The sequence below is a fragment of the Protomyctophum bolini genome, assembly GCF_963924005.1.
Source record: "Protomyctophum bolini genome assembly, chromosome: 5".
Classification (NCBI taxonomy): domain Eukaryota; kingdom Metazoa; phylum Chordata; class Actinopteri; order Myctophiformes; family Myctophidae; genus Protomyctophum; species Protomyctophum bolini.
Genome location: NC_137866.1, coordinates 30460087 through 30532175, shown reverse-complemented (window position 1 = coordinate 30532175; position 72089 = coordinate 30460087). Strand labels below are relative to the sequence as shown.

General features: G+C 41.8%; 3 protein-coding genes across 3 annotated transcripts in view; 2 read left to right on the top strand and 1 right to left on the bottom strand.

Moving 5' to 3' along the window:
- The window catches only part of lactbl1a (lactamase, beta-like 1a), a gene marked incomplete at both ends in the record, with an annotated part of 12751 nt that extends 6922 nt beyond the window's left edge, over positions 1–5829 (top strand). The window contains 2 exons of the mRNA XM_080762876.1: positions 2104–2209; positions 4851–5829. Coding sequence (XP_080619002.1) covers positions 2104–2209; positions 4851–5829 — 1085 coding nt within the window. The remainder of the gene's footprint in view (positions 1–2103; positions 2210–4850) is intronic.
- Positions 5830–12250: 6421 nt separating this feature from the next.
- LOC308316183 (polyhomeotic-like protein 2) lies at positions 12251–45562 on the bottom strand. Its single transcript, XM_080764619.1, has 15 exons — positions 45443–45562; positions 33162–33432; positions 31021–31164; positions 29701–29778; positions 28638–28802; positions 27543–27629; positions 26982–27318; positions 20630–21012; positions 20342–20423; positions 18278–18498; positions 16926–17025; positions 16651–16765; positions 14708–14834; positions 14095–14371; positions 12251–13675 (listed from the first exon to the last, which is right to left on the bottom strand). Exons 2-15 carry the CDS (start codon positions 33363–33365, stop codon positions 13521–13523), a joined length of 2475 nt encoding a protein of 824 aa, XP_080620745.1. The 5' UTR covers positions 33366–33432; positions 45443–45562; the 3' UTR covers positions 12251–13520.
- A 17065-nt stretch (positions 45563–62627) lies between these two features.
- Positions 62628–71240, top strand: LOC308315052 (solute carrier family 2, facilitated glucose transporter member 1-like; the record flags this gene model as incomplete). Its single annotated transcript, XM_080762875.1, has 9 exons — positions 62628–62705; positions 64315–64475; positions 66119–66359; positions 67433–67595; positions 67987–68174; positions 69039–69143; positions 69288–69389; positions 69631–69834; positions 71034–71240. The coding sequence occupies 9 exons, from the start codon at positions 62628–62630 to the stop codon at positions 71238–71240; spliced, it is 1449 nt and encodes a 482-aa protein (XP_080619001.1).
- Between the last annotated feature and the right edge of the window lie 849 nt (positions 71241–72089).

Sequence of the window (72089 nt, the reverse complement as noted above, 5' to 3'; positions counted from 1 at the left end):
TGGGCTCGGCGACCCCCGGGTGTTGTATGGTCAATTGGTCATCATCATTCATCATAGATCCCTCCCTCAGAATCTAATATCTAACATTAAATTGCAGCAGCATTCAGCAGTTCAGTTGGCACGGCGGCCATAGTAATTAGTAAATACTATATTATTTCTCACTGTAATAGTGACTATTAGAGAAATAATATAGTTAAATAGAAAATGCTTTACCTTAAACCCCAAATGTGCTCTTGCGCTCCGGGGTGGTTAATCCCCTCATCATGGCATGAACACCGCTGCTGGTGCTGCTGTTGTTGTTTTTGTCCACCTCCTCCTCCGACGACAACAACTCCACGACAACGTCCACTTCAACGGTAGTAGCAGTGGCATTCGTCCGAGTTGTCCCCTGCTGAACACTGCTGCTGCTGCTGCTGTTGTTACTGTTGTTATTATTATTGTCCTCCTCCTCCTCCTCCTCCTCCTCCACGACATGTCCTCTTCAACTTTAGCACTCGTCCCCTGCTGAACACTGCTGCTGGTGCCGGAGAAATTTAAATTTGTGCGTAAAGGTAACCGGAAATAGCGTCAGCAGCAGAGCAGAGACGTGAGACGATGATATATAAAAAAAATAATCACACCTGTAGTGTAGTTTTACTAGTTTAATAATACAATTTATGTTATCCTCCAACCAGTCCACTTTTTTTATATATAAATAACGTGACATTGTTATTATTCATATATATATTTTCTTTTAATTTCCTTCCCCCCCCCCCCCCCCCCCCCCCCCCCCTCCTGTTCGAGGGGGGGCTGTGCATGGGGGTGGGGGTGCTTCAGCCCCTTCAGCACCCCTACTTCCCTCAGCCATGAACCTGACACTGCAACAAGTAGGAATAAGTGGCTTGCTTCACATTATTTTGTTTCACAAAATTGTGAACTTGTTGTGAACTCAATACCGCCCCATCTGGCGGAGTCAGGTGATGCAAGGTTACCTAGTCTAGGCAGGGGCAGGGCTTTTACCCTCTTTGAAATCTGAACTCAAAGACAGTGGAGGTATTCTTTTTAAAGGTATATTCAGTGATTTAACTTAATTCAAATATCACTTATTTTTTTGTTTTGTTGTTATAATCATCCCTACTATAGAGTGTGCTGACCATATAAGGAGTTCCTCCCTGTCCCCAGTTAACCCCTGGGCCCTGGGGGTCAAAAAACCGTAGGTTTTCGCTTTTGCATCCAGAATGGCTCTGATGATTTCATGTTGAGGGAATCAGCAGCTGTGTGCCCTAGGCCAAATGTATCCACACTCTTCCTGGGCTGTGTGTGCTCCAGTTCCTGTTGATTTCATTGGATATCATTGGTCAGGGGCGTCATGTTTCAATAATGATCGTGAGTGCTCAAAGTGAGGGCAACAGAACAAAAGCCACCTTATTAGCATTTGAATGCCCACGTTGGGCGGCCCAACACCTCTTGCCCAAGCGCCCCCGTAAAAGTGTGTGACTACGTGACATTTTGAGCAGGGGGAGGCGAAATTCAGTCTTCATAATACGTGGGACGGTGGGTGCATATTGGCTTATTATTTTAACCGTGGGTGTTTCAGCTACCAGGCACCCCCGGAGTCTCCGCCACTGTCATTGGTCATCTGACCAGTTTCATTGGCTTTCATTGGATCAAATCGACAGGAAGTGGAGCACACACAGCCCAGGAAAAGTGTGGATACAAAGCAGCTAGCCCTTGACTTGTTTCTTCTTTTATGATTATGTATGATAAAGTGTACATTAAGTAGGCCTATATTTGGCCAGCCACCTCTTATTTTTTTGCTGCTTTCGCCTTTATTTTATATCTTTTATAGAGGGACAGACAGTAGGCTGACAGGAAATGGGGGAAGGAGATGGGGGAGTGACATGCAGTAAGTCGAACACTGCCAGACTCGGACTACCGGCTGAGCCACGGCCCAGGCTCAGTCACCTCTAACATGTCCATTGACTACATATAAGAACTTATTTTTTCTCTCTTTTTTTCCCCTCAAGAATATGAATATTAATTTTTAATTAAGACATTTCTTCCCCACAGGATGAGGTCAGTTTGCTATAGTTGTACTACTAAAGTGGAATGTTTTTTTTTCAGGGTTACCCAGAAGACTAAGGGCCACCAGTCTCCTTTGGGATGGAGATACGCAGGCAGCCCTGGACTTGTTGCAGGATGATGTCCTTGTTGCAGATCCAGGCACCAAGTAAGACTCGTCATTTAAAAAATACTTTAAACCACTTAATGCCTAAGCCTAGTAGCCAAAAAGTGATCCCGGACATGTTGAGTACACCAACATTTTATATTAGAAATGTTTAGTATGGGTCCCCAGCATGTAGAAACTGCCGGATGCTAACTTGCATATGTATGCAATTTTCATAATTGGCATAATATCTGACCATACATTAACAACCTATAGAAGGCAAAATATTCAAAATTTCATTATGCTTTATCTAGCATGTGATGTGTTTTCATGATGCTGAATCCATTCCAAGCATTAGTTTTGCAAAAAAAAAACACTCATTGGGCTTAAAACGGCCATGCCCACTTGTGCTGATCAATTTGTGATGACGGTATTGGCCGTTTTTAGCCCAATGAGTGTTTATTTGCAAAACTAAGGCTTGGAATGGATTCAGCATCATGAAAACCCCATAGTTTGACATGTCACATGCTACATGAAGCATGATGAAATTTTGAATATTTTGCCAACATTATTGACTGATAATGTTGAGAGCAGATCTACAAGCTAGCAATGTGACACATTGCAACAAGTTAATTGTGAGCTTGTAGATTTTCTCTGGGTCTTTTGTAATCTTTGGAATGTTTTACCAAAAAAGGGACATTGAGGTTGAAAGTTGAAAAACTGTATGTTAAATTAAGTATTTGTCAGGCAAACACAAAGGAGGGAGCGCACACCTGTGTTGATGAGGTGCTGACCACAGCAGAGATTATGTTGGGAAGGATGAGGACACACAGTTCTTATATCACCACGATGAATTTTTTTTAACAGAAACTTAATGCACACATGTGTGCTTTGTTTATTGTACTTTTCTGGGGTGGATAATTACCCAATACTGACACGTGGCCAGAGAACATACTATATCAATTCAATATAATATAAGTTAATTGTGCACATTCTTTTTTATTATTTCATTATTCATATTAAATATTTATATACAACTACAATATAAAAAATTAAAAAAACATTTCTGGGACGTGTACGCTGAGAAATATATACATACATGATGGCCGCAAACAGGATCTATACGAGCTTGTAGATCTGCTATTTATTTTACATCATGAAAATGTGGGCGCAAAACTTTGAATATGTATTCTTTCAGAACTAACATTTTTAGCTCAAATATTTGCTTCTTGGGGGGGGTCCCTGGAACAACATATTTTCAGATTGGGGTCGTGCCAAATTACATTTAAGTTTTGGTGTTCCTTCACATTAAATAGTTTGAGCACCACTGATACATATAGGTTTTTATGAAAACTGTCATGAATCAGAAGACATTTTTTTAAATGTTGACCTTAATGGATTAATACATGTTTGCATCGAGGCTAAGAGTTGTGCAGCCTCAATGCCTCATCCTCCTCAACAAAATAACTATTAATCGTGACATACACATGTCATCATACACCTAACTATTAATGGTCCATAATAACATGGGAAAATGTAACGTTTGGGTTCAAATGTATTTGGGAAAATGTAACATTTTGGTTAAAAGTTATAGCTAAAGATGGATACATTTGTATGTATGTGTCACTCCTCAAACCACAGATCATGCAGAGTGAAGTGCATTAGGATAGTATGGATTATAAGTTGATGTTGTGAAACACAGCCTAAAAGCTCCTCCCTCGCTATACCTTCCAAACCGCCCCGGAAAGCCCACCTGTGCAGGACAGCCTTCCCGAGTTGACTTTGTTTTAACTCACTTTGAATGTTTTATTGCTTTTTTAATTTCTTCACACATGTAAAGCATCTTTGATTAGGCTATACTTCGAAAAGCGCTAATATAAATCCCAGATATTATAAAGATTACTATAAAATACTACGCAAGGTCACATTGTTAACAATCATACAGTTTGTTATCAAAACAGATACACTGTAGTTCACACACAGCGAGCAATAACATGGATTTATGATTCAGTCATACTACTGTTTCAAAGGGTACAGAAACATATCAGCTGAGGCGATAGTGTACCTGATTATTAGCACAGTTTATTAGCCCCTGGTTTATTTATTAACTGAATTAATTTCAGTTCATCTGTCTCTGACAACGTTAACATGCTATAAATCATTTCTTGAACAGACTAATGCGGGCAATGTATGTAAATAGAGAAGAGAATGTGTCATAAAATACAGCCATATATTTACTCGAATGTCATCTGGGAACCAATCTCAATCTGTAATACAGCCATTATTACAAACACTTCACATTTTCATACAAACATCCGTATTGTGGAGAAAACTTTTGCTGAAAATAGCAGATTGTAGCAGATGGAGGTTTTAGTGGTTAAGGCAGTTCAGTATATTGTTATATATGTAGGCCCACCTATCACATTGTTTTCCCAGAGTATGTTCTGGTCTATGTGATCGAACATTTATACTTGTGGCTAAGGTGGCAATATGAATTATGAACCAGACAATGTGTTACCTGTAACAGCCATGTTTGGCGGCAGAGTTTGTCCATGATTGACACCTTGCAACCTCCTTCAGAAGCAGGCCACTTCAGTGTGCTTGTGGTGTTTGGTATGACTAATAATCAGCACAGGTTTCTCAGTCCTTTTATCAAACCCACCGTCACTCAGCTGTGATAACGATTCTTATTCTCCTCCCTCAGATGTCACTACAGCAATGTGGCCTTTTCCCTGTTGGCCAACGTTTTGGCCCCGGCGGTGACGGGCTCGGACTACGAGAGCTGGGTGGCAGAGAACGTTCTGCGCCGTCTGGGAATGGAGGAGACGGGTTTTGACATCACGCCGGCCGTTCAGCGCAAGATGGCCACGGGGGTGTACAGCAGCGGACAACCGGCTCCCCTCTACAACCTGGGCTGGTACCGGCCCGCGGGGCAGATGTACTCCACGGCTGTCGACATGGCCAAACTGACCATGGCTCTCCTGGGGGCCTACAGCAAACCCCTGCTCCAGCAGGAGTCCCTCAAGACTATGTTGACCCCCATGTTCCGCTGCCACAGTGGCTACTTCGCCAATGCCACCGGCACGCCCTGGGAGATCAACGAGCAGCTGGGCTACGACGTGCTGAGGAAGGACGGGGATATGGACGGCTATGCCGCCACCCTCTCTCTGGTCCCGCGCCTCAAGCTGGGCCTTGTGGTCCTGATGGCCGGGGTGCGGCCGAAGGACCAGGACGTGGTGCGCGAGGCCTACAGCCGCATCATCCCCGCCGTGGAGGCGGCCTTCAGGGAAGCTCGCCGCACGCTCAGGCCGCCGCCCAACCCGACTCCATACTTGGGTTTTTTCACTTACAGGAACATGACGTTCTACCAAATCAAGGCGGATTCGGACGGGGTGCTGGTCATGCAGCAGTTTGGCCCGCAGGTGGACAGTGCCGTGCCGGCCAAATACCGGACCATCCGTCTGGACTTCCTCCAAGAGAGAGTGTTCAAGGTTGTGTTTGAGGGCCAGTACCCCTGCAAACTGAAGGTCAACAGCGCCTCGGTGTCGCTGGAGGCGCAGGACAGACAGCTCTTCAACTTCTACCCGTTCAACAAGAAAGGCTTGTCACCGGGGTTCGACTCTCCGGGACTCAACACTTACCGGGTGAACCGAATACCTCGTAGACCAGTTTTTACTCAATGAAGCTACTAATGTTTCCATTGAGCAAATGTAAGACTGACAGACTTTGAATAAATGAGTGACACTGGACTCGCCCTTACAAATGCCTATATTTGAATGTGGCTTATGAACGGAAAGTGATGGTGTGAATGTTGTTTTTATACAGTGTCATATCGGGATGTTCTTTGTGTGTTGAGGCTAATGAATTTATATGGACTCATTACTTCTATATATTTTACTTCCTGATGATTATTATAATGCTTTTTATCATTCAGTTTAGTCTCTTGTTAATCTTCAGCTAAACCCAAACACAACATTTGTGTGTTCTATGAATATGTTTACCAAGTAGAGGTTAGACATTGTGAACCGTCCTTTAAGTGCCTAAAATGCATCCTTGCAAGAGAAAAGAATCCAGGTGCGATTGTTTAAGCTCTGCAGGTGAAATGTCAAGTGCTAATCCATCTATTTAAGTCGCCAACACTGAAATAAACCAGTGACGTTGCACTGCTTAGCCTAAGCACTGCAGTAAGCATTGGTGACAGTGTTGTAAGTCTGTATGACACAAAATACTGGAATAATGAATATAAAGCTCATACTTGAAATCTATGTGTTTGTCATTTAATTCACATTATAGCTACATCTTAAAATGTGTGTTTCTAGGCCCGCATTTTCACATTATAGACAAATAACAGGACGTTTGCCCAGTATCCACTCAATTGAGATTTCTGTTGATCAATACGGCATAAATAATTTGGGCTGTTCACAGCTGTAATAATTAAAAGGGCGACCATCTCTAAGGCATCTAGAAGTCTACATATAATCCCTTTTGGGCGGTGGGCGATTCATTGCGAGACGCAGGCACAGAAAACATGCCAAGACAACAGTGATATGTTACCATGCATTCTGAAGTGTAATAAATATAGCCCCGAAGCAATATGTTTCTGGGTGAAGAAGACATAGAGCAGTAATTGTTTGGTTCCTCATGCGGTACACCCTCATTTAACTAATGTCTTAAAAACAGGTCACCTGAATTTTCCATTTTACTACGAAGGTAGAATGCAATGAAAATGTGATTCTGTTTCTGTAATTAGCCTCCTGATTCCTGACACATCATTTGGCCAAAATATAAATATTTGACAGGAGAAACAGAAAGGCATAAATTACGCAATAAATAAGAATAAAGAATATCAGTGTGGTTGAAAAATGGGTCAACACTCCTGACTTAACTTGAGTAATGACAAAAATAAACTGCAAACATTGCAAACAAAGCGTTCACTCTTCCGAGGTAGATTTACTTAGACTGTGCAAAGACACATCAATCGATCATCGATGAAAGAGCTCTGACATTGGGTCTACTTGAAGAGAGAAATGATGCCTTGTGCGTCTTGCACCATTTAATGACACACACATTTTCAAACATTTACACACATTTCACTTCTTTAACCACTCTGGCAGCGGCAATTCTCAAAAAGTTTCAAATGACTTATTTATTTATTAACAATGCAGATAATAGCAGATCTACAAACTCACAATGCAATGCATCACCGAGGCTATTTTAGCTATTTTATATAAGTATATACTTTCCTAAACGACCGCTATGTTATCATGGGATGAGTGCTCCAACAGAATTTCCAGTTGTTGTTGTGCTGATTTAAACATACCTTCATCAAAAAGTCTTTATAGACTTATGCTTGAAATAGGCATGTAATAAGTTTTTTGGTTTTTTTCAATCAATCAATCAATCAATCAATCAATCAAATATTGAAGTGGCTTCATGTTCCAGTATGACAACTTTGTGGGATTGGTGACAACAAACAAGCGACTCATATTTTCTGAAAGTACAGGATCATCAGGTGGCAAGTTTGCACACATGTAATGTAATCAAAGTCATGCCTCCAAGAGGGGTTAATTGTAGAAAAGAATAATGAATGGAGGGGGACTTTAAAGGATGTAATTTAACATGCGGTAGTACGTAGCACAATGACACTGCTAACATTCATTACTTTCAGGACTATTGCAACTATATACAGACACAGTACATTGTCCCCCAAGACTAGTGGTATGTTGATATCAGTAGACAAAGACTTGTAGTTAGCAGTCATATCTATTATCTTTTTGACAACTTGTGTTGTAGTCTAGTTAGTACATTGTGTCAGACTCATGTTAGTAAAAAAACAATCAATATTCCTCATTTCACTACCTGATTTTTCCACAACCCGATAGCAGTGCTTTTATGGCTTGAAAAATGACCCTTGTTCATTATTAACTGACCCTATAATGCCTGTCAAAAATCTGCCAACCCTTTATAAATACTCAGGAGTGCTTTGTACAAAGCACAACCAAGTGCAACACCTCAAAGTAGCTCCAAGAGAAAAGAAGAAGTCAGTCATCTGCCACAGAAAAACAACATGAAGGCTGCCATCACACTTTCACTGTTGCTTTTTGCTTTGTATCAAGTGTCAAGTGCTGTAACAGTCACGGTAAGAACTTTTTAACCACTTAATCCTTATTGTATATACTTTTCATATGATCTATAACTTAAGTTCACAACGCATCGCATCACTGCACTTTGTGAGCTTGCCTTGTAGATCTGCAATTTTTTGCATTTTTTAAAACATTTTAGATATTTTTTATTTTTTTACAATTTTGCTGCCTATAATGCCATGCCCAAAATAGGGGTGCCATGTTGAAAGTGGTTAAATAAAACTTGAATGCACTCAAAAATGTATTTTTACAGCATCCTTATACGAATATGCATGTTCCATATTTTCTCAAAAGCGTTTTCTATCATGTTTTATGCCTATTGCCTATGCATATCCTTTGTGTACATAACAATGCATGCCTCTTCACATAAAAGGTAGCATAACCTACAGTATTTGCCATTTCGGTATACAGTAGAGGTGGTTGGACACTGGGCGCGTTTTTCGGAAAACCGATGGAGAAACGCATGCAGCTAAAAATCAGAAAAACCGGTGTGTGGGGACCTTTAGAGTACTGTGGGGTTTTTCTGTATGCTTTAATTGTCATACAAACAAATTCCTGAAAAACAAATCATGGTAGAATATACTAACTTGAATACAACCTGAAAAATTAGACTCACTTAGGCCTGGACGATATGGACAGAGTCCAGTATCACAAAATGTTTGACCAAATATCTAATATCATATTAGATTATAAGATTTTTGAAAATAGCAAAGATAGTTGATAAGCTTGCAGATTGACTATTTTTGATATTTTTATATTACGATATCCAAAATCACAGAAGGTATCTAGTCTCATGTCATGAAAGCCCTACTGACATTGAGACTTCTTCGGGTCATGCATCATCTTCATTTACACATCATGTGTATAAAATGTGAATGTACCGGTAGTCAACACCACATAGCCTACTCTGTTTTCAGAGAACAGTCTTTTATAATGAAAATAAAAACCCCAAATATAATTGCATGTTATTTCTAAGCACCAATTGCTTTATTATGTTTACTATTTCTATAACAATGTTACAAACAGAGGCAGGGGCTGAGGACAAAAATAGCGATATAGCTCAAAACGCGTCGCACTGCAATGCGTTGTGACTGTGAGCTTTTAGATCAGCTATTTTCGGGACGCAAGCCACGCAACCCTGCACTCTTTAGCTAGTGGAGATGTGGCGTACAACATGGATTTAGAAACAAATCAGTTCAACGCAAAATACTGTGTTCAAGTTCAAGAGACTTCGGGAAAATAAATCAATTCTGCTGCCTTCCGGCATGGCATGGAAAGGAGTGGCATTTGCATTTCTTTCACCATGTAGTAAACGCTGCATTCGTGGTCTGGAAAGGGCAGTTGTTTTACAGATGAAGCCCCCTTTGATGTCTATGTGTGCACGTCCCTGCTAATGAGTGTCTAATTTCGTCATAGGATGGAGAGTACAAGTTTTCCCTGGAGTCGGTGAAGGAACTGGGTGCTCTGATGAAAGTGAAGGCAGTGAAGCTGAACCTCCGGTCCATAAAGGAAGGGGTTCTGGATGTGTGTGCTAACCCTGCTCTGCCAACAGACTTCCTACCTCTCTGCCAGACTGAAGACGCAGGGCTGACCCTGAACAGACTAGGTATGTATATGGATTTATTTTCAGTGGTAAAGTACTTTTACACTACATCTCAGAGCCAACATTTTTACTTTTACTTAACTACAATTGTTTGAAAACTTTAGTTACTAGTTACTCACAACGTGACGCATTGTGAGCTTGTAGATCGGCTATTTTCAATAGATTTTGTACACATTTTGAACTTGTGAAATGGGACATTCTGCAATATGAGTACTTTTACTTTAAGTACATTTTGATGCCAATACTTTTGTACTTTTACTCAAGTACATTTTCAATTCCTTACTTTTACTTACTAAAAAATTGCAGTATTGGTGCTTTTACTTAAGTAAAACAATTGAGTACTTTTTCCATCACTGTTTATTTTGTATGTATACAATTATTACAAATATTTTCACAATAATTTGAAAATACTAACTATCATATAAACTAAGCCAGTGGGGACAAAGCTATTTAAATTGGCTGTACGTGTTTAGACTTCATTCTAAACTAAATGTAGCCTACTGGCAGGCCACTATAGTGTTCCTATAATGGCACTGTGTCTTACAAGAAGTGGATTGATTACTGCTCACTAGAAAACCCCATTTTATTACTTGAACGAAGCAATTAAAGTCTACTAATTAAGTAATTTGTGTCTGAGATTGAGAGTTCCATAATAATGACAACCAAAACCATGTGACTAATATGCATTTTATGTGTGTGTGTGTGTGTGTGTGTGTGTGTGTGTGTGTGTGTGTGTGTGTGCGTGCGTGCGTGCTTGTGTTTTTCAGCATCAGTGGCTGTCAATGCAGACTCATGTGAGATCTGTGAATTTGTTGCATGCACTGGTTGTTGAAGAGATTGCACTGTGGGTCTGATTAAGAATTTATACTATAGCATAATATTGTAGTGTAGCCTATTCGTTTTTTTTTTACTTCACAAAATGTTATTTTGATAGTCTAGTTGGCTACTCAAAGTTGAAACATGTGACGTGAGCCTATTATGTTCAAAACTTTCATATATTTTGTATCTGTTCATTGCGACCATAATACTGTGTATAAATCACTACTGTGTAACAAAAGATTAAATGAAATAAACTCCTATAACGAAGTAAAGTGATTCTTGTACAGAAGATAATATTTCAAATAAGGATAAACTGGATATAGTATGGATTGGAATCACCCAAGGTTACTGTTAACAAAAAAATAGCTAAATAAGCTCCACTAATCTTTACCACTGATTGGCAGGTGGAGATAGACTTTAAGGTGTGGTTTCAGTTTATCAGTTCATTAGCCATTAAAAGACTAGTCATAAAGTTGCCAAGATATTTCTCTAGTATGTCTTTTTGACAAAATAAAAACTACTATGACAGAACATACAGTACAGTGTCTCCTTATCAATATGCCACTAACTGGTCACTGTGAGGCAGCGTTCCCAGGGTTTCTAGGGTCTGGGGCCCCCCTTGGGCTGCGTCAATGTACACATAGACATCAAAGGGGGCTTCAGCCCCTGCCCTTTTATCCGTCTGTAAAACGACTGCCCTTTCCAGACCACAAATATTGCGTTTACTTCATGGTGAAAGAAATGCAAATGCCATGCCGCAGCATTCAGGAGAATTGCTTTTCTTCCGAAGTCTCCTGAACTTGACCACATTATTTTGCGTTGAACAAATTTGTTTAGAAATCCAATGTCGTACACCGCATCTCCACTAGCTAAATAGTGCTGGGTTGCGCCCCGAAAATAGCTGATAGCTGCGAAGCGTTGAGAGCTTGTAGATCTGCTATTTTTGTCCAAAAGTGCCCTCTTACGGGGTGTCAGCCCTTGCCCCTCTTAACATGCTCTGCACGTCCCTGGGCTGCGCCAAAGATTGCAAGGGGGGCGTGAGGTGTTATCTGTTTAGACTAGGAGAGGAAGTCCCAACATTTTGAACATGTTGCACAAAATCCTAACTTTGTTCTTGACAAGATACCGATCCCCTAAGAGCTCCCAATGAGCAGGCCGGCCTTCCCATAATTTCCTCTGCTGTGATGCATGCATTGTAAAGCGCTTTGGATAAAGCTGCTACATAATAAATGCACCATTTAAGTGGTTAGTCGTTTCCTGTGGTGTTCATTATTTTAAAGTTTGCCCTGGTCTGATGTGTCTGACAAAGAGCCAAAATCTAACGTTAGACCTAGACAATGTGGCCCATTTCCTTCAAAAGGTTTAAAAATGGCTGCCATGTTGAACTCACTAATAGTAATCTGAAAGCACTTTGGAGACTGCTATTTCAACACTGCTACAGGAGTGTTACCAACAATCGTACAATACAATGTAGTGTTACACAGAGAACGTGTACAATCACAAAGGATTTATTTTAAAGTACAAAATGTATCCTGCAAAACAATTCCATAAACATTACCACTAACACAATGCAAATGTACCACTGACAATGAACAGACTATAGTTGGCACTCTACCATAGCATTTATCTTTATGAGAAGGCAAGGCACATGTGATACACCCACAAAGAAATCACAATTTCTTTACAATGGCCACCATGAGTCTTTGATTTGGGTTATATTCACAATCTGGAGGCATTTGGTAATTATTAGTATAATTTAAAATAACAAAATGGTCACTTGTATATAAAAAACAAAACAAAAAAAACAACGATGTTTAAAACAGTAGTATGCCGTATTGGTGCCATTACATTTGATGTCAAGTTGAGGTCTTTCAGGATAAAAATCAAGTGCTATTAAAATATTAACTTCTAAATGGTTTTTTTTCTTGAAACTTGACAGATGTATGTTTTGAGATACGATTATTCAAATTTTGTAAATTATTAACAACACTTCCATACAATGATCAGTGTTCTCAGCAGTGGATTTAGAACAGCTTGTTCTGCTCTACAACTGGACGAGGTATGAAATGATACCGGCTACGGTATCGCACCTGAGCAGAGCTTTGGAACCACAAACTTTATAAACATTCACAAATGTGACTTTGTCTGAACGCTGCCCCTTTTATAAGTCAAGTTGAATGTTTATTCCGGTTGTATTTGTGTTCTCTAATCCCAAACTGTTGAAACGTCCATAATAAAAAAATTTATATAAAATACACTAAAAAAAGCAATAACATTTTTGATTAACATTCCAACATCTGAGCATCACTATCATGGCACAGATGTAAAAGCACAATAGGAAAACACAGTGATGTGAAAACTACACAGACGTCCAGAAAAGCTGTATTGGTCTTCAGTGATAACGGCACTAGGGAATGAACTGATCTCGAGCATTTCAGTGCAGACAAGACCCAGTACTTTATAAAGAAAAATATATTATCTATTGGAACGTTTATACCAAAGCAGGCTAACTACCAATGGTTTTCCTGATGTCAAGTAAAAGTCATTAACGGAGTGGAAAAGTTAAGCACGTTGAAGTGCTTGTCAATAATATAGGCCACAGGAATAATGTCTGTCTGGAAGAAAAGTCAGACTCAATTATGGCCTCTCAACTGGCCCCTCTACAACATTCCAGATGAGAGAAGGCGTTACTAAAGGTGCTGAACATCTCCCGTCTGGTCAGACAGATTGGAGGAGCTGCCTTAAAGAGTGAGTGAGTGAGTGAGTGAGTGAGTGAGTGAGTGAGTGCGTACTGGAAAGGCCAGGGTGGCTATGAATCTTTCAGCATGCTGATCTGGGCGAAGATCTTGAGAGCAGGGCCAAGTTTGATGTTCATGGTCCCCATGAGGTGGTCTTCTTTCAGCAGCAGTAGAGCCTGTCCATCGATCTCCTGTGAGCGGAACTCCTCGGCTATCTCTAGGCAACCTGCATTCCACAATGAGTCGTGTCAGAAAAACAATTTTTGTGTTTCCACATTTTTACGTTTAACCAGACAGTGGCCCTGTGGTTAAGAGTGTCTGCCCTGAAACTGGGAGGTCGTGGTTCGAAATGGGACCCAATGCCTCCCTGCTTGGCACACAGCATCAATGGGTTGGATTGGGGGGTCAAATGAACTAATCAAATGATTCCCGGGCGCAGCGGCAGCTCACCGCTCCAAGAGATGGGTCAAATGCGGAGAACAATTTTCACCGTGGTAACGTGTGTGACAAAGTAATAATAATAATCTGGTAATAACTAAATAAAAATAAGATTTTACGTCAAAATTCACATCGCAAAAATCACAAAATGGAATGTCAAAGAGGTAAAAACAATGCTGAAACCGTTTAGCTTAAAGTGGCGCCCACCTGGCAAAGAGAAGATGAACTCATAAACATCCTCTACGTTCCACTGGCCGGGGTCACATGCCAGGAAGCTGTGCGACAGCAGGGGCAGCTCAGAGTGCTCAGCAGTCCCTCTGGCCGGGTGCACGCTGCGCTGGGCAGCAGCCGCCGTCGACAGAGGGGACAGCGGCCTCTCGTAGTTGGACATGTCCGAACACTGGCTCGACTCGCCCTGCGCAGGGTGGGCCAAGTGGCCAGCGGTCACGGCACCAACAATAGGTTTCTGGTGGCTGGGAGGAACCTGTAAGGCACAGGTTTTGGTTTGCAAAAATAATACCAGAGAAGATTATTAGCTTTATATAAGATACAATTTGGGAGTTATTTTGATTAATAAAAGATAAACCCTGGTTTTGGGTTGGACATTATTGCTCTGTTGGGAGAGTGAGACAACGTGCATACAACTTATGGATTGTAGCTTTAAATCAGACACTGTCACAAAACACAATGTCATGGCAAGACTCTGAGGTACAGTATGGCTTTTGTTAGGCCATTACCCCTGGGTGGAGGTCAGGAAACATACTGTACAATGAATCATGTTGGCATGAACAAACCCAACACCACTCAACTGCTGCCTCACCTTCTTTTTAGACTCAAAACTAGAGTTCCTGTGCGTGCCATTCAGTGTTCTCTGTTTCTTCAGGTTCTCCATTGCGGTTCTGCGGTTTGAGAAGAGACTAACTCGCTTCGAGCATCCCACATTGTAACTGCGGAAAAAAGGTCAGAGAATAGTTGTATTAACCCTGGTTCCATCAGTGGGTGCTTTGTTACTTTTAAGAGATTTTCCAAACTGCCTTTCAGGTTTCATAAAATGCAATTCAAGTGCAACGTGGTAGATATTGCGGTTTATAACATATACAGCCTTTATTTTCTCTTAATGAGGGTACAAAAGGACAGATGGTTGAAAATCAGTACCAGCCCTAGGGTTTAGACGGCAGTAGCATGCCAATTAGTGCAAGCTTACCTTTATGTAACCAGGCAAAACTAGTCAAGAACAAATTATTATTTGCGGCCTGGCAAAAAGGGTCGCTGTTTGCCATGCGCTAGGACTGGATCATTGTCAGATTGGATTTTGTGTGTGAAAGGCTCTGCGCGAAGATCCGTCGGCGATAAAAGCGCTCAGCGATGCCTTCCCAAGCGTTTCTGAATATCTAGCAGGTTTGATATGTGGCTCTATCGCCGACTGGAGATACAGTATGAACAGGGTTGTGACTGCACCCAGAGAAGGTCCGTACTACAGCCAATGAGAGCACAGGAAAGCTGTGCTCACAGACAGAAAGTCAGTCTGTCTGTCTGTATGTATCGATAGATATTGGTAGCTATATTACTGTTAAATATAGTCTATAAAATGTGATGATGAGATTCAAATACTTCAGTGGTGTGCGTATGATACAGGTTTCAGACCGAATACATTAGATTGTAGGTTCAAATCATGGATTCCAAAAGGAATTAAAACATTCTATCCACTTTAAGAGTTTTGAAAAACTGAAGAGAGAATTTAATCTAGATAGATCAGACTTTTTAGATACTTACAGATTCGCAATCACTTTGAACATAATATTACAGAATATAACAGACTTCGGTGATCCAATAGTGAGATTGTGTATTGATGCATACCGGAACAACGTAGCTAAAGGTATTATTTCAGATTTTTATGACGGCTTCATGGAAAAAACAAACATGATACAAAATATATTAAAGAAAAGTGGGAAACAGAAGGTAACATCATTAAACCAAACGATGAGTGGTCTGAGATATGTCAATTCCAATGGAAATGTACTAATTCACATGTATGGAGGGAATTTGGGTGGAAATGTCCGTTTCTTCATTACGCCGAAACAGAAGGCGCATTTCTCGAATGGGGAGGCAACATGCTGGAGACAGTGTGGGTCTCGGGAGGCTAACCATTGGCATATTTTCCGGGGGTGCCCAGTGATTAGACTACATTATTTTTGGGACATGCACATTTTCAGACGGGAAGATCTGATGAATACCTATTCGGTATTCTGATGTCTGCATGTAGAAAAGTATTTACACAACACTGGTTGCTTCCGGAGGCCCTCACCATAAAAGAATGGATAGATATAGTAAATGATATTTATAAAATGGAACAGATAACTTTTACTCTCAGAATACAGAAGGAGAAATGTATAACGTTTTGGTCTAACTGGGACTGGGTGGAATATATTATACCTTTGCGACCAGATTTTGTAGCGGCAAGGATTGAATGATTCTGTCTTACTCATGTCTCTCTTTTTTGGTTTTGTTGTTGTTTTATTTTAATTACTGCTCACAGCTTCAAATACTCTCTTATGTCTTCCTATGAGTATTATATTGTATTGAATCCCACCTGCACCAAAGTGCTTAACACAGTCCTAGTGGCAATTTAGGGAAACTGAATGGTAAAGAAAACTTTAAATAATAACCAGAAAACTAAAACAAACAATAACTAAAAACATCCATTCAATATGATATAGCAGAATTATTTCATTCTTCCATATTGAGCCCTTTGCCTTCCCTTACCGTTTAGCACAGACAGTGGAGCAGAACCTCTTGGACCCTTTGAAGATATAGGCAAAATCCACTCTCCCACACAGCTCACAGGTTAGCATGGGCTCATCCTGCTGCTTCTTCAACTCTGAAGAGTCCAAGCGAAAACAACAGAAAGAAATGCACTAAAGGAACCATACACAATTGGTTGTTTCATATTTTAAGAACATCGATGAATACATTGTAAAAGGTAAATGTAGAAATAGGAAAGTGCCTCGTTCAGCGTCACTATGAGCCACGGTCTTTACCTTGTGATGAGAGATCCTCCATCTCTGAATTGTGATTGTGCCTCTCCGAATAATGCTTATGCTTCCTGAGGCTTTCAATGGAGAATGAGGGACGTTCCACCTGAGTACAGCGAAATGGAAGGCAAAGAGGGTTATGACTTGAGAGCTGTGAATCGAAACAAACAAACAAACAAATCAAAGAAATGTCTTTGCTTCAATTAAAGCAACTCACTTAATGTGATCTGTGTGTTTGTTTTGTCATACATAATGGTGCCTCTGGTTTCTGTAAATGGCTTCCACCACATGGCCAGTGTTGTGGTAATTCATTCATATCTTTGAGAAGAGGGAGTGAGGGTACTCAAGAGACAGGAGGAGACTCTTGGAAGACATAAAATATTGGCAGCTTATGTTCTGCTTATGGAATCATTATCTCTCAATTCCACTTTTAATCATACACTCACAAAAAGGTCACTTCAAACCTCTCCACAGAATATAAGATAAGAGGTAGTTCTGCTACCTCTAGTGGCCCATATAGCACAAAACGTGTATAACAAATAAAAATATGGATTATTAATATTTCACAGAAAAATATAGTCACCCAAAATGTATGGTACTGCAACTGATTGATGTCGAAATCAAATACCTGATCTAGCCTCTCAGCCTACCACTGTTAGGCTGTCTGATGCTCTTGAGTAGACAAAAGAGACAAAACAATCTTAGCAGGTCATCAAAAGGTGCCATGTGTCAATATCCCACCTGATACACCTATCACTCTCCTATTTTCTAATTACATTCCTTGCTACGTGAAAAGCCTACCCACCTAACACACCAAAATGTAACTCTTGTTATCAGAGATATGTGCATGTACACATTGATTGATTGAAGTATTTATTAACAGTTTGGAGAATTACAGTACATTTCAAGCACAACTTTAAAGTAAACTGTTAATTGTGGGCAACGCCATAAAGAATTACACAGTTTACAAGAGGGTCCACCATTTTCAATTCATCATAACATTTAGAGACGTACAAATATACACTTCTATATAGCCAAAAACAGGAAATTATCATATAGGTAAAAAGGAAAAAAATAAACATAATACAGTGAGGGGGGAAAAGGTTGGGTGGGGGATTTGGATTTTACGGGGGGCAGTTTTGAATTGCAGCCGTCCGTAGGTGCCCTTTGAGAGCAGTTTTGAAGGAGTCAAGGGATTCGCATGTCTTAATGAATGACTGTTGGTAGGGCGTTCCACATTTTGGTGGCATAGGAGCGAAATGAATTTAGTCCCTCGTTTGTGCCGAATCTGGGTTGCACATCATGGTTTGTTGAACTCAGAAGCAGAAGTGCTTGTATGTTGTACAGTATATACTCACAGGGAATGGCTCGGCGCCTTCTTGGATAACGAATCCCCCGATGAGATGAGTGAGGATGTGGGGTTTCACTATGGCCTGGGGCGGCTTGCTCTCGCCATTCTGCGGGGCACTGCCAGTGACCGTGGGTGCATTGTTCCCATTCCCAGAGGTCATGACTGGAGCCTCAGCCGAGCCACCTGGACGCTTCACATTCAGCCCGCAGCTTGCAGCCTCCTCCTCACCTGCCACACAGTCACACACACACACACACACACACACAAACTTTACCAAAATAATCAAATAATTGTTAATTAACAAGATAACTTGTTCAACCAGTTGACTTTGTTGAGCCGCATTACATCATAACACTGCATTTGTGTTGTTGTTGACTCCTAAAACTACGAGATTTTTGATGAATTGAACAAGGTGGACCCTGTTGTAAACAAGTGTAATGCTTAATTGGGTCGTCCACTCACAGTGTGTATTGAGTTTGTGCTTAAAATGTACTGCAATTTAATTATTCTGCAAACTGTTAATACATTTTTTAATCAATCAATCCTGGTATGGAATTGGAACTTGTGTGGCTAAACTGAAGCAGGCAACTTATTATTCATAAAACATTGAGTCGACCATGTATTGTATTCTAAAACATGGGATCGTCTTTATGTTATCTAATGAATTGAAAATGGAGGACCCTGATGTAAACAACTCTAGTGCTTTTCGGTCTCGTCCTCATAGTAACAGTTTTATTTGTATTGACTTGTGCTTTCGTTTGAAATGTACTCTCATTCTACATACTGTGAAATCAAATTAAAAAAATCAACCAATCAAAGATCATCCCACCCTGAGTCTGCGTTGCCTGCCCGCTAGAGATTGTATTTGCACAGAGCTAAATATTAACTGTGCGACTGTCTTCTTGCATGCAAAAGATCCACAAAGTTCAACGCGGTTGTTCAACAGTTGTCTTACTTTATTTACGATAATCCAAAAGACTCGAGGCGTCAATAATAATAAACAGTAGCTGTGGGCTGTGATGATCCACACGCGTGGACAATAAAAACTGCACAGCCCTTTGTTCCTCCGCTGCTGCACCAGACAACGGTCTCTTTCATTCTATTCCCTCCGCCGGGTGATGACCACACAACCGCCACGCGTTCTAGTCCAAAACACAGCAGTGTGTCCAACAACAACTAACGCACGCATCCGTTAAGACACCAATAATCACACAATTCATATCCAAACTTTCTCTTTTCTGTCTCATGTGGTTTACAGGAGGAGCCATCGCTGCTGCTCCCGCAGCCCCATGTAATAATCCTCTTTCTTTGTACGCTCTCTGTCTGTCTTTCTTGTCTACTACTTTCTTTCTTGTGGAAGTGAAAATGTGAAATTGAATAGGGAAATCCAGCACCCCCCGCCATTGGCCCGGGGACGGTCCAATCACAGCGGACTAACTCGCGGCCTGATTGGCTCAAATGGTTAGGGTAAAAAAAGAAAAACAGGCATGTGATTGGGCCGTCTCCTGACTCTCCTCTCCTCGCATTTCCTTCCTTCTACTACTCTCGGTTGTGCTCATGGACGGTGTTTATATTGTTTAACTGTAACATTGATTGATTTAAATATTTATTAACCGTTTGCAGAATTACAGTACATTTCAAGCACAACTCAATACAAAGACTGTTTTAACTGTGAGTGGACGACCCAATAAAGCATTACACTTGTTTACAAGAGGGTCCACCTTTTTCAAATCAGCAAAACATACATACAAACAGAGCAGCAGTTTTATTCAGATGACAACGTTTCGGTCTAAACGACCTTCATCAGGTATCCCTGCTGCTCTCTAAGTGAAGACAGTGTGCGGGACCCTTTTCTTCTCAAACTGGGGGTCCTTGAAATTAAACGGGTTGAAAATCACTGCTAGAGCCGTAAAAAAAATCTTGTGGGGGTCCCTGGCATATCTTTTCAAATGAGGGTCTGCGGTGCATCTCTAATATTTATTCATAGTGTAAGTGACCTCATACATAATTTGCTCTGTTTATAGCAAACTAAAGCAGGGCACACTTTTCAGAGTTTTGCAGTTGTTCCTACCTTCAGTCTTGTAAGCAAACATGTCAGAGTTTGCTGGCACATGAAGTGGCATAATTTGCTGGGCAGCAGGGATGGTGTTGTTCTGTGTTACAATGACATACAAAAAGGTAAGAAATTGCCCTTTTTTTAAACTGTTGAATATCATAATGTCTCTACATTCATTTAGGTGTTCCTTTAAAGCCAAGAACAAAATTGTGCAATGTTGCTATAAACTATTAATATAGTATGTTATGGACCATCATCACCAATTCAACTTGCGCTATAAGAAGCAATGCAGCTCTTACTTACTGCGCTTTTTGCAGTGAGCTGGTTCTGGAGGTCAGGTTTAGCACAGGACTGTGCTGGCTGGGACCGGTCAGATGCTGGTCCATGTGGGTTCTGGTCCGGCACTGGCTCACTGGGGGAGAGTACCTGAGATGTAGGCCTAACAATGGAATGAAAGATGGCTGCTGGCAGGCTGGGTACAGGGGGCTTGGGCAACACTGGAGGAGGGTCTTGTCTGGTTTGGGGTTGTACTTGGGGCTGGATGGCCAGGGTTTGTACCATCTGGGCACGGGTGTGGGTATGGAGGAGTGTGAGCTGGCTCTGCTGTGGAGCATGTTGCTGCTGGATATCAGTGGTGTGTTGTTTATGTTGTTGAAGCTGCGGTTGCATCTGAATTTGGGCACATGCTGAAACAACAGGTCAGGAAAGATATCGTATATGTTATATATATAACAGTAAAATGACAATATCAAGTAATTATATACTCTGATCTATAGTGAAAATGTTACAAATAAAAGCTTAGTCAGTAATTATGGCTAATCAAAGTGACTCATGTAGTTTCCTTATTTTCATTAGACTAGACCTGGCTGTAGAGCACCAAGGGCTGGATTTTGAAGGTGCGTTTTACCATGTGGTAATACATAAATTGGCCTCGCTCTGCGCACAATCGTATTATGAAAGCCTTATCGTCCCGTGTTGAACGCACACACATATGGAATACGACGTTGCTGAATATTTTAGCATTGTGGGAGTGTCCATATGTTAATTATTTTCGCTTTGCGCAATTTGCTATTAAGCCCCTTGACCTGCGCATAACGATTAGACGTGGGTCTAGGCACCTCATAAACGCAAAAAGAATTTAAAGCACTGTTTGATTTTACACTTGAGCGGCTCTGGGACGCTGCTGGAGTGTTGCCAAGTCTGTTTATTATAAGCGGCTTCTTTTTCTGTAAAGTTGCTTGTAAATATTGGTAGTTGTGGTTGCTTTTCTTGTTTCTAAAGGTTTCTCCTAATGTTGTTTAAACCAGTGATCCTCACACAGCACATTCCCATGTCAAGGATCCCCAGATTAATGCATTTGCCCAACTTAAGGACGGCTAATACAAAAATGTAATTAAAATGTTACTTTTGAAAATAGCAGATCTACCAGCTCACAATGAATCACATTCATTCATTAAAACTATGAACTCTGACTGCAGGCGGATATATAATGATCATTATAACAATGTGCAAGAAAATATTTAAAAAGATGGAAGGACTTTATATTTGTGGACAATCAAAATATGTTTTTTATTTTAATGTGGTGTCATTAAAATTAATCTGGATATAGCAGACTCACTATCTAGAAAATAAAAACATGGCACTTCATTTAAAATAGGTTACAGACCCCTGTTATATGCGCTTATTTTGGGATTATTTTTATAGACCTATTTACTTGTTTCTATGAGACATGGCAACAGCCAGCAAAAGACGCATCCATTCTTTTTGAAAGGTTGAGATTAGAAACGACCATAATTATTTCATTTCTCAACCTTAAAAATAAATAAAAACATCTCCATAATCCTTGAGAGGTTTGCTTTCATACGCTGTATCACACTCGATCCAAGTCTTCTTCAATAAAATGCTACGAGCGAAGACCATACCATCACGGGCATACGCACCACGCATTCAACTCATTACTCATTTCAAATATAATATAATTATAATTTAAATTAAAATATAATTTTACTGGTGTTTCTCAATAGAAACAACTTATTTTGAGGCATAAAGGTGACAGCATGCAGTGCAATAGGAATAATTAACCCAAATGTGACAAAGTCATATGTCATGTCTTCTAGCTATGGTGCCAGCCTGAAGAAATGTAATAATAACGATCCCCAAAGTGCGCATTCCGTATGTGACATCAGCTGACTGGTAAAGAAAATAGTACGGACATGTTGATTGGGTAACTCTCAAACACGCCTTAAACACTCCCATGACTAATTCAAGGCCGTTTTGCGCACTCCACGGGGTGTCGAAAGCGCTTCTTAACATGCTTAAAATTGCAATATGACATACCTCACGCCCCCAGCTCATATTACTGTAATAGGTAAAACGCACCTTCAAAATCTAGCCCTTGAGTCTCTAACGATGGAAGTTGGAGATCCATGCCCCATCCGGCTATGAAATACCCGTTGTACCCGTGTCAGAGTACCACCCATCTGTCTGTGTCCCATACAGTATATGGAGATTTCTGTATCTGTCTCTCTGTGTCGCTTTATTCCTATATATGGAGTTCTGTGTCAGGCTGCAGGCATGCCCAAATATGAAGTGTTGTGATGTCAGAACAGGCCAGCTCCATATATGGAGATATAAGGGTGATCAGGTCCAGAGCCCGGGCAGAGGCTTTTGTGCTGGTACTGGACAACAGTGTATCCAACGGACTCGACACCGGGCACTGCACTCCCTGTGCTGGTGTGGAATGCGTGTGTCAAATTTGAAATCGGTGGGGCGCACGGTTCTCGAGTTATGTGGATTGCAGATGTACGTACTTGGTGCATTTATAGATAGTGTGGCGACTGGTACACATAACCCAGGAGACAGGATAGAATGCAACATTATAATGTTTTATTCACAGCTTTCTTTGGGACAAATAATAATATTTCTTCTCTTCCTTTTTAGGTATCATCATACAGTTCATGTTTTCTTCCTTCCAGCAGGTGGAGCAGTTGAGACTTCAACGGTAGGTATATTTACTCAGGTAGGTGGTTTTTAGCTGTAGGGTTATCGACAGGTGAGTAAGATAGGGTTTCTCTCTCTCCCCTCTCGGGAGTCGGTAAGTATACGAGTCAGCTGGTGAATAAACAGTTTCTCTTGTTCTATAGGAAGCGGTGATATGAACGTAAGTATTTCTACTCAGCCTGGAGGTTCCAATGTGCCAGTGGTTTTTGCGGCGGGGGATTTGTTAAAACTGTAATCTGCAATAGGGAATGCAAGGCTGACGTCACGGTAGCCCTACTGGCCTACCGGCGCCATTTTGATTGTGATGGCCTACAGATCTGCATCAAGTGTATAAAGTTGGTGTTTGAGTGTTTAGTGCACAGTGCTAGAGCTCTTTCAGTTCGCCAAAATGGGATTTATTAAGCCTACTTGAGTAGGCTACTTGTGTGAAATACAACAAGTAGTCTTCTCACCATAAACAAGGTCACAATAAAGGGGATAAAATAGATAATGGACTAACGTTTCACCGCATTCCTCTCACTGCCGCCTCCTCCTCCGAGTGTGACTTTCTCTCTCTCTCTCTCTCTCTCTCTCTCTCTCTCTCTCTCTCTCTCTCTCTCTCGTTATATAACTCTATTTTCTCTCTCTCTCATATCTCACACACGCCGTTATACGTTACGGGCCGATTCATACTACAGTACAAGTTGATGAAGCCTCTTCAATATCTCACAAATTGGTGAATTTCCCAACATGTTCAGGCTTGTTCCTGGCTTTAGCAATTAGACTACTAGATCATATCTTGTTGAATAGGAAATCAATACTTGACTTTTTTGTTTGTTTGTTTTAGATACAAAACCATCGCTTCATCCATCTGCATTGATCTGGAGAACTAATTGGGAACAACATGGCTTCATCTGGATCTCATGTGGACTTCACCTGGCCAGCCGTCTGTGTCATCTATCACTATCAGTCATTTATGCCTGGCATAGCTATGATGTATTGGGCTTCAGATCGATAAAGTGAAATATAAAAACGTACACTTTATAGCAGACAAACACCGGCCACACACACACACACACACACACACACACACACACAGACTCTTATAGAAGTCGCACCGTAAACACTTGTGTGTACTTGGAGGCCAGTGCCAGTCTATGATATCATGTATGATGACTGTGACGCACCAAATTTGGCCATAAAGAGATTCCTGAAATTGTATAGACAAATATATATAGATTGGATGGAAGTTAATCCCCCAAAACGGTCTCCACAGAATTAAGCCTAATACAGTATATACATTGTCGTATGGCAGTGTTGCTGGCCGAAAATAACTGCAGAATCATGTCAATCTAGAAATAATAATGGATTTGTAGCGCTTTTCTAAGCACTCAGAGTGCTTAACAATGGTTCCCATTCATTCATACATTGGGAGCTGAAGCTGCTGGTTCTGCTGCTACCATTATAAAGGTCATTACACATCAGGAGCGACACAAATAAAAGTCTTCCGATTATTTCACGTAAAATCTAGTATTTTGGTGATGCCTCATTCATGATGAGTATTACTTGTTAAAATCGCACTCAGTGTGCATGGTCAATTAACACAAACAGCAGTTTAAATTAATATGAAATAATAGACTTACTGACTGACTGACTGACTGTTTTGCAGGTTTTCACAGCAGTTTAAAAGAATGTGAATGTATCACACAAAATAATTGCTCCCAGTGTGTACAGGCCTTAAGAGGTTCCTTGTTGGTTTAGCCCAAGCCCTATAGACTTGAACCCTGACCATTTACCCCACAGGCCTACTGCATTACAGTACATCGCTGATATGTGATTTTGAGTGTAATCATTATTATTAATAAGATTATAATGTGCATGTTGAGCTTATCATGATGAATCTATACCAGCTAAAATAAACAAAACGACCGGTTTGATTTACAGCTCCTCTAAAGCGTCAGGGAATCAAAGGTATAACGGCAATGTCCCCTGTGGTTCATTTCCCCACATAAGAGCAGCCTCTTTCCCGCATTTTAATCAGAAACAGAAGCTCGACTCGCTGCTGTATTGATTTTGGGGGCCCTCATGGGGGATGGGCGTTGCTTTGTGCACATGTGACATGGGAGATGTGTGTTGTGCTGCACAAAGTGCACAGCATCCCCCAACCCCCATCTGGTAGCTCATTAGGGGCTGTTCGGATGTGGAGACCCCTGGGTCAGAGCTCCCAGCTGTGGACGCTGCACAGCTGCAGCCATGGCTGCACTTCTCACCATTAGCATCCACAGTGGAGGGGTTTCTGGGTTCTGGTAAGATCTGAGGCAGCAGGCCAGGACAGGAAGAGGACAAATCCCTTCAAGGCAAACCATTTACAGTGTATGTGCTTCCTCTTCCATTTTCAACTGATGAATTGCAACGCAAAGCAAGTTCCCACCGCGAGACAGATTAACAGGTGGTTTTCTACTGAAAAAAGGAATGAGCATATCATTTGAATCTTCGTTACCCTGGCTTCCAGCAGCATTACACTATGTTCCAGCAGCATTTGGAATCGTTTTGAAACGAACAACGAAGCATCGCCATCATCTTCATTTTTTTGGAATACACACCTACGTTGACCTTAAATGGACACCATGCGAAAAAAACGCTTAGCAACGTCTATACTGCCTCCGGCCAAAGAAATTCAGGGTGAGTCCCCGCATCCTCAGGGTGTGCTATAACGGCACCATAGGGAGCATCGTAACGAGTGCAACACCGCCTGGTATGGGAACTGCACCGGCATCGACCTCAAAGCACTACAGAGAGTTGTGCAGTTTCCCTCCCTCCAGGAAATACATGAGAAATGATGTGTGATGTGTAGCCAAGGCTGAGAGTGCCATCAAGGACATTCATCACCCAACGGCCAGGCAAGTGCTGTTAGAGTATCAGGAGCCACACTACCAGACTTCTGAACAAGTGCTAAGCCTCGTCTCTGTTGCCTTTAAATATATATTTTTGAGGGGCGCTAGCTCCTTCGATATTCAGCTATTAGTGTAGATTTCTGTCCTAACACAAACATTAAATGCCATTGACAATGAATGGAGAATGTATGTCATATTTTAGACGAGCAAATCAGCTATTTTCGTCCTACAAAAACATTAAATTCCCATTGACAATGAATGGAGAATTTATGTGTCTGAGCAAATCGACATGTTACATTGATGATGTACGATGACAAGTAGATATTTATATTACTCAATTCACATGATTATTATTTTAAACACTTTGTTTATTTTGTATTATCTTTTCCCTATTTTACCTCTCTCTTCTTAACTGCATATAATATTGCATTGTGGCTCAATAGCATTTGATCTGAACGATTTTATCTGGGCTGATGCTAGGTAAGAGTTTACCTGGGCTGATGCTAGGTGAGAGTTACCTGGGCTGATGCTAGGTGAGAGTTTACCTGGGCTGATGCTAGGTGAGAGTTTACCTGGGCTGATGAGTGAATGCTAGGTGAGAGTTTACCTGGGCTGATGAGTGGAAGCTGGGTGAGTGTTTACCTGGGCTGATGAGTGGATGCTAGGTGAGAGTTTACCTGGGCTGATGAGTGGTTGCTAGGTGAGAGTTTACCTGGGCTGATGAGTGGATGCTAGGTGAGAGTTTACCTGGGCTGATGAGTGGAAGCTGGGTGAGTGTTTACCTGGGCTGATGAGTGGAAGCTGGGTGAGAGTTGTCAGACATTGGCTGACACTCATCAGTCCTCTCACTTCCACTTGCCCTTCTCGCTTCTGCCCTTCTGACGGGGCTTCGTCATCCGGTCCTGGACCTTCCATTTCTTCCGAGACTTGCCCAGGGGACCCCTGCCCTGGAACTGGCCCAACGGTGAATTGGTTGCATCCGGATGTCTGCTTTAGGCACAGACCCTGCAGCTGAACAGCAGACGCAGCAGCACAGGGTGTTGTGGTGGACGAGGAGGTGGTGGTGGTGGTGGTGGGTGGAGACGGAGTTGGCCCCTGTATCCTGCACATAGACAGGTTCTGCACCCAGTGGTGGAAAAAAGTACTTAATTGTTTTACTTAAGTAAAAGTACCAATACTGCAATTTAAAGTAAAAGTACGGAATTGTACTTGAGTAAAAGTGCAAAAGTATCGGCATCAGAATGTACTTAAAGTACTAAAAGTAAAAGTACTCATTGTGCAGAATGTGCCATTTCACAAGTTCAAAATGTGTACAAAATCTATTGAAAATAGCAGATCTACACCTGTGCTCCAGAGATCTGCTGCTGGGTGGTTGATAGTGTCCAGGCTTCTTTGGTTGCATTAATGGCTGCAGTTGGGGTCAAGAAGAGCTAGAATGAATAAAAAACAAACAAACAACACAAACAACACAAAAGAACAAAAATCAATGAACCAATTAAACTGCAACAGATCATTTTCTGTAGCGCAGTAGAACAACAACGTGTATAATACACAAAGAGAAGACTGGTCAAAGTACTATTGGCAGCTAGTAAAAAAAAGCAATTACAAGGCTATGGTACGAAGCAGAACCTCCAGTTTGTGAGCAGTGTCTGGACATTGTGGAGGAGATATTTGTAATGGAGAAACTAACTCATTCCTTGAGATTACAAGAGAGGATCTATTGATCGAAAAATGGGATAAATGGACTGAATATAGAAACCAACAAGACGACATCGATGATAATGATGATGGACATTCATGAATTGAGTGCAAATGTAACTACTTTCTCGCCCAAGCGCCCAGAAAGGCTGGCCAGCGTTGAAGAGCTGAGCTGGAACTGCAGGCGGGCCCTAGCTCTGGTCCATAGCTCTAATGCCGTTGCATTTAGAGCTATGTTACCGATGACTTCCGGGGCTCGCATAAATGCAGACCAGCCTCTTGTCTTTAGCGTAAATAAAAATAACGTTTTTGCTACTCACCAATACAAAGGCGGGTTGTGTCATTAGAAAGCCTACTTTCCTTAGTGGAAGCACTCTGAGCCCGCCACCCCACATATAAAAAGTACTTTTTGGCCAGAAACTTTTTGGTGATCATTTTCCGGGGCTCGCATATAGCTCTAAATGCAACGGCATTAGAGCTATTTGCCAAACTAAATTTGGTTGGAAAATGCGGAAGTAGAGCGTTCTTCCGGGTGCTTCAAAATGCCACTGAGCAACTTCCATTGCAATGAATAGCGGGGGGGCGGGGCTGTCGCTCCGGTCCTCCCTCTATCAGTTCGGTTTTCAGTTGATTTTGGTCATAGAATGAACATTGAATGCAATCATTTAATCATTTGATCATTTGGTATAGGCTAAAGCCAGTAGCTGCTGACTCTATCCTTTATAACTCTAAGCTCTCACCATCTGAGCCCGTAGATACATCTGGGCTTGGCTGGCCGTAAGCACGTGGTTCGACGTGTTCCTCAGGATCACAGCTGTCTGAGGTACGCAGTTGGCTGCAGAGCTGCCACTCTGTGATCTGCTGATGAGCTGGGCGGCCGTCGTCACGGGAACAGTCAAGTTGATCTGATGATGAAGGTGGTGGTGGAGTGTTGTTCGGGATACATATGAGTCGGTTGCATACAACTTGTTCTCAGATACACTGCTAAATCCTCAGTGTGAATTTAACGAACGAACGAACGAACGAACACACGCACGCACACGCACACACACACACACACACACACACACACACACACACACACACACACACACACACACACACACACACACACACACACACACACACACACACACACAATTTCAGGGTCTGATGTGTGTCCAGTGACCCAGTCACCTCTGAGCAATCAGTCATCTACAGCACAGTCAGAAAACAAGGAAGTGAGATGATCAAATAGAATCCATTTTCGGGTACTGCATCGTCTATTTCTCGCTTCAAATGTTTTCAAAAACATTATTGAGAGCAATGTTCAGCTATAAATGGCTTGTGTGTGGCGTGTGTTTGTTTACATGGCTGTCATGTTGGGTACAGCAGTAAATCAAGCAGCGCAGGTTGCGCAGCAGGTGCTCTGAAGGCTTTGATTAGGCAGCGGTCTGTTATCCAGAAATAACACACCACTGAATTCAGAGATTAACCAATCAGAATCAAGCATTTAACCAAGCCGAGCCACGTGGCTGGATGGCACAAGGTTGCCAGTTCAAACCCGGGCCCCCCCAGAGTTGAGTTAGTGTCAAAGTGTCCTTGAGCAAGACACTGAACCCCTAATTGCTCCTGATGTGCTGTTTGGTGCCTTGCACGGTTTCCACCGCCATCGGTGTATGAATGTGTGTGTGAATGGGTGAACGTAATGCACAATCTCTGTATATATATAAATGCACCATTTACCATTAAATATGGGATAATACGTTACGGGGAGTAGGTATTGGGAAGTGGCACAGTATGCATGACTGCATCCCAACTCACGGTGGTCTGTGTGTTTCCTGTCTGTTGGACTGGAGAAGTGTTCTGGTTGGATGTTGGATGTCTCGCCACCAGGGTTCCCTAGGAAACAGAGACAAACACTGTCTAACTCATTGTCTAACTCACTGGTTCCCAATCCTTTTAGATTAGACCTTTGCCCCGGCGACACAAACGAGTGAAAATAGCAGATCTACAAGCTCACAGCGCGTCGCTTTGCGCCACGTTATGAGCATGTAGATCGGCTATTTGCACTACTTCTGAAATAATGTTTTCTAGTTTATAGAATTTCTTTGATTTATTTGTTTATTTCTTCATAATATGACTGGGAACAGTCGTGTCCACGACCTACAAATGGGTCCCGACCCACTGTTTGGGAAACAGTGGTCTTAACTAACCCTCTGGTTCTCAACATCAGGTCTGGGGACCACCAGGGGTCCAAATGGACCCTTATGGGTCTGTAACTCTTCCTCCTCGAACTCGCTGAGCCTTTCCACCGCAGCTCCGTCGATGAAGATGGGCGCATGCTCTTTCCACGTTCCTTCCTCAAGTCCACGATCAGCTCCTTGGTTTTGTCAACGTTGAGGACTTCAGGATGATATCATGTTGGAGTCACTCGCGTGTGGCTGTGCAGTCAAGCGTATACAGGGAGTAGAGGAGAGTGCTCGGCACACATTCTTGGGGTGCTCCAGTGCTGGGGGTCAGGGTGTGTCGCATGTGATGAAGCCCATTCTCAGTCACCACCTGCCGTCGGTTCGACAGGAAGTCTAGTATCCAGTCGCACATGCAGTGCAACTGGACTGTTACTCCATGTCTCTGTGTCACATCTTGCTGGGACAATGGTGTTGAAAGCTGAGCTGCAGTCCACGAACAACATATGCACATACTTGTTCTTTCTTGTCATCCATGTGCAATAGGACGGTGTGTTTTGACAGTATGCAAACTGCCCCAGGTCTAGCGAGGCAGGTAGTATGGAGCACATGTCATGTATTCTCTCGCAAGCTTCTCAAATAATTTACTGACTATTGGGGTGAGAGCGACAGGTCTCCAATCATTCAGACATGCTACCTTGGATTTCTTGGGCCTGGCTCCAGCCCTGAATCGCTAGCCACGCGAGAAACTAAATGTATGTTCTGGTGATTCAGGTCTGGTGACTCGGTCTATGGGCGTGAAAGTCTCGATCGAAAATCTGATCGCAGCAGCTGATTGGCCATCAGCACCATCACTCGACGACGTCTAACAACAAACATGGCTGCCCCCACTATTCCTAGCACTGTGGTGGCTATTAAAATTCAGGCTACACAATGGTAGGACATTTTGACTAACCTGCTGCATGGTACCCAGACTCTGGAGCTGAGTGGTGTTCAGTGCTGCCGTCTGCAGCATGAGGTGCTGCTGCTGGGCCACGTACATCTGCTGAAGGTACCGAGCGGCTGTGCCCGGCTGCCCATTCAGAGCCTGCTGGAGGACCTACACACACACACACACACGCACGCACGCACAAATGCACACAGGTGGACAGTGAGAGCTGTGGACTCTGGAGGAGAAGGAGCCGAACATAGAGAGGACGCAGAGAACAAAAGAACAAAAAGACAGTAGCACAGAAAGACTGGAGAAGGAACGTTAGCTTGCAGTACGTCATCATGTACCCAATGGTACAGAAATACAACATTCAGAGGCTGCTGGAAATTACAAGAAAGCGAAAAATATATAATATACACAGCACGTACTGTACTGAATACACGCACGCACACGCACGCACGCACGGGATCTCAGGGTCTGCTGTGTGTCCAGTGACCCAGTCACCTCTGAGCAATCAGTCAGAGGGCTCTGACAGCCAGGCATCCAGACCCCGTCCCCTGCTGCAGGGCCCCATCTCTACTCAATCACTGCCTGGGAGCAAGGGGCCTTTCCCCAACATGCAGACATGCATCCGGCCACAGACAAGCCCTGGCTTGTGGATGTCTGTGAGAGTGTGTGCATGCATGGTGCTCATGTGTGTGAGACACGCTTGCACAAAGGTAAACTGCTGATTTAACTCGTACGGGTGTATGTTCTCAGTTACAAACTAATAAATGAATGAACTCAAAGGATTTCACTGTTCTTTTCATACTCTGTTCGAATTTCAGTCACACTCTCATTCTAAATTCTCAGTTAGGCCTGCAGTATGATTAAAACTTAATTTTACATGCTATCTCTCTCTGGCACCTGAACTTTCCCTGCGGCATCAATAAAGGTATTTATCCATCTACATTACCATCGAGTCAACACTTGAAAAGAGCAACATTGTTTGAAATCCAGCTGTTGGGTATTAGCCCTTTCTGAGAAAGTGAGAAAATGAAAATGGGAGAAAGTTATTCTCTTGTCGAATTATGAAGGGATTCTGCATTATTGGTTAGCAGCATTAAAAACTTAGAATCGGCCCCATGCAGTCCTAAGTTCATTGACAAAGTAGTAAAGTACACAGAAGAAATTAGGTCAGATCAATATTAGATCAACGTTTAAAATGGGTTAATTAAGAAAAGAAGATAGTAGAGCCAAGCCTTAGTAATAATGCGCACCACTGGACCAAGAGTGCTTTAGAAAACCAGACCAATTACCAGTGCCAGCCACGGCAGATGGTTTAGCTTAGCACTTCCCCGTTGTGCCAAACAAGTCTGTTTTTACGTATGACATATAGGGAGTTGTGTATCACACCCAGCAACATTAAATGTGTATATATTTGATGCATATAAAATATTATTTAACACTTTTCACTTTGCTATGCTGCTATTATCCCCTAATAATGCACTTCTAGCTTCCCGGTTATCTCAATATCGCAGGCAGAGCTTAGTGCAAAAACAAAGCTATATACAGTATGATCATTTATTTATAGAAAGGTAGGATGAAAGAATGCATGACTATAGTATTTACGAAACATTAAAGGTCTCAAAATGTGCTTTTCGTGTGCTGTATCTAATTTAGTGTGATAGCCTATTTCCATTGTGGGCCTATATCCCACAATGTTACCATCCATGTCCATGTTCATCCATGTCAGTAAGAAACGTGCATCAACTGGCCTGTTTCCAATTTAAATATTCAATATTCATGATCCAAAATATTTTCTTTTTTCAGGAAATTTAAAATACACATTTTTCAGGAAATGAAGAAAAACGTATATTTTGAAAACAAAGCAATACTGCCTCATCGAAGTTGGTGTTGTGACTATATATATATTATTGTCAATTTACTTCCATGAGAGTAGGAGAGGTGGTGGAGTTTAGTCGCTTTAAGTTAAGAGGTTTTGTCCAAAGAGCTTTTTAGTACTTTTTATTGGTTCAATATTTTCGAAACAACACACAGACGTAACACGTAACCACCAGCAACCGTGTTCAATAGCACTGATTTATCAACAACAAAATAATCCGACAGCAATTTCTGTCATTTTCAACTGTACTCAAGTAGAGATAACCATAAAATGGACTTACTTGGACTGTTTGTCTGTCTGTTATCCCACTGTAGACTGATATCCGGGGCAAAATGTGCCGGCTCCCAGCCCCACTGGTTGTGATAGTGTTGTTGTTGGTGGTGCTGATGGTGTTGGTGGTGATGGTGTTGGTAATGGCTGTGGCGCTGTTAGTGGTTGTATTGCTGCTGGCACTAGAGGCCACTGGTGTCTGGTCAACGTGCATGGCACTCTCCACCTCCAGTCCAGCCCCAAAGGGACTCCTCTTTCTGATTAAAATAGATTAAAAGTACCTGTAGGCAGCAAGAATGTCAGTTGTTGTTGTGGGGAAATGTTCAGTTTGTGAAGATATGAAGGTTGAATTATGTCTTTACAAGTTTGAGTACAGGCTGCACAATAACATTCAGATTTTTTATTTGCTTAGTTAATTCTATTTATCTCTTATTCTTCCTGCTATTTTTTATATATATATATTTATCAGTGGGCTACTGTACTGAGCTTCCTGTTTTTCTAAAGGCCAAATGCAACAAGACAAATCCTTGATCCAGCTGGCAGAAGTGTGTGCTCAGTAGCACCCCATGGTGGCTTTGGTGGGTATTTCTCAGGGTTCTTGGTCTGATGAGACAGAGGACATATTTTACCTGCCATTAATGTGTATCCTGGGTCATCTAGACAGAAACAAATATTTGCCTCCAGATCCAACAAAAGACATTGGAAGTAAATTGACCCTAATGGAGCCAACCCAGGGCAAAGCCAGGAGGGGAAAGAAGCGTACCACCTATGACGACGTGCTGCGGCACGACAGCTTGGCTGACAACACTGAAGAGCTCAAGAACCTGATGTTGGATAGGAAATTGTGGAGGGCAGCGATGCAGGAATCCTGAGTTGGTGTTGGCTAGACCTCACTCAGCAGCAACTGACTAACAGGCCCATAAGAGTGCATTTGATTTCAATGAACTTGGGAAGGACCCCTGGGGATCCCTGGACTCCACTTTGAGCACCACTGGATTGCTGCACCATGAGCTGCAGTTTGAGCTTACGGCAAAAAGTCCTGTCAGACATGAACATGTCATTTGAAAAATTACTTGATGATTAGCTGCTCTGCTCTATTCATTTAAACACTTAAACTACTGTAAAAGCAGAGGGTCATAATCTGTAGCCTATATGAGAGAGCTCCAGGGCCATGTGAATCGGAAAGACAGTAACATGCCATTTTATCTAGATTTATCATCTTTAAAGATAACTACAGTCAGTGACACATTGCAGGCAAATGTAGTGTTGTACATTAATAGATCCGTGGTTCTCAAAGTGGGGTCCAGGGTCCCCTGGGGGTTCTTGAGGGGGTTCCAGGGGATCCACGGCTAAATTATTGATAGTTAGGACTTAGGAACCAAATGGACCTTTACAGGTCTGTGACTCTTTTTTTTAAATTAAAATGTTTGAGATCCACTGCATTATATCACTATATTTGGGGGGTATCTGTATCATGAAGTGTTGTATTATAGTGTTCTGATACTTGGTACTGTGTTCGGATACTCGGTACTGATACGTGCAATGTACTTGTATGTATGGTGTACTGCCTGCCTTAATGGTAACATAAGAGTGGAGCTGTGTTAGAGCACGCTGAAGGCCGCGGCTAGCAGGCAGTGATTGTGATGTCTAGTCTGTGACGTCATTAGGACATGAAGTATCCAAGATATATGCTGCTGTAAGTGGAATAAACCTTGTGAACGTTTTGATGTGACCAAGTCTCGTGTCATGTTAATCTTCTCCCGGGCCGGCCTGTCTGTCTGTCCGCCGCCGAACCATGGAAATGCCAGCCGGGTCGTCACACACCAGAACCAGACGAGGGTCCAATACGTAGAATACAGTTATCATAACAAATGGTGTCAGTTTAGTGGGACCAGATGCAGGAGGTGAGTCACTTCATATTTTACTCTTCATCTAGAGAAAAAGTGCCTCTCCTCTTGCCTGGTAACATGTCGGTTATGATGCAGGGTTTACCTTAGTTAAACCTTGTCTTTTTGTTGTTCCCACATGTAGTACATGCTTCCAAATTTCACTGATATAGACCCGACTAATTTAACATTTAAGTGACTTATACAGTTTTTTTTTGTTTTTTTTAGTGACGTGACAGAGTTAAGAGATAAGACTGTTTGGGTTCAAGCAGCAATATGGTTAGAGTCCATATATATAAGCCTAATGAGGTTCATTAGCAAAAGACTGCGTAGTTAGATACGCGCAGCAATATGGTTAGAGTCCATATTTAGTCTGACGTTTGGTACGCCAGCAGAGATTATTACACTTTCCTTGTAGAGGTCAGTGGCCTCAGTGATGCATCGCAGCTGAGGTTATAAGCCGGATGAATAGCCTACTTTGTCCGCACAACAGCTGTGAGTATACGCTGCAGTCTGTTGTTTTTATAAATCTGTTAGATGTTGTCTAACAGGGTACGTCTGTGAGATAAGCGTACTAAGCCTGTGGTGTGTTTCCCACAGCAAACTTTAGTTACACTCTGGTCATAGTCAAAAGTCACTGCTAGATTTAGCTACCAATTTCAAGGTAGCAGTGATAAGGGCTGGTGTGTGAACAGACATCGTTTGAGCATTCCATGTGGTTGTCAATTCTTTTGTGTTTTGTGTTTTGTGTCTTGTCGCAAATGGACAGTCAAAGTTAAGATACCCCCAGAAAGAGGGGTGGACATGTGCAAGTAAAGTGACGTTGTGTTTCCCTGTCACGCTTTAAGAATACACAGTAGTTGCCACATTCATCCAAATATGCCATGATGATATTGAAATGGGCATATAAGAGTGGTTTAACGTGTTATCCCTGGGGTTTTCATATAACACTGGCATGCTGCTGAGCTACACTCTGTGTATTGAGTTGAATGTTAAGCGATTACAAAGTTAAAACAACCCCTAACCTAAGGGGGCTGATGGATTGAATAAGTGAAATATTAATCAGTATTCAGTGAGACAATGAGTAGTTTCTGTTTCATTTCACTTAAATGAGTGTGCAAAATAGCCAATCTACAAGATGTAAATAGCGAAAATCTGTGTGGGAAGAAAGATCAGAAATATAGTAATCTAATGTTTGATTAGTGTAAAGTGTCTATTTAGCCTGCCCTGGGAGCTGGAAAAGTCAGTACACCAAACGTACTCGAAAGAAAAGGAAGGCCTTAAAGTAAGGACCAGAAGCGCATAGAAAGTTCTGAGAAAGCTGTAAGCGTTTTTGGTTGGTAGAGCCCGTTAGAGACGAGTATTCATCTTTTCTGATCAACGGGCCATACTCTCGCGACGGGAGAGCGCAGAGGCTTGTGTAACCATGGCAACTTGGTGATTTCTTTCACCAGCACACTGGCCTTATCAGAAGAGGAGAAGCTATCTCTTTTCTCACTGGGCCAAGGGAGGAAAGCCGAAAGAGCAGTGTTGTGAACTTGTTTATAAACCTCCCCCACAGCAGTCAGCTAGTAAGAATCACTCCCTCACGAATCCAAGGTAATAGCAACAGGACGGGAGAGCGCAGAGGCGTGCGTAACCATAGCAATTTGGTGACCTGGCACCAGGGCACTGTGGCCATAAGAGAGCTGTTGGTCTTATCTGTGGAATGCGTGGGGAGTACAAGTACTCTGATGGGGTGTGAGTGAGCATATGTGTGTGCGTTTTTCTTCTCTGTTCCCCTGTCTGTCGGGGTTGTGATTTGGCTAGTGACAGGGGAGAGTGGGGGGGGGCGCGCGTGCGTGATTTCACCCCTGTGTGCGTATGGGAAAGCGTGAAGAAATGACTGGTACAAGAGGGAAAGTTTGATCTTCCTGTATATTTTTCTGTCTGCGAAGCTGTATGATACGAGGTTGTCTGAGCGTTGGTGTTTCTCACACACAGCAAAAGAGTCCCTTCACGGAGTGTGTTATCTCTTATCTCATTAAGCCAAGGTCATATACATGTAGGCTCAGACAATAATAGACCCTTCATTATGCCAAGTTAGGAGACTGAATGGAATTCAGTCAAGATATTAAATGGGACAGAATAAAACACATTATAGCCATAAAACATGAATAAGGTGACAGTATTAATGATCCCGCCTTAAATGTATAGGGCTGAGATGCGTAGGCACGTGTATTGTGACATGACAGGAATGTTATTCAGGAAAAATAACATATATTGGCATTAGGCCAAAGAACAGAAGTGGAGGAGACATCATCCACTGGACATTAGTGTAAGTAAACAAATAAAAGAAGCTAAAGGAATAAAGATAATGCCACGACATTTAGGATCTAAATGTAATATTCCCAAGAGCACTAAATATACCTGCAGTAAAAGTAAATAAAGGACCGAAGGTGTAGTTCTTGTGACTTGACAGAGTTTGGAAAGACTGCGTTGTGTTTCACGCAGCAATATGGTATTAGTCCATATTTAGTCTGGCGTTTGGTATACCAGCAGAACAGATTCATTCTGTATTCATAGTAATCTGTTAGATGTTTCTAACGGGGTACGTCTGTGATACGGAGATATCACAGCGTACTAAGCCTGTGGTATTCTTCCCACAGCATACATTTTGTGTGGTTCCACTCTGATCATTTGTATTAAAAAGTCACTGTAGATAGAACATTAAGGTACCCAACTGAAGTGTTCAGTTTGAGAACTAAAAAGTGCAGTTCTAGAAGCTCGTAAAGGCCTGTAGGGCCTCATTTTACTGTCGGAAAAAATAACAGATCTACAAGCTCGATAATGGCCGTAGAGCCTCGTTCACTAAGTGTCATAGCTCAAAATTGGCCAGCTTAAGTACATTTATTTCAAGTTTAAGTAATATGTATCAAGAAATGTAAGCTAATACAGGAAGGAAAATTAGTCATTATTCCGTTATAATGCAGTAATTGGTGGAGTTCCAATCAAAATACAATCATTAGACAGCTTTTTAGGTTGCACCAAATTCATGATCCCAAATTTTGTGTCCCATATGGAGGGGAGGTGTGTGGAATATGAATCAGACAGGCCTGAAGCATATAAGTCCATAATGAAATGACTCAGGTACGACAGGATATATTTTAAGCGAGTCAGCCTGGGAGGCCAGGTCAGATTCAAGATGTGTCAGCCTGAGGTCAGTTCATATGCTAGTGCAGTCAAAGCACTCCATGTGTGTACATTTCTCATACAACTACACACACAGACACACTAAAAGGAAGTGGAAAGTTTGTCGACATTTATGTTCAAAAACATTTTAGTAAAACTGCCACATTCAAATATATATATATATATATATACCCAGTGTATTAAAAATATTTATAATTCCCATTTTTTGTCACATCTAAAAAGCTGAATCGTCATCTGCCCACCCAGCCAGCACCCACCCAGCCGAAGGGGGGGTGAACTTCAACCAGAAAGACATTACAATGACTTTTTGTCCTAAGAGTGGATGCCGAAAGACATTTTGTGGAGTTTTACCACTGAACATTTGTTTTTGGCACTGAACTTTGGGGACATGGGTGTTCGGGGGACACATTGATGTCATGCGATGGTTTGTGTGTTGAGCACACAAGCGATTGAACTGAACAATGAACCTGGACCTTTTCTTTTTGTACTAAGAGAGGAAGCAGAATGACATTTTGTGGAGTTTTACCACTGAACATGTGTTTTGCACTGAACAGGAAGTGTTGTGTCGGGGGGACACATTGATGTCATGCGTTTTGTGTGTTGAGACCACACTAAATTGAACAATGAACATTAAGGGTTTTTGCATCTCACTTCTGCATGTCACTTCCATCACGGGACTACAGGAAGTGTTGGGGTCATATCTACAGCAACAGCGGAGTACGATGTGGAATGGGAATGCTAAATATTTATTTTACCAGTTTTATGTGGAATTCGGAAAAACGTGGCAAGTTATTTTTTCACATTTAGAGGTAGAACAGCTCAGAGGCGCATACTAATGTGCACACACGCACACGCGCACGCACACACACAGAAAGATAGACAACAGGGTTGTTTGGTCTAGGAAGATGTGCCTGTTCAAAGGGAGGTACGCGCGTACGTGTGTGCATCAGGGTAGAATTGACATTTTCAGTATTAAAAGTCAATAAATCAAGTATATTATGACTCAAGTAAGGAAGGGCTAATTCATTCTTTAGCCCAGAAGTTGGTGCAATTTATAAGCTCAGCTGTAATCCATTTGGAAGGGAACTCCAATAATAAAATAAAATATAAAACCAATACTGTGTAGATCCTAGGCCCGGTCAATAGTGAATTAAACATTAAGTGTGGTTAGGAAAAAAACCCAAGTCGAGTTTATTAATTACTAAGTTCAAGTTGTTAGGGTAACCCCAGAAACGATGCTCAGCAGAGTAGGCTGTAGAGTAGGCTGAACGGGCGCTTCTTGTCAACCTACAACATGGACGCATGTTTTGTGGGAGGAGTGAGAGAAGGGTGCGTATTCGGTTCAAATAAATAAAGGATTTAAATGAAGTGTGATTCAGCATAGAAAAGGCCAAATTATGAAAGGTCCGTCAAGCTATAAAGGACCAGGGAAAAAATAATGGTCAAGAGTCTGACTAGTGTGAGTGAATTGGGCATTAGTAATATTAGGGGGCTCCACCATGGTTTAGCAAGCGTGGTTAAGAGTGGACAATTCTAACCCTAATATATATTTCTATTTTCACAGAAACACACAGGAATGCAGTCATGCTGAATCAGGACCTGAGTCGGCTGAATAACTATCATTCATGTTTCTATCTCCCCAAACGCCAGTTTTCATGAAATGTGTCTGGTTAATTGTGTTGCAAGAGGGCAAATACAAATTTTATTTGCATGTGCAAGAGTGACGCAAATGGTCTGAAAGGATTAACAAATTAACCCATAACAATTGAGTGTCTGTGCTTGGTGTCTTGTTGTGGTAAAGCAGGGCCCTGTTAGCTTATCTTGTTTTGAGAACACAGAGAGCTCTGTAGAAATTGTTTTACACAGAGCAGGTGGGCAGACACGAAGCGGAGGTGTCAGGAAAGCACCAGTGTCAGGGGTCATTCATGTAAGTAGTAGACACGTCACATGCTCAAAAATACACATTTAGAAATTTTAATTGTATCATTATTCCCCTTGGATGGGTGATTGATTGATTGGCGGAATATTGATTAAGTAAAATCAATATAGTATGAGGATGGGATATGAAGCTCCCACGCACACACACACAGTATGCGTGTGTATCTTTGTTTTGTTTGGGGGGGGGGAACCCAGTGCTTTTCAGTTTTGTCCACAGGAGACGGACAGCAGACGGGAAAATACAGAAATTGAGTGGGTTTCCAGACCCAGTACTGGTGTATCACCAGGTCCAGAAGGCCTAAGCGTTCAGCCGGGGAAGGGAGATCGCCTCGGGCATAGAACATCAACCAGGGCCCGACCAAGGGTCTGACAGCAGGGCCATCACATAGCTACTGCAGATGTCTGCAAGAGAGCAGGGCCAGACCACGGCCTACACCGGATGACAGCAGGGCCAGACCACGGCCTACAGCAGGGCCTGCGCACGGCCTACAGCAGGGCCAGACCCCGGCTTACAGCAGGACCATCACATCGCCACTACGGCCTACAGCAGACCAGCCACCGGACGCAGGCCGCGTCCTGCAAGGGTCTGCATCTGACAGGTCACGGGCCAGGAGGGTCTGTGTCGGCCTAGACCGCAGTGACGCAAGTGTGCCATTTGAACAACGTCCTATGACCATTTTTCAGGTCTTGAACTCATGAAGGAAATAGGAAGTAGTCACATTGTGACGAAGACCTATTTTGCTCAGACTATATGAGACAAGCATGGATACTGATCCTGGATCAGAATGAGCGCGCGCGATGTTTATGGAGTAAGCGGGATGCTATATCATCAACAATGCACGGCCAGGTCTATATGACGCAGGCTGGCGCGGACAAGTCCATATGCATCGGCGCACTATCTGATGGATGCGGTACGGGACAATTGCGCGCGGTCGCCAAAAATGGAGAACTGTTGCCTGGGCTCTGTGCGAACTGTTGCTTGGGCTCTGTGCCATATCGGTTCCAGTGGAGTAGGGTCGTAAGAGTGGACTGGTGGAGTAAGTCTTGAACATGGAGTAAGTGTTGGACTGGTGGAGTAAGTCTTGAACATTTTCTGTTGAGTAAGCCAGTTCGGGAACATTTTCGGTTCCATTTTCTTTTGAGTAATGCCAGTTTCATTTTCGGTTCCATTTTCTTTTGAGTAATGCCAGTTTCGGGAACATTTTCGGTTCTTGAACGGATGGAACATTTTGGAACATTTTCTTTTTATTAGATTAATGACTGGTTTCTTGTGTCTCAATGTCAAATATGTGTTTATTTGCTGTCATTACACACTGTCCCTATACATGACACCCACACATTCCCCTGTAGGAATGAGGGCCTCCAGAGATAAGGGAGGCAGGCATACTGCCAGTGTGGAATGGTATAAAAGAGTGGTTAGATGTAGGGGCAATGGTCAGTTATAAATGTCAGAGATGGTTGCCTTGTTCCAGTCCAGGTAAAGACAGGCTGTACTTCCGTTCCCAGACAGATCAACAACATGTGCTAGATAAGATATGACGAAGAAGGGAGAAATGCCAGTAAGCCTGCTAGACTGAGAGAATAGATTAGAATGAACTAATCCTGTGGTGTTGAAATTAAGTGTGATTATTCATTATTCAGTGTGATTATTCATTAGTTAGAAATGAACTAATTCAAACATAATCAGTGATTTCAGGATGATTTCAGGTTGAGTGTATATTTTAATGTACCCTGTCCTATCCCCACGTGTATATGTTGTATATTATATAGTATATATTATATATTATTTATTGTTGATTTCTCCTCCTCTTTTCTTTCTGTGTTTCCTATTTTATCTATCTCTCTCTCTCTCTCTCTCTCTCTCTCTCTCTCTACACCTATGTCTGTGTTTCAAGTGTACAATCAGGTGGCGTGCGCGTGCTTGCTCAGAGATGGATCAATGATTATTGATTAAGCAAAGAGATCACATAAACGAGAGGCTCGATACAATTTCCCTGGCAGGAGTCCAGGTTTTTTGGTATCGATACGTGATTGTACACTTTTCCGCATTATAAATACAGTATCAGATGACGTTGTCCTTATAGGACAAAAGAGTGGGCTGTTGTATTATAGTGTTCTGATACTTGGTACTGTGTTCGGATACTCGGTACTGATACGTGCAATGTACTTGTATGTATGGTGTACTGCCTGCCTTAATGGTAACATAAGAGTGGAGCTGTGTTAGAGCACGCTGAAGGCCGCGGCTAGCAGGCAGTGATTGTGATGTCTAGTCTGTGACGTCATTAGGACATGAAGTATCCAAGATATATGCTGCTGTAAGTGGAATAAACCTTGTGAACGTTTTGATGTGACCAAGTCTCGTGTCATGTTAATCTTCTCCCGGGCCGGCCTGTCTGTCTGTCCGCCGCCGAACCATGGAAATGCCAGCCGGGTCGTCACACACCAGAACCAGACGAGGGTCCAATACGTAGAATACAGTTATCATAACAATGAAGAATGGAATGTGGTGACATAAAAACTAGTTTTTGTAATTTTTCTTAAAAATGTTTAGGTTTTCTGAGCTCAATTGCACCCAATAAAACGGAACTTTTAACATTCAGTAGATTTTCTGTGGTCTGGGATTTTCTGGTTCAAACAAGTGCTCTGATTTCCCTGCTGTTTGTGAAGAAAGAGTCAGCAAATCCCATATATGTCAATGGGATTTGTCAGCAGATGTCACTGTTCACTGTTTTGCCTGTTTTCATTGCAGCTCAAAAGGCTTCCAAAACCCAGAGAAAACTCCAGACCACACTGAGGGCTGTATTTTGCGTGTCTTAAGTACCAGGTCTTATTCCCTAACTTGAGTAAACTAAAGACCTGGAGGCGTGATCAATGCCATTTGGCTATTCTGAGTGGCCAAGCAGCCCTGAATGTTCAAAGTTCAGGTTTTTTTCTTTTTTCATGTGTGTGGTTCTGTTTATCTAAGTGCCTGTGTAGACTTATTGGACCTTGTTTGAGAGCCTTAAATGAGTGAAAGTAAGACACCATTGCCCTACTATGGCATAATAGCCCTCTAATAAAGGGAGTTTATGACCCAATCCTTTTCACCAGTTTTGTTTGACCCAAATATATATATGTGAACATCACTCTGGTTGTACACGAGTCACGACACACCTGCCCCACTGCAGTGTTGATTTCGTCGACTACCTTTTTTCACTGACGAAAACTAAATGGAAACTACATGAAAACTAAGCTATGATGACTAAAACTAAGACTAAATATATATTGACAATTTCGTCAACAAACTAGACGAAAATGTTTGCAAGGGACTATTGGACAAAAGATTCAGTGTAAGTAAGACACAAGTCATTTTATACTTGGTTGCATGCTGAAAATAGCAGATCTACAAGCTCACAACGCGTCACATTGCGACGCGTTGTGAACATGTAGATCTGCTATTTTCAGCATGCAACCAAGTATAATATAATGTGTAAAATCAGCCATTACGACGGCATTTAGGCCTCCCAAAATACATTTTAGTCGACTAAATCAACTGTAGATTTAGTCGACTAAAATCTTATGATATTTAAGTTGACTAAAACTTGACTAACACTAAAGCATTCCAGGTGACTGAAATATGACTAAAACTAAATGTTTTAGTCATAGTATCATTCCAAAGACCAGGACTATATACTGAAATAGAAACTTGCTGCCAAAAACAACACTGCCCCACTGTGATAGTCGAGATTCTCACAAATCATGCCTGTATTGCCAAAACTCGGGGGAGAAAGAGGGGTGGAGTTTCTTCAATCTAGGGAAAGATTTGTCCAGTCCAGTCACTTCAATCTGGGTCTGGGAACCCCAAACTCCTGCTGTCCGAGGCTCATGGAACCTTCTCCAGCAGAGCTTGAGGACTCTACTAGGAATGTTTTTTGTGACCATTATTCCGTAACGGATCTGACCATAAAGCTGGCTTCTTTGTCTGTTGGGGACAGGCTTTTCACTGCAGGGTGAAAGACATGCTCCGTTGTCTTGGTTTCATTGATTATGGGGACGTGAGACAAAGGGAGCTCGCAACCATGTTGTGAACTTGTGATGGTTGTACATTGAGATGGGGAGGGAAAAGCCACCACAGATTTGTTGAGGATGACGACATCTGATGTTAAATGGAAATGCATACATGTCATAATCTTTCAACCTGGTGGTGTTCTTGACAATACGTACACGACACGTAGGGTGAAGATGTTAAAAAAAAAGATCTATAAGCTCATAACAGATATGTGTTATTAGCTGAAATTGTTGCAAAAATATAAAGGCATATATATATTTTAGATTTATTGGCTGGACCTTTCTTTGTAACTTCAGACTAATTGATTGGTTCTGGCAGTGGTTTGTGACAAATGTGAGTAACAAGGACCAAGCTGTTTTTATTACATAATTATGCATTGACTATTGCAGGTGTACAGCCTGAGGGTCAGAAAGCAGCAGCCATTTATAGTTCACCTTCTACACATCTATACATATAAGGAAACCTGGTTACAATGCATGCATGAACGCACGTGTGAGTGTGTGTGTGTGTGTGTGTGTGTGTGTGTGTGTGTGTGTGTGTGTGTGTGTGTGTGTGTGTGTGTGTGTGTGTGTGTGTGTCACTGCAAGGGCACCTACAGACGGCTGCAATTCGAAACTGGCCCAACTGGCACCCGTAAAATCTGAATCCCCCACCCACCTTTTTCCACTCACTGTATATGTTTTTTCCCCTTTCTCCTATGATGATTTCAAATATTGTAAACAAGTGTAATGCTTTATGGTGTCATCCACTCACAGTTAACAGTTTTTGTATTGTTTACTTGAAATGTACTGTAATTCTACAAACTGTTAATAAATATTTCAATCAATCAAAAACTGTCTCTGTCAGTGACCTTCAATGTTTAAATCAAATTAAAATGCTGGCCTGTGTAATAACGTAATATCAATGCACATGCCTGCACGTGCAGTGCACACATTTTGAGCATGCACAAAAACACACATACACGTGTGGTGTGAAGCTGGCTTTCACACACAAACGTCAAACACTGAAGCCCATGTGGACATACAACGTAAACAAACACATGCACGCACGCTGGCGCGCGCGCTCTCTCTCTCGCGCGCTCTTTCTCATGCAGTCTCTCTCTCTCTCTCTCTCTCTCTCTCTCTCTCTCTCTCTCTCTCTCTCTCTCTCTCCAAAATATATCAAAACACGCGTCGTGGATCATCTCAAAGACAAAGTAGCCTTCACAGAAAGACAGTCAGATCGTACCTTCATGAATGTATGAACGTATCCAGTAATCCAGTCCTCAAGACACTCACCACTCGAGCTGCTGCCTTCTGTTATTCTAGATTATATAATAGTTGCCTCCTCCTCGCTCCCTCAAATAGCTTCACTCACTATACAAGAAGAGAGGGAGGCGAAATGCTATGAATTAGCGTTCCATAAATCGTCATGTGACTGTAGTTATCCAATGTTTGCCGTCTATCCACCAGTGACCTCCCATTTCCTTGGGACCCTCCCCTCCTGTTGTCTCCCAGAGGGAGATGACAGGGGGCGGGTGCCCCATAGACATATGGGGTGCCCAGTGCCCTGCCATGGAGCTCTTGCCTGAAGGCATGCCACTGTGTCCATGACAGCAAGGATTTAACTTTTCAGGGTATCTGTAAGGCTATCTATCTCCTAGGTGTCAAAATACTGTAGTGGCACGTACAGGAACAAATACAGTAGCCTATATTTCACAACATGTATAAAATATGACAAACAAATCCAACAGTAGCCTATATTTTAGGAATCTCAAAATATGATGTGTATTTCTCTGTTATGGGAGAGAACAAGTTTGAGGGACGCCAGCCTTTCCTATGCCCAGCTTTCCGGGTTTGTGTAAACATTTAAACATTGAAGACAAAAGGGAGGATGGAAATTGTTTGTAAATTGTATGAACATGTGTGTTTGTCTACAGTTTGTGTCCTATATATTGTATGCAAGTGTGTAGGATGTATTTAGGAACAAAGGGAGTCTACCAACGCGCCTCAAGCCTGAAACGGCTGATCCGGTGCTTCACAGGTACAAGGAAGGAGGAGAGGACACTGGAGCAGCACGGACATTTAGAGCCTTTTATTAGGTGCTAAGTAAGTAAGTATAGAACGTCTAGTCGTTCTGCTCCAGTGTCCTCTCCTCCTTCTGTGTAAGATGTATTGACGATTGATGGATGGATGGATAGAAGCTCGATCACTGCAATTACCATAAATGGTGTTGTGTGGGTTGGCAAGATAAATATGAAACATAAATATGAATAATATGCATGCAATGCTTTAAAGTAAATGGAAAATCATTGCCTCTAAGCTGCAGTTTCTCTACCATGCATAGTCCATACAGGGGAAAAAAGAACGTTGCCTATATTCGAGCATTAGTTCAAAAGTACACTCCTTAAGTGACATTTAATCTAATCATGAGCTGGTACGTGTGTTCAAAGGCCCAACAACATCCATCATTCTTTATGGGCCGACTGTGTCACAGGCAGAGACAGGCTCTTCCCTTGCACTGTTTATGAGCTGTAAATCTATAGCCTTTGTGTTGCAATAATGACCTCTCTTCTTGAGAGGTTCCTCTCCTCTGGTCATCTTTTCTCTCTCGTAGCTAAACCCAGAATCAGTCACTTCTTGATCTTGAGCAAGGACAGAAGGGGATGCTGAGTTATATTCCCTGAGTGCAAGCTTGGAAAAATACTGCCTGAGGCCAAAGATATACCCAGGTTCAAATCCTGGGTGATTACAACCTGAAATCCGTTTAGGGTTACGGTTGTTAACGAACATCAACTTACTTTTAAATGATACACAATTATCATACATTTGGTTTTCGAAATAATCATGTCTCCCAACATCAGCAAACCAACAGAAAAACACTTACAACTTGTTTTTAAATTAGATTAACATACTGTACACATCAGTGTTTTGTACCTGGAGCCAATGGAGGGAGTGGAGAAGGGGGAGACGAGACTTGTTATTGTTTTGGCTGGTTGAAGACTAACGTGCTGCAGCATTCTATATCATTTGGACTGCATGTGCACATGCCGGCTGATGTCTGGTTAAACACTAGCATGACTGAGAGGTCATTTTGAAGTAGTACACACACACACACACACACACACACACACACACACACACACACACACACACACACACACACACACACACACACACTCCACAGTCCACTAGATGGCAGAATCACATAAGATTAAGCTAAGATGCTGCTTGTGACACAAAAGCATGATCATAAACATGTCACAACATCTAGTTTGAGGCTGCAGTCCAACATTGTATCTCAAAGACCAGTGCGCCAACTGCGTGACACATTTGGAATCATCCTTGCATTGAAATGAATCAATCAATATATTGTCAAGGGCTCCATTTATTGATACAACAAAACAAATCATCTGTTTTGTAACTAGAATTTCGTGCGCGCTTCGCGCGCACTCATCCCAGAGCTACTTCGCCACGCACTATGGGAAGAAATAAATGGCGGGAGTTGACTCCACATGTAGTAACGGATGGGTTATTGGAAATGTACCATTGTTTTGTCCTGAATATTTCCACAGCCTAATTACTAAAGGATTGTGACTGGGACAGACATACAGTCTGACATACAATAGGCTACACGTGTGCACAGAGAATAAACAATGACCTATATGGCCAGATTTCTTAAATTAACATAGTTGGATTTTAACAGAAAGACAATGCCATAAATCAGTCAAAGTAAGTGACAGACTCAACAGTAGCACACAGCATGCAAGGCAGCGATGCATGCGTGCCAACATGTTTGTCCAGCTGAGATTTAGTGTCTCCATCTCTCTGTGGAAGAGGTTGCACATGACCTGTACGGCCACACTGAGGTGCTCCAACACAAACACAGACACAAAACAACACCACGCTGTTTGTCCAGTTGACCCAAATCAACACCAATACCTAGCCTGTTTGTCCAAAACACACTATCTGCTCGCCACGTTTCTACTTCGCCACAACCTAATGTTAGTAACAAATGTAGGGGAGAGCCGCCAAGGTTGTAACGCTTCACGGTTGTAACATGGACGTTATCTCTTGATTGGTCAACGCCACCATGACGCCATCGCGTCAGTATGTGTACAGCAAGGAAGTTTGAAGTGTTTACCTTCAAAATGCGTATAATTTTACACCTGGAGTATATGTGTGCTACAATTTTTGTCTTTGGTGTTGGTGAATAAAAATCCACATGGATGTGTTCATGCTTATGTTCTTCATTAGTTTGCATCGTGTTTAGACGGAATTCACATTCATTCTGGTCTGTAAGCAACTGCAAAGAAAACTTGCAAAAGCGGGTCATTTGTAACATGTGTTACAAATGGTCCGCTTCCATTCAATGCCATTATATGTAATATTTACATATTTGACATATTGGCCAATATTATATGTTCTAAAATTGTATTGTATTGTGTAGTGTATTCTAAAAGTAGTTTAGGGTTGTATAACATTGTACAACTCAATCAATCAAACGTTTGTTTAATCAATGTATTGCCCCATTGAAAAAAAAGAAAAGCCCAAACTGGTACACCCGATACTATTTAATATTTCCCTTATGTTTGATACATTTTCTTATCACATCCATGGTATGAAAACAATGCTAAGGAGTTGCTTCAATGAAATATAATTGCTTTAAGCTGAAAACGGGTTATTAGTTATTATGTGTAGTGTAGTGTAGTCAACATGTTAAGGCTCGCTATAATGACGCCCAGCTGTTATGTAATCGCGCATCTATAAATTCTAAGCGTGTGAGCCGGGAGTGTGTGTGTGTGTGTGTGTGTGTGTGTGTGTGTGTGTATATACATTCCGTCGGTAATTCCCTGTAGGCTTCACGTGAATAATGTTGTGTGCGCGCGTGCGGAGAAATAGTTATTTAATGAATCGCATGTTGGTGTGTGTGTGTGTGTGTGTGGGGGGGGCCTTACAGGCGTGCATGTGCGTGTGTGTGCGCGTGCAGGCGTATGTATACATTAGGGCTGTCACGATTCGCCTAGTCCACGATTCAATTCAATTTTCGATTGGAGCTCACGATTCGATTCGATGTTCGATTCGCTATCACGATTCGCCTAGTCCACGATTCAATTCAATTTTCGATTTGAAGCTCACGATTTGCTTCGATGTTCGATTAAATTTTTTCAATCTATTTTTTTAAAACCTTCTTTTTCAGCATTGAGGGCTATATTCATTATAATTTAGGCCAATATCTTGGTTTGTAAAGAAAAACACTTGTTTCCCAATAAGTCACATTTATTTTCTATAAATAACAAATCAGAATGAGAATAATAAAAGGTTTAACAACTTTGGGTTTTATGCCCTAACATTTTTTAAATGTTTCTTGAAGATGAGATGACTTGTAACATTCTTGTTAAGCTCTAAGTAAGTAAAAGAAAGAAAAAAAAAAAAAGTCAAATAGTATATAGACCCATCTGTTGTTAGTTCAAGTATTAAATACTAATTTAAGTGTTCAATTTCACTTATACACTACCTGGTTATAAATAGCTGCAGTAGGCTACACCATTTTATGCAGTATTTTATACTATTTCTATTTAGTGTACATTTAGTGGATGTGGCTTACATCCGGTCTAAAGCCCACCCACTGTATGCGCTGATTTCCATACACAATCCGTATCCTCCCCTCACCGGATGTTGAATTAACAGTACTAACGGCCATATATTTGACGATCTTTTAGACAAAACGATTTTAACGGGCAACGTTTCACATGTATTATTAGTTTGATACATTTTAGGAGTGAAAACATGTGTGACCTGCATGGCATTTTGTAACGTGGTTCTGCTGTTCTGCAACTCTCATTAAATATTGAAAGCCAGCGTTTTCCACCACTGATAGTGGTCGCATGTCTGCAGCTATGCAGACCGCAACTCCGTGCGTTAATTGTTTTGCACGGGGCGAATTAGCTGAGAGCTTTTCTCTATAAGAATATAGTTGGCTGTGTTGTTGTCTTTGTACCATCGTCGTTGGACAGATCGATTTCTTTGTGATGTCTGCTCGTTTTCTTTTCCACACTTATTTCCGTGTATCATCGTCGTCGCTGTCTACAACAGCACTGGCCATGGTGAAACGCAACAGCCGTCTCGTTCTCTCACTTGTCAACTCCTCTCTGTGTGTGTGTGTGTGTGTGTGTGTGTGACTGACTGTGTGTGTGTGTGGCACTGCTCCGATACAGCTGGATTTTCGTCTCTTTTTTTTCTCCATGCATTCGCATGGGCGGAATGGCCCGGCCGCTCGCGGAAGTAAATTGGCTGTGTGGCGAAAATAGGCAAAGTGATCGGTGTAAGGGTGATATGTTGGCACAATCCGATTAATGTCAAAGAACAATGTTGATGTAACTAAGGGAATCGTCGAGTCATTTTTTTTGTAAATAAAGAGATTTAGATGGAATAAGCGAAATAGCGATCGTATAATCTCTCCTGTTCCTTCTGTCTCTCATCAATGTCCTGCGCGAGGGTCGCCTGCAGACCCAGCTCCCAGCGAGTGCTGCTGCTGCAAGCAGTGAGTGTAGAGTAGGCGTGGCGCAGCATTAGAAGGGCGCAGCAAATACGACATTGAGGGGTAGAAACCATCCCGGGCGCGTGGTTCATGTAACATGTGTGTCACTGTGAAAGACTGGCCCCATTAAGTGAACGTAGTTGGCAACAGAGCTGGTGACGTAAGAGGCAGGGTGTTGCCAGGTTTGCGAATTGTAAGCGAGTTGTAGTGTATGTAAGTAGCGTGGTTTAAAGGGCTTGTTTGTGGGCTGGTTGGGCTTGTTTCTGACCGTGTTGGGGCAGCAGTGATTCCGTGTTCCGTGTAGGAATGTTTCATAAAAGTAATATTTAATAGAGTAAATAAGACACTTGAACGGCTAAAAAATAGCCTATGTCAGTTCGGGGAGCGTTCCGAATTTATTTTGCATATAGAGATGTGTGGTGAAAGTGTGGTTCGGTCGGAGATAGAGCAGAAAGAATGAGTATGGGTACACCTTTTCACTTGTATAGTAGACTAGAATTTCGTGCGCGCTTCGCGCGCACTCATCCCAGAGCTACTTCGCCACGCACTATGGGAAGAAAGAAATGGCGGGAGTTGACTCCACATGTAGTAACGGATGGGTTATTGGAAATGTACCATTGTTTTGTCGTGAATATTTCCACAGCCTAATTACTAAAGGATTGTGACTGTGGGACAGACATACAGTCTGACATACAATAGGCTACACGTGTGCACAGTGAAGAAACAATGACCTATATGCCCAGATTTCTTAAATTAACATAGTTGGATTTGAACAGAAAGACAATGCCATAAATCAGTCAAAGTAAGTGACAGACTCAACAGTAGCACACAGCATGCAAGGCAGCGATGCATGCATGCAAACATGTTTGTCCAGCTGAGATTTAGTGTCTCCATCTCTCTGTGGAAGAGGTTGCACATGACCTGTACGGCCACACTGAGGCGCTCCAACACAAACACAGACACAAAACAACACCACGCTGTTTGTCCAGTTGACCCAAATCAACACCAATACCTAGCCTGTTTGTCCAAAACACAGTATCTGCTGGCCACGTTTCTACTTCGCCACAACCTAATGTTAGTAACAAATGTAGGGGAGAGCCGCCAAGGTTGTAACGCTTCACGGTTGTAACATGGACGTTATATCTTGATTGGTCAACGCCACCATGACGCCATGGCGTCAGTATGTGTACAGCAACGTACTCTACGTGCCCAGGAAGTTTGAAGTGTTTACCTTCAAAATGCGTATAATTTTACACCTGGAGTATATGTGTGCTACAATTTTTGTCTTTGGTGTTGGTGAATAAAAATCCACATGGATGTGTTCATGCTTATGTTCTTCATTAGTTTCATCATGTTTAGACGGAATTCACGTTCATTCTGGTCTGTAAGCAACTGCAAAGAAAACTTGCAAAAGCGGGTCATTTGTAACATGTGTTACAAATGGTCCGCTTCCATTCAATGGGATATGTAATATTTACATATTTGACATATTGGCCAATATTATATGTTCTGAAATTGTATTGTATTGTGTAGTGTATTCGAAAAGTAGTTTAGGGTTGTATAACATTGTACAACTCAATCAATCAAACGTTTGTTTAATCAATGTATTGCCCCATTGAAAAAAAAGAAAAGGCCAAACTGGTACACCCGATACTATTTAATATTTCCCTTATGTTTGATATTTTCTTATCACATCCATGGTATGAAAACAATGCTAAGGAGTTGCTTCAATGAAATATAATTGCTTTAAGCTGAAAACGGGTTATTAGTTATTATGTGTAGTGTAGTGTAGTCAACATGTTAAGGCTCATACACACTGCCCGGTATTTGCTGCGATTATGCTTTCGGGGAGCATTGTTGGCGCTGGCCGACAAAAACCCCTGATCTGACGTTAAGTGGTGCCCAAATGGTAGATCACGATCTACAAAGGCTTTGCAGGTAGACCACATGACATGGCAGTAAAAATATATATAATTTTAATAAAAAAAACGATTTTTGCATCTTCCGCTTTAGATGAACTGAAATGACTTGAGTGATTGACATCAAAAAGGGCCTGTCAGCTCAAACACACAATGCAATACTTGTTGTTGCTTACAATCATCAGTAGCAAAGTCAAATACCAACAAAAATAAAAGCCTACGATTTGCATTGTCCCCCCTCTATTTCCCATTCCATGTGCGTTTGTCTTATATGTAGCCTATATGAAAGGCCCCTCAATTACATTTTGTCACTATTTGCAGCAATGGGATGATAGTTTTATTTGGTGGGTATGTTGAGCTGGTCGTTTTGAAAGTAGCTCTCAAGTCCATAAAACAAACTAACATAGGCTACTTCTCTATAAGCAGAATCATGAATAGGCCTATTTAATTTATACAAAAGGAGAAGAGAGAGAGAGAGAGAGCAATGTGTTTGTGTCTCAAACTTTGTCTAATATTGTTTTAGAGCAGTGGTTCTCAAACATTGTCATGGCAAGAGCAAAGGACCCCCAATATTTTGTCAATGTACAAAAATAATCCCAAAATTGCGCATCTATAAATTCGAAGCATGTGAGCCGGGACTGTGTGTGTGTGTGTGTGTGTATATACATTCCGTCTGTAATTCCCTGTAGGCTTCACGTGAATAATGTTGTGTGCGCGCGTGCGGAGAAATAGTTATTTAATGAATCGCATGTTGGTGTGTGTGTGTGTGGGGGGGGGGCCTTACAGGCGTGCATGTGCGTGTGTGTGCGTGCAGGCGTATGTATACATTAGGGCTGTCACGATTCGCCTAGTCCACGATTCAATTCAATTTTGGATTTGCAGCTCACGATTCGATTCGATGTTCGATTCGCTATCACGATTCGCCTAGTCCACGATTCAATTCAATGTTCGATTTGAAGCTCACGATTTGCTTCGATGTTTGATTAAATTTTTTCAATCTATTTTTTTAAAACCTTCTTTTTCAGCATTGAGGGCTATATTCATTATAATTTAGGCCAATATCTTGGTTTGTAAAGAAAAACACTTGTTTCCCAATAAGTCACATTTATTTGCTATAAATAACAAATCAGAATGAGAATAAGAAAAGGTTTAACACCTTTGGGTTTTATGCCCTAACATTTTTTAAATGTTTCTTTAAGATGAGATGACTTGTAACATTCTTGTTAAGCTCTAAGTAAGTAAATGAAAGAAAAAAGAAGAAAAGACAAATAGTATATAGACCCATCTGTTGTTAGTTCAAGTATTAAATACTAATTTAAGTGTGTAATTTCACTTATACACTACCTGGTTATAAATAGCTGCAGTAGGCTACACCATTTTATGCAGTATTTTATACTATTTCTATTTAGTGTACATTTAGTGGATGTGGCTTACATCCGGTCTAAAGCCCACCCACTGTATGCGCTGATTTCCATACACAATCCGTATCCTCCCCTCACCGGATGTTGAATTAATAGTACTAACGGCCATATATTTGACGATCTTTTACACCAAACGATTTTAACGGCCAACGTTTCACATGTATTATTAGTTGTATACATTTTAGGAGTGAAAACATGTGTGACCTGCATGGCATTTTGTAACGTGGTTCTGCTGTTCTGCAACTCTCATTAAATATTGAAAGCCAGCGTTTGCCACCACTGATAGTGGTCGCATGTCTGCAGCTATGCAGACCGCAACTCCGTGCGTTAATTGTTTAGCACGGGGCGAATTAGCTGAGAGCTTTTCTCTATAAGAATATAGTTGGCTGTGTTGTTGTCTTTGTACCATCGTCGTTGGACAGATCGATTTCTTTGTGATGTCTGCTAAGATGCTGGCCAACTCCTCTCTGTGTGTGTGTGTGTGTGTGTGTGTGTGTGTGACTGAGTGTGTGTGTGTGTGTGGCACTGCTCCGATACAGTTGGATTTTCGTCTCTTTTTTTTCTCCATGCATTCGCATGGGCGGAATGGCCCGGCCGCTCGCGGAAGTAAATTGGCTGTGTGGCGAAAATAGGCAAAGTGATCGGTGTAAGGGTGATATTTTGGCCCAATCCGATTATTGACAAAGAACAATGTTGATGTAACTAAGGGAATCGTCGAGTCATTTTTTTTGTAAATAAAGAGATTTAGATGGAATAAGCGAAATAGCGATCGTATAATCTCTCCTGTTCCTTCTGTCTCTCATCAATGTCCTGCGCGAGATCAGATTCTGTGCTGCGCGAGATGACATTGTCAAGCTAGTGTGGGGGCGGGGCTGGTAAGAGAGGGCAGTGTTGCCAGGTTTGCGAATTGTAAGCGAGTTGCAGTGTATGCAAGTAGCGTGGTTAAATTCCTTGTGTTGTGGCAACAGCGTAGGGCGCAGCAAATACGACATTGAGGGGTAGAAACCATCCCGGGCGCGTGGTTCATGTAACATGTGTGTCACTGTGAAAGACTGGCCCCATTAAGTGAACGTAGTTGGCGTAGTAGACGCCAACATGACGATTTTGGTAGACGCCAACATGACGATTGTGACGTAGGCTGTTGACGTTGAGCAATAACAGCGTGTTTCATAAAAGTATTATTTGCAGAGTAAATAAGACACTTGAAGGGCTAAAAAATAGGCTATGTCAGTTCGGGGAGCGTGGCGAATTTATTTTGCATATAGAGATGTGTGGTGAAAGTGTGGTTCGGTCGGAGATAGAGCATGAAGAATGAGTATGGGTACACCTTTTCACTTGTATATATAGATGATTGAATTTGAATTCCAATTTACACATTAGATCAATAAGCTATACAGTCTATACTACATGAGTCATTATTATCATTACATTGGTCAGGAAAATAAAATATCATGCCATATTTTTGCATAACAAAACATTGAAATACTAGTAGATTCCATCAGGAGAGAAAGGGGTCAATTCCAAATGGCTGAATTTATTTTTATTTTCTTTATTGCCAAGCCAATGGGTTCCAAGATATGGCAAGCAAAGTTGACCAACCATTACATCAAGTCACATGTTAAAGTCATTGGCATCAATTGACAGGAATTGACAGGATTGACAGATGACAGGAATTCTACCACTTAGAAGCCTATATAAATAGCCACTGTACACTCCGAGGATTAGACTACGGGAGAACATGAGTCACTTGACAGATTAACATCATCCCTCACCTGGACAAGTATGAGGTTCAGGGATGACAACCACATCACTACCAGAAGAGGACTGACAGAGAGATACATTATCCAATACTGAAATTAAATATCCAGATCTATAGAACTATGGATAGAACAATAGATACATAGAAAAATAGATTGATAGCTAGAACAATAGATAGAACCAGCCAGCCAGCCACACGCACTATACAGGCTATACATGTGCTACAGCAGATGCACTTCTCTCTGATCTGGCAACAAACTTGTTTTCTCTCCTCACTTATTATTTTTCATGAACTAACCAGTAGGACAGTACTTGACTATGCATTTATTGCTGGATCTTTCTTACCCACCAGGGTACCTACTCAACAGCTGGTGGTCTCTGGATCTTTCTTACCCACTAGGGTACCTACTCAACAGCTGGTGGTCCCAACAGCTGTATGATCAAGTTTTCATGAATGATTGCAGCTCCTAAGAATCCGTTATCAATTATCATAACAGAACACAACACTTCCTCTAGCATGCAAGGAGAGAAGAATACATATAGTGGGAACTTTCAGACAACTCTTATCCAATCCACTTTATTCATATAGCACATTTTACAATGTCAACAAAGTGCAGTACAGGAAAAGAAAAACTAAATCCACTAGCTAAAACACAGAAATGAAACACATAAGTAAACACACAACACAAACAGAGACACATCACTGAAAAATCAGCAGCGTCAGCAGAAACTCAAACAAAACATGGACCATAGAGACACTCAACTGGAGTTAAAAGCCAAGGTGTAAAGGTGGGTTTTGAGACGAGATTTAAAAGTCTCAATGGACGGGCCAGTTTGAGTGTTTGACGTGGGAGGGGAGCGTAGTGTGCATGGGGGCTACGGCGGAAAAGGCTTGGTCACTTCTCTGGTCCTGCTCCCGTCCACTAAAATGAAGTCCGGTTTGCCGTCTCGCGTTTACCGCTTGCCTGATTCCATGTGAATGCAGCATAAGAATGAACTTTGAATATTATTTTATTGAGCATAATTGAGCATAGATATGAAGCATAGATTGGTGTCAGGGCTCTGTCCCCATTCATTCCCTGTAACATTAATATTTTAGTTAAGTTATAAGCCAAATAGAACTACAGGGAATGAATTAAGACCCCCAGGGGGGGTCTAGAAACAGAGCCTACTGGTGGATGCTGGGGAGGCGGTGGGATTTGCAAATGTTCATGAGCAGCGGGTTAGCAGCAAGCGAGGCAGGGAGGCTGCAGCAGCGATGCACGTGACGTCAGCACAGCAGGAGAGAAGCAAGGATGAACAGGTAGGCAGAGAAGATTAAATAGCCGCTGTGCATGTGACTATAGTCACCTGATCAGGTAGGCGCGCTCTCGAGTTGCCTGCCTGAACTACATTTCTTGAAACTTTTAATTCTATAAAATAACCTGGTCTGGATACTGTTGTTTTGTATACAGTAGGCCTACTTGCCGTAAGCCAGGTTTGAAATGATATACTCTTCATGAATTGAGATGGGGAAGGGACTGGTATGATCATCATTTGTCTGTATTTACTATATAACTGCACTGCAACTGAACATAAAAAGTTGTGCTCTTCCTTCAGGTGTGCTGTAAGACGTGATCAAATGAATGTCCTTTGTTATACTGATATAATAATTATTTCCTGACATCAACCCATGCACCTTCACTATTCAAAGGTTATCTTGCATTGTTTGTTCTTGTTTCCCAGTGGGATATTCCATTCAGTTGGACTTTGTGATCTCAAATAACCTGTTTTACCATTTACTACATTTGTATAGAGAAATACAGTCGTTATTGCTCCCTTGTGAATTCATTCTATTGTGTACTGTTCCCAGAGATAAGTTATTCATCAAATTTGTGTCCTGTAGTAGGCCTCTGTGTCTGCTTAGTAGGCCTACTGTGGGTCCATACATTTTAAAGGCCTCATTAATGTCTGATTAAATTATCATCACCCTTAGAACTAGAAAGAAATAACTGCCAATAAACACACTTACACTGAGTTCTTACAAGATTTCAACAATGTTTGATTTTCAGTAATAGCAATAATCATAATATATATACCCCCCCCTCTCTCTCTCTCTCTCTCTCTCTCTCTCACACACACACACACACACACACACACACACCACCCAGCTCAAGCCTGAGGGTGTCTTCATGGAAACAGCTAGCCCACCCACCCCTCATCACCCCTGATAAACACTTAGGGCTAGTTAACCACTGTGTGATCAATCTGCAAAATATAGGCCTATGCTTATTGCTTACCACTCACAACATGTGTTCATAAAGGTGTTAACTAATACTATCACTCAAGTAGCCTATATCAATAGAAAATCTGTTAGGATAAAACCAGAACACTAAGCACTACGACTTAATTGTTTAGACAATCAGGCCATAGCCACTTTTCTAAAGATGACGGCTGTTTGTCACTGTCATCACATTTGACGACACCCTGTCATCATCATCACAGCCTTCCATGGTTGAAACTTGCAAGGCAGCAAGGGTATTACGGTAAAGTGGATGTGACAAACCAAACGTCCAAGAACTTTTACTGTGGCGTGGACGTTTGGCACATAAACAATGTAGCTACGCCGTGACTGTCTGCACGAAGACACCCCCCTATGGCTCTGCCCCAAAGTAGGCATGGAAGCCTGCCAGCCAATCAGGATTCACAACATAACCGGCTTATTTTCCACATGCAAGTCAACGGGAGCTTCAGATAACGGTGTAGAACACTTGCTTGTCTAAACGGTGAGACCGTTGACAATTTTGCCTCTGCATGTCTGGGACATTTAATTAGCTATAAATCTTTCTTTTTTGTAAGACTTGTTAAGCTAAACAGTGGACTTACGGTGCTTTTGAAGTTTGGCGTGATAACAGAATATAAAACACCTGCTGAGCTGCAACCTCCGTCGCTGCAAAGCCACCATGGAGTCCAGTGGGGAGGTAATCTATAGTTTGTGTTCAATTAAAAATATGTCGCAAAACTGCAGTTAGCCTATAGCCTGCAGTTCAGTTCAGGGCCTTTATCAAGTTCGAAGGCAAAAATAGTGATTTGTTTGTCAGAAGTTGCATAGACTTTCCTGCCTACCATTCATGCATGCTCCTCTAAACGTTTGTCACACACGCACGCACGCACGCACGCACGCACACACACACACACACACACACACTGCCGACCATTGTAGGGGTAGATTAAATTCTAGACAGACATCAAAAATAAAATATGCAGATAAAACAATTGACAGTGACATAAAAAGGAGATGGGGACCGGAGATGCCTTAATTGCTTTGGAGTTTTTAGAATTTGAGCAGAGCTATGATTTTAGGGCACATTTAAAATGTAAAAGGGGATTTAAAGGTTTCATGGCAGCTGCATGTTAGAGCCACTGGGTAGTTTTACCCTTGAGTGACTGTGAATGTAATCCATAAACTATCAGAGCGCTTGTAGATCTGTGCTTGTGTGGAGTCAAGTGGTTCTGGTCAAGCCATGCATGGGTCAACCACAACTTTGGGCTTTCAGCCCAGTTCTAATCACCAGAGCTACTCTTACTTAACCCATTATCTGTGTCTCATCAGCTATTATGCTATACATTAGTGCTGCCAAAGAATCTTCCATATTCAAATGAATATTCGAATGTAAAATATTTAAGAATAATAGAATATTTTAAATTAATCAAATAAAAAAAAATAACAATACAATTGCTGTGTGAGTTCTGGCGAGACTGTGCCACGTAAACTAAAACATTATACAAAAATTAGGCTATTAAGATAATTATGAATCATTCATTTGATCTCGCAAGACTCAAGAGAGCGCATTTCTCAGCACCAACCGCGGCCCATACAGGACCGGACCATATAGATAAAGAAAGTTTTACAGCATACTATTCTGAAATATTCATATTAAAATCATATACATTCAAAATCATTCGAAATTCGGCCTCAGGCATCAATGGGTTAAACCCCTGACTGGGTTCCCCCCTTATGCCGATATTGAATGGTATTTCTTTAACGAAACGATATTGACAGATATGGCGGCTATGGCCCCAAATTTAAATATCGTGCATCTCTACTATAAAGGGACATTTCACCGCTGGAAGAAACTGGAGTCACTCAAAAATATTAAAAATATTAAATTTTCACCCTATGGCCAGAAAAATATTGAAGTCTGTGTGTTTGACTAGCGTTTGACTGGATTGCTGAATTCCTACAATGCCCATAATGCTTTAGTGCACTTCCCCTCCTTGTGGAGAGGGGGGAGGCTGCATGGAGGTGTGACTTTGTAGACCAGGAAGGAAGTGAGACCACATTTTCAAGATCTGCTTGCAAAAGGTGTGAAGTGGCCCTATAAGACCGTACCTGTTTCCGCTGTGTCATGGGGACTGGGGAGAATATTTTGAATAGGGTGATTAGAGGGTTAATGTAGGAATATACTCTCAAAACTTAAGTTCAAACTAAAAGGCGTTGCCTTGCTTGGCCAGCCTTGTAGCCCCACCAGGCTAGTTGAAACACACCTGAGGTGGCCAGCCTCATAGCCCCACCAGGCTAGTTGAAACACACCTGAGGTGGCCAGCCTCATAGCCCCACCAGGCTAGTTGAAACACACCTGAGGTGGCCAGCCTCATAGCCCTGCCAGGCTAGTTGAAACACACCTGAGGTGGCCAGCCTCATAGCCCCACCAGGATAAATGAAACACACCCAAGGTGGCCAGCCTCATAGCCCCACCAGGATAAATGAAACACACCTGAGGTGGCCAGCCTCATAGTCCCACCAGGATAAATGAAACACCCCTGAGGTGGCCAGCCTCATAGCCCCACCAGGCTAGTTGAAACTTGAAACACACCCGAGGTGGCCAGCCTCATAGCCCCGCCAGGATAAATGAAACACCCCTGAGGTGGCCAGGGCTCTCATAGGCTAGCCCCGCCAGGATAAATGAAACACCCCTAAGGGGGCCAGCCTCATAGCCCCACCAGGATAGATGAAACACCCCTAAGGGGGCCAGCCTCATAGCCCCACCAGGATAGATGAAACACCCCTGAGGTGGGCATACTGGGTAGCGGTTGAACAATTTAAAAGTTAATTTAATATAAAGTTCTCCCACGTCCCAGCAGGGTTGCATCAGTAATGCTTTCACTCTCAAATGACCAGCTTTGGCACTGTAAAATCAAAATGTGGACTTGTGACAAACTTGTGACAAAAGGACCCTTACGGGTGCATGTAAATGGGAGCTTAATAATAATAATAATAATAATAACTCTTGATTTATATAGCGTTACTTATAAGTATTCAATGTTGCTTTATCTGGAGGGGGGGGTCAAATGTATAGGTAAAAAATAAAAATGAAATGTATTAATTGAAGTTAAAACAGTAAAAAATAAGGCTTTAGCTGAAGAAAAAAGTTGGAGTGGAGTGGAGTTCGAGTGCTTAAGGTACCTTTTACCAGGAATGATATGCACTATAAAATGTAAATGTAATGTACAGTATTACGCAAGCACACACACACACACACACACACACACACACACACACACACACACACACACACACACCACACACACACACACACACACACACACACACACACACACACACACACACACACACACACACACACACACACACACGCGCACACGCACGCTGGTTGTTCTAAAATCTAAATCTTCCCTGAGGAGTCCTGAGTCAGATATTAGGTGGTACAGGAGGCGTGTACGTGCCGTGCAGCGGTTCGTGGCTGTGTTGTTGTGATCGTGCCGTAGTGGCAGTGCTGGTTGATCCCTTACAAAGCTCAGAGATCACGTTGACTCCACAGTACATAGGAGCCCATCACACTATTCACGAGAGACAGCTTAAAATGCTATTCACAGGTTGCTGATGTAATGTTCAGCTAGGCTCTCAGCTCTCCTCAGAGGTATAGAGGTGGTCTTTTTAGAGCCAGGGATGTGTCCGAGGTGCACAGTAAAACCAAAGAGTGTACAAAGTCATAAGATGAATCGGACTCATCATTATTGTCACATCACCCTTAGAGGTCCTTGAAGGGGTTCAAGGGGGTCCTCAGTAAAAAGAGGAACTCTTAATTAAGACTTTGGCTGTGTGTGTGTGTGTGTGTGTGTGTGTGTGTGTGTGTGTGTGTCATAATGGGCTCAGAGTGTGTAGTAAGCCGTACTCATCCAGCCTATTTTGTCCGTGTGTTTTGTTTACTAACAAACGTTTGTTTCCCTGCTTACCAATATATAAAGATCTGTGTGATTATGTTATACAGTTGGTGAAATACAAAGCCTGCAAAGCCAACTCGAGTTGTGACACATCATGACAATAAACACAATGTTTTGGGCCAAACAAAGAATTAGAAGAAAAAAACGGCAGGTTACATCACTTTTTTGTTGTTTTTATTCTTTGTAATTATTTGTTTTGTCCAAAATATTGTGTTTGTTCTCATGATTTGTCACAACTCGGGTTGGCTTTGTAAGGCTTATAAGGTCTTTAAATAAATACTTTTTGAAATGTCTATGGGAAAAATGCATTGGGAATTATTTCCTGGGCCTGGTGTCGTCATGAAAGGGGCCGGGACTGCGACGCTCTATTTATTGGATCCACCTTTATGTCCCTCCCCTGAGATACACCTTTGTTTCATAATGTGCATGTAAAAACAAAAGCCATAGAAATGCCTCTAAAACACACACTCAAATTGGATGTTTGTTGGACCACAGATTTTTTTTTTTTGGAAATGCAGATGTTTTAGTGTCCTTTGTTTGGCCTGTCAACAGCGAGTGACATTACCGCTGATGTTGGCGGTGGGGACAGCTGTCATTGGTTCACTGCAGTTTGGCTACAACACTGGTGTCATCAACGCTCCCCAAAAGGTGAGTACGGTTTCCTTTCAGAATAAGTGTTCTATGATATGCAAGCCATCGTACATAGTGTGGAACATGAATAACTTTACCAAAGACCTTATAGTCTCGTGCGCCAGACTGTTGCCTCCCACACATTTCAAATGCTTAATTCAATCATACAGTTTTGGAGCAGCACCACTTTCAACCTTGTATGTCCAAAACTGTTACTTTTAAGGAAATGGGGAAACAAATATCTGTGCTGGTAAGCTTTTGTTAGTACAATACATTGATTAATTATTTCTATAACCTATTATACAGATTGAATCACTTTCAACCTGCATGGTGTCCCACATAAAAACCCAAAACTTGTGAGTGACACTATGTGAGTTTGTAGAAATGCTATTTTCGATACTTTTGCACACATAGACGTCAAATGGGGCTTCAGACCCTGCATGCCCTTTACCCGCCTGTAAAACAACTGCCCTTTCCAGACCAGGAACGCAGCTATGGTGAAAGAAATGCAGATGCCATGCCGGAAGGCAGCATTCAGGAGAATAGCCTTTTCTCCGAAGTCTCCTGAACTTGGAACGCAGCATTTTACGTTGAACAAATTTGTTTATAAATCCATGTCGTACACCGCTTCTCCACTAGCTAAAGAGTGCTGGGTTGCGCCCCGAAAATAGCAGATCTACAAGCTCTCAACGAGTTGCGGCACGGCGCGTTGTGACCTTGTAGATCTGCTATTTTCGCTATTTTTGTCCAAAACTGCTTTCTTACAGGATTTCAGCCCCTGCCTCTACACTCTCTGCATGTCCCTGATGCTATCATTGGGTTCGTTTTGGTTTCTGCCTCGCTCACTTCTCTGCAGTTTAGGCTTTACACTACAGTAGAAGGCTCAAAATGTGCACGGTAAAACCCTGAATTAATTAATTAATTAATTAATTAATTAGACTCTGAGAGTGTACAAATGTAAACAACGTTTTATTGTTTACTCTCAGTTACAGATGGATGAATTAACATGGGTGATTCAAAATTATTGAATATTGATTCAATATTAATAAATAACTGCTGCTGTGTACTGATAATGCTGCATTGTACTTATTATTGACACATGTCTGGCTCAGCAGTCTGGCGCAGCAGGGATGGATGGTCATAGCTTAGTAGTTGGCAGAGAGGCTGTCTGATAATCCGAATGTCACCGGTTCCGGTTTCACCACCCAGTCCGTCAAGTAATACGTGTCGAAGTGTCTGTAAGCACTAATTGACCACTAACCCCCACCGAGTGCTCATCATGACGACATGAGCAGCCGTCAGCTGGGTGAAGCTGTAACTGAAATTTGCACGAGGGATAAATAAGGTTTAAAGTTTACACCAATGGTAATCTAAAGATCAACAACCAACAATGTTCTTCAAAAAAAGGAAGAGAATGTTATTTTTGTGTTTCACAAAATCTAATTTGTCAAAAACACTGAATACGCTCACCTTGTTGACCGGTATCAGGTAAGGTCGCCCCTAAACCATCTCGTCCCTCGATTTTTTCGCCGACCGCTCGGTGCCGCAGTTCTTGTATTCTTTATTTTGTTTTACTTATAGTTTTAGCTATACTGTATATTATGTGCTGTGTTGTCTTGTGCTACAGATTATTGAGAACTTCTACAATGAGACGTGGAGCAGCAGGTATTCAGAGGGCATCACCATGACCTCTCTGACCACCTTGTGGTCTGCCTCCGTGGCTATCTTCTCCGTGGGAGGAATCTGCGGCTCCTTCTCTGTTGGCCTCTTCGTCAACCGTTTTGGAAGGTGCGTGACAGAGAATATTTTTGCGCATTTGAATGCCATCAATGCACTGAAAGGGACAAAATCACGTTTAATCAGAGCATTGAATGCTCCAGTAGACACGTCTACGCACGAAACGTTATATTGTGACGTTTTGTCAAATATGTTTTTATTGAACAGATAAATTATTACAAACATTATAATATGAAATACTTTTTTTTATGAAACAAAATGAAAGAAAAGATAAAGACAAAAAAGATAAAGAAATCCCTTAACCCTCCCACCCATACTGCTCAGTGACATTGCATACTATATAATAAGATGATAGAAATCTCGTGGAAAACATCTGAAAAGAAAATGGCGTACAGTCAACCATATCAATGGTATCCTGTCTATTAATCGTTTCTACTCAGGTAATGGACAAGGGGCAGCCAAATCTTATCAAACTGTTTCTCCCTGTTTCTCAGGAAATACCTTATTCTCTCAAGATGAAGTGTACTAGTCATTTCATTTAACCAGTGCTTAAATGCAGGAGCCTCTTCCTTCTTCCAGTGTGTCAGAATTAGTTTTTTCGCTGTAATCAGACCATATGAGAAGAGTTGTTTCTGTGCTTTCGTCAACATAGGCATGGAGTCTGACAAACCGAGAATTATTAGTACAGGATCGGGGTCAATATGAATACTCAAAATATCAGAGAGCGTCTCAAATATCTTAATCCAATATCTTTGTATCCGAGGGCAAAGGGCGAAGCTATGAAGAAGATTTGCATCTATTGTATTACATTTGTCACAATGCGAAGAAATATCTGGGTATATGTTATGTAATTTTAATTTTGAATAATGGAGTCTATGTATGACACGAAACTGGATAAGGCAATGTCTGGAATTGATAGAGCACGCATTCATTTCTTCAAGGCTGTCTTCCCAGAGCTCGTCTGAGATTGAAGTCCCCAGTTCATTTTCCCATGCCAGCTTAATAGCTGATGTAGTAGGTAGATTTGCCACTTGAAATGATTCATAAAGATGTGACACCCTTACGTCTGGTACTGTATTATTAAGAAGGAACCTATCTAGGGATTATTGTGACGTTTTGGAGTACTTATACATACAATTGTATGGTACAAAACAAGTCCTTAAACCAGAAAACTAACAAAATTAAATAAAATTAACAAAATAAACATAACATTAATCATCAAACGCACAGGATACAGATCACATCATGAACGAAGTCAAAACTGGTTTACCTCTGTCACTGGCAACACCTGCGCCTGATTAAATACCCTCCCTCCATGTAACCATGGCAAGATAGATTGGCAAATTGACAATGAATCATGGAAAACAATATAATGGCTCAAATCGCTCTTACATCAGTTTTAACCAGCTAAACTCATATCAACCGTTTTAACCGGCCACGTAGTCAGTTGACAACGCGCGTCGTCGCTGGAAGCCGTGATCAACTGCACAGAATGCAGCCTACTGAGATCTGGTAGGTCAGTAGACACGTCTACTGGAGCATTTAATGCTCTGATTAAACGTGATTTTTGTCCCTTTCAATACATTGATGGCATTAGAAACAGGAGCAATATTAATCAAGCCCTCAACAACTTTTTCTTCGGAAAGAGAGCAAATTAATGTTGTTAAAAATGTACAGTGGATGCTATTTTGCAGGAAAAACTCCATGCTCATTGTCAACGTGCTGGCCTTCATCGCTGCTGGCCTAATGGGCTTCTCCAAGCTGGCGTCGTCCTTCGAGATGCTCATCATTGGCCGTTTCGTCGTGGGCCTGTACTCTGGCCTTTCCACTGGCTTCGTGCCAATGTATCTGGGGGAAATCGCTCCCACTGCTCTCCGTGGTGCATTGGGTACCCTGCATCAGCTTGGCATCGTGATTGGCATCCTTATGGCACAGGCAAGATCCTTTAAAAACTTTAGTGTTGAGCTACAGTGTCATGTCAAAAGGCTGTTGGTGTGTTTTTGCTGGAGCAAGTGCCCTGACAAACAATCTAAAAGGAGTTGCTCATAATATTCTATGAGAGACTTTCTCATCTAAACTAATTTGACAAATGACACACTTATTGTCTCCACCATGCCGAAGGCATGGGGAGAGAGTATGTTTTGTGTGTCCCCCCCCCCGATATTTCATATTCCATCCTAATTGGCTAACATTGGCTTTCAAATTGGCAGGATTGGCCTGTTTTGAACAAAATGCCTCAAATCATGAACGCTGCGTGCAATTTACGGGAAATCTTTCCCTGACTTCCCTACTAGGCTGAGAAATATATCCCACCCTTTTCACATTGGCCTGTTATAGCGCCACCAACAGGTGGATTTTTGCAAAACACATTTTTTGAACAAAATGCCTCAAATCATCCAATTGCCCTCCAAGGCCTGAGAAGAAATGGCACCCTTTTCACATTGGCCTATTTTAGCACCAACAGGAGGCCACAACCTGACCTGCCCTGGTGGAGACCTGTGCCCCGAGGGGCACTTTATCGATACTGCTGTGCTGCTGCCTGCTTTAACTTTTGCTGCTCACCCTCCTCCACCCCAGCTACCACGTGTCGTTTTGGATCTGCGGTTTAGGTACGGGGGATTCGGAGTCCCTGTGGTTGGGACTGATGCGCTTGATCTCAGTACCTAAAAAGCAGATCCAATTAATCGCCAAACCATAATAAATATATTGCTCTTTTGATATTCAATAAATATATATTCCATCCATTCTTGAGTTGTCCTGTCTGAATTACCAATGTACTGCAGTAACTTTGTGTGCAGAACATTTACTTGTGTGTGTGTGTAAAATATACATTTAGCATTAATTTCAGAAAGTATCAGGGTAAAGAGTGAGGAACACGACTATAAAGGAAATCTTGGGTATCTTGGGTATCATAAAACATGTTAGCATATGTTGGCTAGGACGCTCATCACCTAAGATGTCTCTTCTATTTTGGGGATGAGCCTAAATGTTGTGTGTCTTTTGTGCAGGTGTTTGGGATCGAGTCGCTCATGGGGAATGCCACTCTCTGGCCCCTGCTCTTGGCCTTCACCTTTATCCCGGCTGTACTGCAGTGCACCCTGCTGCCATTCTGTCCTGAAAGCCCCCGGTACCTCCTCATCAACTGCAATGAGGAGAGCAAGGCCCGGAGTGGTGAGACCATAGACTGTAAAACAGTGGTTCCACTTTATCATGTCAAGGACCCCCAAATTGACTCTAATTAGCCCCGCGGACCCCCATTTGAAAAGATATGCCCAGAGACCCCCATAAGAGAAGAATTTTTACGACTAGCAGTGATTCTCAACCTGTTTAATTTCAAGGACCCCCAGTTTGAACTTTGACATGCATTAGAGTCTACGGACCCCCATTTAATGGCATTTCTATCTCTGGGAACCCCATTTATATTGTAAAATCAATGATAATTTAACTCTGAGAGCGTACAAATGGAACCAAATGGACCTGTTAGGGTCCATTTGGTTCCATTTGTACACTCTCTGGTTAAGGTCCTTTATCAACAACAACATGTTTACCTTTGTGTTGCCAGTCTTGACGAAGCTGCGGGGCACAGACGAGGTGAGTGCTGACATGCTGGAGATGAAGGAGGAAAGCAGACAGATGATGAAGGAGAAGGCGGTGACCATCTTAGAGCTGTTCCGCTCTGACCTCTACCGCCAGCCCATCTTCATCGCCATTATGCTGCAGCTCTCACAGCAGCTGTCCGGTATTAACGCAGTGAGTGGAAGGCAAACCTCATAGTCATGTTTAAATAATATGTAATGTTGTTTTAATCTATTGAGACATACATATTCATGCCAGATGGAAGAGTACATCGATGATGGAAGAAGTACTTTAGCAATATTACAGTGTAAAAAAATAATTTGTTACAAGTAATAGTCCTACATTCAAAATCTTACTGAACTCAAAGTCATATATATAATATACACTAGTATATGATTATTATTAAGTTGGAGCTCTTTTTATTACTTCATATATTGGGTATCTATAAAAATGTATATAATTTATTAGTTGATTTGTTATTATAACCTCAAACCTCAAAGTAAACTAAAGCTGTTAAATAGGGAAGTAAAAAGTACAATATTTCCCTCTGAAATGCAGTGAAGTTGTAGTTTATAATTTCGCTTGAAATGTCCACATTAATTAAGCATAAACATACACATAACAAGGTATAACCAGACAGAAGTCCCATCCACTCCCATTATAAGGGGAAGGAAAACCAGAAACGCATTGCCCACACTACAAGTTGAAGCCACGCACTAGCGTCATTTCCATCAACCAGCTGTTTAAAAACGTTTGCTCTAAAATAATTTATATTCAAAGATTTGCGGCACATTTTCACGATTATAAAAAAAATAGCAGATCTACAATCTCTGTGTCGTGCTTTGAGCTTTTAGATCTGCAATTTTTCAATAGCTAAAGTAGAACAGAATGCTTAAAACACCAAAAGGGGTTCCCCCCCGAAATGGGTTAAAAACCCAGAAGAGGGCTAGGCGTTTTCTTTGCGCCACAACAAACTGTCTGGTTGTACCCTTAGAAACATGTTACCATGGTAACGGCCTCTACTGTCATCCGCTACAGGTGTTCTACTACTCTACAGGGATCTTTGAACGAGCAGGGGTGTCTCAGCCTGTGTATGCTACCATCGGGGCAGGAGTGGTCAACACTGCCTTTACTGTGGTGTCCGTAAGTTATACAATCTAAACCTTTTTCATTTGATTTAGATGATGCCACGGACCCTCATTTGACTCATTTATTTTTTCATCTGTGGAAACCCAGTCTAAACATTAACATGTCTCAGTCTCTAACTTTGGTATTCTCTCTGGCCAGTTGTTTGTGGTGGAACGTGTAGGCAGAAGATCCCTCCAGCTCACTGGTCTAATGGGAATGGCCGTATCAGCCGTCTGCATGACCATTGCCATGGAATTGACTGTAGGTGTATGGCGGCCAGGTTTACTTAGTTTAAGATCCAAAACACAGCAATATAAAGTTTCACCATTAGCAATGTTCAATGTGGAACATAATTTCACCTGCCTCATTGTGACCTTTAAATGCAACCAATGAGCACTGAACAGTAGAAAGCAGGTATTTTCACGAGTGCTGATGTTTTACAATTGAAACCTTTGTTTCAAATGACTGAATACTTTTCCCCGGCGTGGTTTCCTCTCCTCAGAACCAGTACAAGTGGATGTCTTATGTCAGCATCGTGGCCATCTTTTCCTTTGTGGCCTTCTTTGAAATCGGCCCTGGTCCTATCCCCTGGTTCATCACAGCGGAGCTCTTCGGCCAGGGTCCCCGGCCCGCTGCCATCGCCGTGGCCGGCTTCTCCAACTGGTCTGCCAACTTCATGGTGGGAATGTTTTTCCCGTATGTTGAGGTAAGGAACTCGACTGTCCAGAATTATGGTTCTTTTTAAACTAAATTTAGAAAGAATAGTACCGAATAGAAACCGAATCCAGGTCTGCTGGACCGCGCTCACATAAATACGTTTGCGTTGTCGCACCACGACTTCTCCGAGCAAAAACGCAGGTCTCATTGAAAATTAACTATAGGCTCCCCGTTTGCAAGGCCCTTAAGTTCATCAAGGCAAATTATCTTTTACTTAGCACTTGCATACTGCTTGAAGTATTCACCTTCCATATGATATAAGAAGGTGCAGTAAGTGATATTGTTTGTTAAAATAAGTGTTAAATAGCTCTATATTCAAATAGTAATCATATTATAGTGTTTGTTTAATAACAAGGTTCACTGTGTAATCCATTACAATGAAGCCTAATCTAATAGGCAATCTTTCTAAATAATAACATCTCTCTTGGCCGGCCGGGCATTATAGGGTTTAACCTCAAATAACAGAAACTCTTTCAACTTTTTTTAATCTCATAAATAGGTTAGTAACAACAAATTCCCAAGAAATCCCAGTGGTGGAACATGCTAAAAAAGGTGATGGTACCATTAACCCATTTTGGATTGATCTAAATCCTAATAGTTTTCTAAAAAGTGAAAACCCCATGTTTCTATGTCAGTTGTGCTCAACCTTTTTCATGTCAAGGACCCCCAGAATTATCTCTATTGGGCCACGGACCCCCATCTCAAAATATGTTGTTCCAGGGACCCCCCAGAAGCAAATATTTTAGTTTAAAATGTTGGCTCTGAAATATATATTCAAAGATTTGCACCACATTTTCACAACTTTTCAAAAATAGCATACCTACAAGCTCATAGCGCGCCACTCGGTGGCACGCTTTAGCGGCAGTGGTGGACGAACGGTTTGCGGAGTGGTCTTGATACCGGAAGGTCGCCAGTTTGAATCCCCGGACCGGCACATTAAAATTACCACAGCTGAAGTGCCCTTGAGCAAGGCATTGAACCCCTACCATGAAATGTTCTATGAGCAGGGTGTGGCTGTAAACAAGCATCTCAACTTCCCTGGGTAAACAAAGAACTTTGCTTTGACCCCTTTTTTCCATAGAAGGCCTCAGGCAGAGGCTTTGAGCCACTCTGCTTACACTAACAGGACTTGCATACATGAATGGAACATAAACTGTCTTTTTTCCCCTCCCTTAACCTTCCCTGTAGAAACTGTGCGGTGCTTATGTCTTCATCATCTTCACCGTCTTTCTGCTCGGCTTCTTCGTCTTCACCTACCTCAAGGTGCCAGAGACCAAGGGCCGCACGTTTGACCAGATCGCTGCAGAATTCCGACAGTCAGCCGGACGTTCCTCTGAGAAATACTCCTCCTCTGAGGAGTTCCAGACCTTTGGTGGAGCAGACTCGCCACTTTAAAGGACACAAGCATTGCACTTTTATGCTTATTTTGTACAGCATCGCATGGAGTTGTCACGTGCCAGAAATGGTCGAAAATGTTGCAACACATCGCAACGCGTGAGCTTGTAGATCGGTTATTTTTGGCACACGATACACAATAACACTATGTGTTTAAATCACACTATGTCGACTATACTACTACTACTAAGTAGAAATAAGTCGAGGGCTTTTCTAGCAATGGTTGCTATGTAGAGATTAAGTTACAATGACTGATTGAACTTTAGCCAATTATATTTTGCTGCAGAAACACTACCATTTACAAAGTGTGGAAAACATTTACTTTTTTGGCACTTTCTTTCAAGATGTACATCATAGATGTGATTTTATTTTCTTTTCTTTTTTTGGCCTACAAAAACATGCCCAAAATAGAGATGCTATTAAGTTAAGAGATTATGTGATGAGATGACCAGGTTAAACCTGCTCATTCAGTACAAGCAACTACTATTCTAAGGCATTTGTCTCTGTAGGGCCACCAATGAAAAACAGGGAATTTCTTTGTTTAACTATCTGCACTGTGATACTTTTGGTGATATGTACAGTATGCTCATTTGTACTTTGACCATTGAATATAGAAGGACAACGTGAAAACAGGCATTCTTTGTCCATGGATGAGATCCGAGATTGTCATATACTGTACCTTTGTAGGGTCCTCCACCATTTTAAAAGTTGTGATGACCTGGAAGGTATTTTACGTGCTGGTCTGTTGAAAGTCACTCAGTCACAATTTTAGCGAGACTTTGTTGTTGTTGTTGCATTACTCATTGGAATCAATGGGTATTATAATTATTTAGGGATATAACATTTGCC

What these genes read in the sequence shown, in the direction of transcription:
- LOC308316183 (XM_080764619.1), bottom strand. Translation starts at nt 33,365, where the DNA reads ATGCACGTTGACCAGACACCAGTGGCCTCTAGTGCCAGCAGCAATACA. An exon ending in TCCACTGTCTGTGCTAAACG is followed by an intron (nt 14,835 to 16,650) that starts GTAAGGGAAGGC and finishes TTTTTTCCGCAG; the next exon opens with TTACAATGTGGGATGCTCGA. An exon ending in GTTTTGAGTCTAAAAAGAAG is followed by an intron (nt 14,372 to 14,707) that starts GTGAGGCAGCAG and finishes TGTGCCTTACAG; the next exon opens with GTTCCTCCCAGCCACCAGAA.